The sequence below is a fragment of the Nicotiana sylvestris genome, chromosome 10 (assembly GCF_000393655.2).
Source record: "Nicotiana sylvestris chromosome 10, ASM39365v2, whole genome shotgun sequence".
Taxonomy (NCBI): domain Eukaryota; kingdom Viridiplantae; phylum Streptophyta; class Magnoliopsida; order Solanales; family Solanaceae; genus Nicotiana; species Nicotiana sylvestris.
In genome coordinates, this window is record NC_091066.1 from 101,958,958 (window position 1) to 102,031,046 (window position 72,089).

Below are 72,089 nucleotides of genomic sequence, written 5' to 3' on the forward strand. Positions count from 1 at the left end.
CAAAGATCTCAGTAAGAATCTTCAGGGAATCTTCAAGCCGATACAGCTAAAGCGCCACGGCACTACCTTTGGCATGGGCTACCAGTACACTTGGCAAGAGTACGATGACTGGTCGCCACCATGGCGGGGTCCTTACTATCAATTGGAGCAGCCCATACCGCACTTGGAATAGACTTTCCAGCAAGCCGACGTCATATGGGGATTAGAGGAGGAGGAAGCATTAGCAGCCCTAAGGAACTTATTCTTGGAGGATGAAGATATGGACTGTTGTGTCATTGTTGAGGAGGAGGAGGAAGGCCCTACTGTCCAAGCTATAAGCAAGGGATCGTTCCTCAAAAACTGGACTGTCAGACCATCTAGTGCCCGACGAGTCCTGGGGTAGCAAGGCTGAACAGCACTGCTTATTTTTGCTTTCTAAGAAAATGATTTCTCTTTCTTGCATTCTATTTTAAGTAAAATTTCTAGCGTTTCAAAATGTTTGTTTAAATTATTGAAAATCGCTTTTATGTTTTAATGAATCGATATTTATTATTATCATTTTCTCTCATACTTTTACAAATACAACATTACCATTTCCTGTCTTGATGAACCAATGACTGTGACATGCAATGAGATGATGCAACAAAAGGATGGTGATTCGGAAGAAGAAGACATCATACCCGAGGAAATCATCAGAGAAGTAGAGGACTTTGAGAACAAGCCTAAGTCCAATCTGGATGAAACCGAGGTAACCAATTGGGAGATTCTGAGACTATCAAAGAAACTCGCATCAGCATCCACTTGTCACCATTAGAGAAAGAAGAGTACACACAATTCTTGAAGGAATATGAGGACATATTTGCACACAATATGACCGGACTAAGTACATCTATCGTGGCTCATAAGTAATCCATTGTGCCCGCCAGTGAAGCAGAAGCTCCGGAAGTTCAAGCCTGATATGAGTCTGAAAATCAAGGAGGAAGTCACCAAACAAATCAATGCCAAGGTCCTCAGGGTGGTTGAATACCCAACATGGTTAGCCAACATCGTGCTAGTTCCAAAGAAGGATGGAAAGGTCAGGGTTTGTGTCGATTACCTAGATCTCAACCGAGCCAGTCCAAAGTATGATTTCCCCTTCTAAACATACACATCCTAATCAGCAATTGTGCCAAACATGAGCTCCAGTCATTTATGGATTGCTTCACTGGTTACTATCAGATCTGGATGGATGAGGAGGACGCTGAAAAAATGGCTTTCATTACGCCATGGGGAGTATACTGTTATAAGATGATGCAATTCAGTCTAAAGAATGCTGGGGCCACTTACATGAGGGCTATGACCACTATCTTTCGTGACATGATACATAAGGAGATCGAGGTGTATGTGAAGGATGTCATCATCAAATCTAATAAAGCCACCGACCATATAGCAGATTTAAGGAAGTTCTTCGATAGACTGCGGAAATACAACCTGAAGCTAAATCCCGCAAAATGTGCATTCGAAGTTCTTGCGGAAAGTTACTTGGGTTCATCGTCAATCGCCGAGTGATAGAACTAGATCCATCAAAAGTCAAAGCGATCTAGGAGCTACTACCACCAAAGAGTAAGAAGGATGTAATGAGCTTTCTAGGACGACTAAATTATATCAGTCAGTTCATAGCCCAGTCCACGGTCATATGTGAACCAATTTTCAAGATGTTAAAGAAAGATGCTGCAACCAATTGGATCAAGGATTGTCAAAAGGCCTTCTACAGAATGATGGAATACCTATCGACGCCACCAGTTTTGGTTTCGCCAGAGCCAGTAGACCTTTGTTACTCTACTTTGCGGTATTAGATGGAGCTTTTGGCTATGTTTTGGGGCAGCATGACGAGACAGGGAGAAAGGAGCAGGCTATCTATTATCTGAGTAAGAAGTTCACCCCATATGAGGCACGGTACTCTCTGCTGGAACGTACTTGTTGCACTCTAACCTGGGTAGCTCAAAAGCTGTCACTACTTTTGCGCCTACACAACATACCTCATATCAAGGATAGATCCCTTGAAGTATATCTTTCAGAAGCCCATGCCCACTAGCAAGTTGGCTAAGTGGCAAATCCTGCTGAGTTAGTTCGACATCGTCTATGTGACTCAGAAAGTGGTTAAAGGACAAGCCTTGGAAGATCATCTTGCCGAGAATCCTGTGGGAGGAGAATACAAACCCTTGAAAACGTATTTACCCGATGAATAAGTGTTGTTCATAGGAGAAGACATCGTTGAATCCTATGACGGACGGAGGATGTTCTTTGACGGAGCAGCAAATTTCAAAGGAGTCGGCGTTGGAGCTGTCTTAGTATCGGAAACTGGTCAACATTATCCGGTGTCTTCTAAACTCAGATATCCCTGCACCAACAATATGGAAGAGTATGAAGCTTGTATACTAGGGCTCAACATGGCCATCAACATGAATATTCAGGAGCTGCTGGTAATCGGTGATTCAGATTTGCTTATACACCAAGTACAAGGAGAATGGTCCATCAAGAATTCTAAGATATTACCATATCTGCACCATGTGTAGGAATTGAGAAAGAGGTTCACAAAGACAAAATTTTGGCGCGTTCCTATAATTCAGAATGAATTTGCCGATGCATTAGCCACCTTGTCATCCATGATGCAACATCCAGACAAGGACTTCATTGATCCTATCCCGGTGAAGATTCATAGCCAGCCGGCATATTGTGCCCATGTTGAAGAAGAAGCGAACGGGAAACCTTGGTTCCACAACATCAAGGAATACTTGACAAAGGGAGAATACCCGGAGCATGCAAATCATACCCAGAGACATATGCTTTGGAGGTTGTCCAACAGTTTCTTCCACAGCAGAGGAACCTTATACAAAAAAACTCCTAATTTGGGATTACTAAGGTATGTCGACGCAAAAGAAGCTTCTAAACTACTCGAAGAGATACATGCTGGGACCTGTGACCCGCATATGAATGGTTTTTTCTTGGTCAAGAAGATACTTAGAGCTGGTTAATTCTGGGTGACCATGGAGACTGACTACATCTAGTATGTTCAGAAATGCTACCAATGTCAGGTACATGCAGATATGATAAAGTACCGCCAAATGAGCTCAATGCAACTAGCTTGCCTTGGCCATTTGTCGCTTGGAGAATGGATGTCATTGGTCCAATCGAGCCCACCACCTTAAATAGACACCGATTCATCTTGGTAGCTATTGATTACATCACTAAATGGGTCAAAGCAGCATCTTACAAAGCAGTGACTAAGAAAGTCATGGCAGACTTTGTCCGCGATCGGATTTCTTGTCGATTCGGGGTTCCAGAATCAATCATCACCGACAATGCCTCCAATCTCAACAGTGATCTGATGAAGGCCATGTGCGAGACTTTCAAAATCAAGCACAAGAATTCCACAGCCTATAGACCTCAGATGAATGGAGTCATAGAAGCTGCCAATAAGAATATCAAGAAGATACTGAGGAAGATTGTAGAAAATCACAAATAGTGGCTCGAGAAACTGTCATTTGCCTTATTGGGATACCACACCACATTCCATACATCAACTGGGGCAACTCCCTACTTACTAGTTTATGGTACAGAAGCTGTTATTCCTGCCGAGGTAGAGATTCCTTCCTTGAGAATCATACAAAAAGCTGAGCTCAGCGATGCAGAATGGATGAGGAGTCATTATGAGCAACTAGCCCTCATAGACGGAAAAAGGATGAATGCAGTATGTCACAGGCAACTCTATCAGAACAGAATGTCTAGAGCCTTCAACAAAAAGGTCAAGCCAAGACAGTTCACACCAGGGCAGCTGGTGTTGAAGAAGATCTTTCCACATCAAGATGAAGCCAAAGGGAAATTCTCTCCCAACTGTCAAGGTCCTTACATGGTTCGCAGAGTACTGACATGAGGAGCTCTTATACTTGCAGAAATTGACGGAGAAGTCTGGCCAAAACCGATAAACTCAGATGCAATCAAGCAATAATATGTGTAACTCTTTATCCTTTCCTCATATGATATAAATTGAACTACTCTCGACCTGATTCCCGTTTAAGAGGGAATATGAAGGCAGCCTTTTGGGTTCGGTCATAATTCAATAAAACTTTATTTTTTCCCCATAGTAAGAAACTAGAGCAGAATTTTGAGGAGGTCCCTCAAAATTTCGAAGCAAGTTCAGCCGATCGTAGCATGTACAACAGTCAGAGATGCATATCCATCTAAGTGGGGCAGAATTTGGATGAGGACCCTCAAAATTTCATAGCATGGGAGGTTGCAACGTCTTGGATCTTGTCACAGCCGTTGGTTCATCTAAATTTCTTAAAATATCTTTTATTATATCTTTGAAAAAATATGCATGCTTGCTTGTAAAATAACTCTGTTTAGCAAATGCTAGCCCCGGATGATTTGAACAGGATCTTCAGGCCAAGCAAGTCAAGACAAGCAAAGCCAGCGGGGACACAAATCAACTTCCCCCATCTATAGAACTTAGATTTTTCTTTGGATGCAGGAATGAGAATATACATGCCTTGATGTCACATTCTTCGTAACAATTGCGCTACTAAAATCTACTACCAGCTAAGAAATTCTGTTACTATCTGCTATTTACTCTATTTTGTATAAGGCTAATCTCTGCCTTCCCTTGCATAAGGCTAATCTCTGCCTTCCCTTGCATAAGGCTAATCTCTGCCTTCATTTGCATGGGACTACGCTTTGTCCTGCATCCTGAGGTTAAGCTCTACCTTCACATTTGCATAAGGCTAATCTCTGCCTTCATCTCTCCTGAGGTTAAGCTCTACCTCAACATTTGCATAAGGCTAATCTCTGCCTTCCCTTGCATAAGGCTAATCTCTGCCTTCATTTGCATGGGACTAAGCCCTGTCCCACATCCTACATGAGGTTAAGCTCTACCTCCACATTTGCATAAGGCTAATCTCTGCCTTCCCTTGCATAAGGCTAATCTCTACCTTCATTTGCATGGGACTAAGCCCTGTCCTGCATACATGCATGAGGCTAAGCTCTGCCTCCGATTTACATTCTTTTCACTGAGGCTAAGCACTGTCTCTCCAACATTATCTACTTTGCTCTTCTTTCGGGCTAAGCTCTACCCTCCACTTCACAAGACTAAGCCTTGTCTTGTTGACATCATATTATTACATCTCATGGGCTGAAATATCGCCAACCTTTCCAAAGGTGTCATAGTCTAAAGGCATCATCCTCATAGCCGGAAGACACTATGTCATGGCCTGAGGATCTCCCTCAATTTGCATATCATTATTCAAATGCGTCATGGTTCGGAGGCACCATCTGCATGGCCCAAGAACATCATTTCATGGCCTGCGAATCTCTCACTGAACAACTCATGGCCCAGGACGTCATGGTCTAAGGACGTCATCCTCAACCGTCCGAAGACAGCTTTCATAGTCCAAAGGGAACATGCATCATGTTTAAACTTTCGCGCAATATATGCTTGTAGTATCTTTCTTTGCAGGTGACCTGGCAAGCAACTGCTATCCCAGCAGGAGCAATTTCGCTCCAGTTTCTTCGACTATCTCAAACTTGACCGCTCCCGTAAACAATTCTTTCACCTATCCCCAAATTTGTGTTCGTTCTTGCGATGACTTCATCGGTATATTCCGCCGATGAATCCAGAACTACAGACGGCTTGATTCCTATAAAACCAGGGATACGTAGGCAGCTTAGAAACCAGGGTGCGGCCTAAAATCTCTCAAATCATCTCGTTCGGTCAAAATTAACCATCATATCTTTATCTGACAACTCTCTCTTCCTTTCCGGGTAAAGAGGGGCACTTATTGATACCTTTTTTTCAAAATAATTTTAAAATGCATATAAGTCTTCAAAATCATCCATTAGCATCAATTGGTATTTTTTCATAATTTCTACACCTTTTATTAACTCGCCCAGTATTTTATTTATAATAAATAATTATAAAATCGCATCACAAATGAGTTCAAAAACATTTCTCGATTTAATTTACTATTTATGGTCCTATTAAGTCCAAATTATTCCATAAATAGCCAAATTGGCATCTTTTGGCTATAATTGCAATGACTTTGCAATTATAGCCCAAGCATACAATTCTTGCATTATTTTTCCAGAAATTAGTCTTTTTTATTTTTAAATACTAAATAGCCTTTTTTTAAAATATTTCTATGCATGAAATTCATTTTTATAATTATTAATTATTTTAAAAATTATTTTAATTAATTTATTTGGGGTATTTAACAAGTGGCCTTATTTAATTTCAATTCTAGCCTAATTAACTACCCCAAACACTCTTATAAATCAGCCTAGTAAACCCAAGCCCAAACCCCTTAACTACCCGACCCAAGTCTTATGGAAGCCTGGCTGTTAATTATTTTGATCAACGGCCCAGATTATTCCAACCATAATTAAACCTAAAGACCCCCCCCCAAACCTCTCATTCTCTCTTCTCACCCCGTCGTCACCCTTTCTCCTTCTCTCTCAGTTGCTCTCTAATCCAAACCCTAACTCTCCCTCACCGTCACTCGTCCACCGCCATCCATGGTGGTTTCTCACCACCTCCAGGTCTCTAGTGGCCTCTCATATGCTGGTACCTCCATCTCTAAGGTCCTCGAGGGACCAGGGTCAGTCCGTTTACACGTTTGGCCCTTTCTTGCCTTTTTCAGGCCATTCTGGTTCAATTTCGAGTAAGATATTCTTATTTCGCTTTAAACTTATGGATTTCTAAGCCTATGTCTTCATCTCTATGTTATTTTCTCGAAACCCTAATTTCGTCCTTTTAACTTCTCAGATCTGTACAAGATCTGAGATGGATTGAACTTATTTTACATGACTTTTACAAATCTTCTGATTTTCGAGTGGCTTTCCATTTTCCTAAACTAGGCTTTCCTGAAAATCTCTTTCTTCAAAACGTTTTTCTGACTTTAAGTATTTAATCTTCTATTTTTATGTGTTTTTGACTGATTACGTGGAGTTTGCTTCAACCCTAACTAGTTTATGCTCAAACCCCGATTTTTGATATTTTTGTTTGGATTCTGAGCTTGTCCGTGTTACTTGCTACATGATTTTGTTTTGTGCTTTGATTCGCATGGTTTCTCCTTCGTTTAATTTGAATGTCTTATTATTTTACCCTAAAGTGCCTATATTAAGGTTCCTGGTTCGATTTCTCGAGTGATTCTATGTGTCTATATTCATTCTATTTATTTATTCATGGAAAACCGATATTTTTTCTCCATAAATCAGTGTTGTTTTGAATTCTTGATTCACTGATTTATTTCGTTAAAACTTATATGTTGATCCTTGATTATTCCTTTATTTGCAACCTTATTTAGTTTCTTTCCTTATTTGAATTAACTGTGATACTTGCTTATTCTTACTAATTGTTTCCTTAATTGAACTCTTATTTATTTACCCCTAATTTCCTACTCCGTACCTAAGTCTTACTTGATTTCTTTCCTTAAATGGTTGTCCTACTCTTTACCGTTGATTGATTACCCCTTGATTAGGGGAGACTTTACTGATTTTACGTATGAATTCTGTAAATTTCCCTAATTGCTACATAATTGATTCTTTACCTTATTCTGTCTAACTCTTGACTACTTTATATACTCTAATCTATTCTCACTTCTAGACACGAACACTAGTTCAAAAACCTTGTAAATTACCAAGGTTCCCTAACGCAGCTTAATTCATTAGGTGGCGACTCTTCAATTCCTTGTATCCCTTTTACCAAAAGAAAATGTGTTGTCAAAAACCCTGACTAATCCGAAAGGAGAGGAAAAAGGGGGCGCGATAGCATGGCAACTCTGATGGGAATTCTAGGCTTTTATCGTTACAAATCACTTTGTGAATTTGTCTAAGTGTGCCTTATTTTGTTAATACATGCACCCTTTCCAATTCCCCTTTATGTGACTTTAACTGTTTATTTTTTCAACTATTTATTTTCCCAATACGAAAGTGACATGCTTCTTTGCTTTCTTCTGTAATCGCTTTCAATTATAACTGCTTTATTTATCACTTTCATAACGTGCAAATACATGACAACATGTTGTTTACTGCTTATTGCTGCATAATCATGCTCAATATCATATTCCACTCGTGCCTAAACAAATTTTATAGCAACGTTTGATGAGTGGTTGCGCTCTTCTAATTTATATCACCCCTAAATTCGAAAAAGCTTATTTACGGTAAAATCAGTCGATCAGCGGTGCAATCGATGGTTTCGTGCCTTTCCCTCTCGAGTTGTCCGCTCGAGGGTACCGGTCTAAAACCCCATAGAAACCTTACTCTTGTTATATTGTGCATACATCATGGTCAAACCTAGCTGAGTTAATGTGTCGTCTGCACAATAACTCTTTAAACAAGCCTTATCCAAAAGTCCACCAGGATTTTCATAATCCCAACGGGCACAATCACGTTCTGTGTATTAATTTGGAGAACTAAATGCCAATATGCTAATGATAAGTGTATAAATAGTCGAATCTGGTAGAGGAAAGGGCCTAACCGTTTTTGCCTTGCAGAAAATGAGGCACGAAGTCCCCAGATTCGGTATGGTCAGCAACATTCCACCAATGCTCCTAGACTGGTGGGAAGACCTTTCCTCCAGTGATAAGAAACACGAGAGGAAGCATCTGGGCAATTTACCTTCTCTTCTGGAAATCCAACCGAACAATATGCTGATCGAGGTTGCGACTTTGTTTTGGGATAGTGACAGAGCTGTATTCCGCTTTGGGAATATTGAAATGACACCGCTCTTAGAAGAGCTATGAGGACTAGCTGTACTAGCTTGGAAAATCCCCGGGATGTTAGTACCTGAAAATCGCACGGGCAAAGGGTTTCTGAAAATGATGGGGTTGAAGAAGAATGTTGAATTCGAGTGTCTGAAACAATCCTACATACCTTTTGAATACTTGTATGAAAGATACGGTCACAACAAATGATACCATACCTATCATGACGAGTTCCCCATCACATCTCTGGGTCACATTCACCGCAGGATGTTTGTATTTATTGTATGCTTTTTTGGTTTGATAGTGTTCCCGACAAAAAGGGAAAGGATTCATACCAGACTAGCCATGGTCGCCAGAACCTTAATGGAAGGAATCGACGGACAAAGCTTCATCATTGTCCCTATGATTTTGGCTGACATTTACCGAGTATTGCAGTGTTGTCAAAGAGGAGTTAAACATTTTGAGGGTTGCAACCTACTGCTGCAGTTATGGCTCCTAGAACACCTTCAAAATGGTCGATATCACCAAGAACTTCCACGAAGGGATTGGAATGACCACATTACTTTCCATCACCCGAAGCGGATAACCTACATTCCAGACAAATTTGCTCAGCCGGAAACTGCAAAAGAGTGGGATTACAAGATAGAAAGCATATTGCTATGGACGGGATATGAATCAGGCAAGGGTCTTGGCCGAAAACTTCAATGGATTACAAAACCCATACAACCACAGTATCATGGCACGACTTTTGGACTCGGGTATGAATATATCATGCAAGAACATCGGGATTGGATACCTCCATGGCGCGCCAATTACTATACCTTGGAACAACCCATACCACCTCTACACCAGACATTCCATCAAGCTGACATGATGTGGGGATCCGAGGAAGATGAGATTTTGGCCGGTATGAGGAATTTGTTTCTAGACGAGGAAGACATGGACTGCAATGCAATTGTGGAGGATGAGGAGGAGGAAGACCTTACTATTCATACAGTGGGAAAAAGAGTTGTTCTCAAGAACTGGACCGCTGCACCATCCTAGGCTCGTCGAGTACCTGGGTAGCCTGGCAAAATTAACATGACTTGCGTTAAAATTGTTTTTGAGCATTTAAGACATTTTCAGTATTTTGTTTCGAAATAATTACTCGAATCATTAGGTCGTACTTGTTGACAATTTTAAGCTTTATTAATGCATTATTACATTTCGTATTTATTATTATCTTTCTACATTCTTTTAGTATAATTATTACATATCATGATGAACCTACGACTGTGACATGTAATGAGACAATGCAACATAAGGACAGTGATTCGGAAGATCTGGAAGATGATAGAATACCTGAGAAAATTGTTAAAGAACTAAATAATTGTGAAAACAAACCAAAGTCTAATTTGGAGGAAACTGAGGCCGTTAACTTAGGGGATTCTAAAACAGTCAAAGAAACTCGCATAATGATTCATCTATTATCGTCAGAGAAGGAAGAGTATATCAGGTTTCTTAAAGAATATGATGATATTTTTGCATAGTCCTACGACGATATGACTGGGTTAAGCACATCCATTGTAGCTCACAAGCTACCTACCAATCCCATATGTACCGGTGAAGCAGAAGCTCAGAAAGTTAAAGTCATATATGATTCTGAAGATAAAAGAGGAGGTCACCAAGAAAATCAAAGCCATGGTTCTTCGAGTGGTCGAATACCCAAACTGGTTAGCCAACGTTATGCCAGTTCCGAAGAAATATGGGAAAGTTAGAGTATGTGTGGATTACCAAGATCTGAACAGAGCAAGTCCTAAGGATGATTTCCCGCTTCCTAAAATACACATACTAATTGACAACTTCGCCAAGCATGAACTCCAATCCTTTGTGGATTGCTTCGCAGGATATTTTGGATGGATGAAAAGGATACCATGGGGAATACATTATTACAAGATGATGACATTTGGTTTGAAGAATGTTGGGGCCACCTACGTGAGGGCCATGGTGACTATCTTTCATGACATGATACACAAGCAAATAGAGGTGTGCGTGGATGACGTTATCATCAAATCTAAAAGGAGTTCAGATCACATAGCAGGCCTGAAGAAATTTTTGATCGACTTCGAAAATATAACTTCAAGTTGAACCCCGCAAAATATGCCTTCAGAGTCCCTGCTGGAAAGTTGATAGGTATCATCGTCAGCCGCCAATGTATCAAGTTAGTCCCGTCAAAAATCAAAGTTATCCAGGACTTGCCACCGCCAAAGAATAAGAAGGATGTGATGAGTTTTCTAGGACACCTCAATTATATCCGCCTTTTTATAGCACAATCAATGGTGATATATGAGCCAATCTTCAAAATGCTGAGGAAAGATGTTGCAACAAGCTGGACTGAAGAACGCCAGAAGGCCTTTGACAAAATCAAGGAGTATTTATCTAAACCACCCGTGTTGGTCCCGCCAAATCCAGGAAGACCGCTGCTACTTTATCTGTCCTTATTGGATAGAGCCTTTGGCTACATTTTGGGACAACATGACGAAACTGGAGGAAAGAGCAAGCGATATATTATCTGAGCAAGAATTTCATGCTTTACGAGGCTCGATATTCTTTGTTGGAACGCACCTGCTATGATATGACATGGATAGCCTAGAAGTTGAGACATTATTTCAATGCGTACACTACATATCTCATATCAATGATGGATCCTCTAAAATACATCTTTCAGAAACTCATGCCTACGGGGTAAGTTAGCAAAGTGGCAAATACTGCTAAGTGAATTCGACATCATCTATATGACTCAGAAGGCAGTTAAGGGGCAAGCATTGGCTGATCACTTGGCGGAGAATCCCGTACACAGGGAATATGAACCATTAAAGACGTATTTTCCCGATGAGGAAGTGTCATTTGTAGGTGAATATATTATCGAAGCATGCGACGGTTGGCGGATGTTCTTCGACAAAGGAGCAAACTTCAAGGGAGTGGGCATCGGATCTTTCTTAGTATCAGAAACTGGTCAACATTACCCGATATCCGCAAAACTTGGGTTCTTGTGCACCAACAATATGGCGGAATATGAGGCCTACATCTTGGGATTCGGGTTGGCCATCGACATAAACGTTCAATAGTTGTTGGTAATTGGAGATTCTGATCTGTTAGTACACCAGGTACTGGGAGAATGGGCCACAAAAAATATTACACTGTGTACAAGAACTGATCAAGAGGTTTACAAAGTTAGAATTCAAATATGTTCCAAGGATCTAGAATGAGTTCACAGATGCATTAGTTACCTTGTCTTCCATGATACAACATCTAGACAAGAATTTCATCGATTATATCTCAATAGGAATTCATAAGAAGCCATCTTATTGTACTCATGTTGAAGAAGAGCTCGACGAAATCCATGGTTCCACACACACACAGAAGAGCATGCTTCGAAGATTGGCCAACCATTTCTTTCAGAGTGGAGGAATTCTGTATAGAAAAACTCCTGATTTGGGATTATTGCGATCTGTCAATGCTAAGGAAATATATAGATTGCATACCTCACATGAATGGTTCCATTTTTTCCAAGAAGATATTAATAGCAGGTTATTTCTGGATGACTATGGAGACAGACTGCATCAAATATGTTCAAAAATGTCACTAATGCCAAATACATGTTAATATGATACGAGTGCCGCCCAACAAACTCAATGCAATGAGTTCACCCTGGCCTTTCTCTTCTTGGGGCATGGATGTCATCGGACCAAGTAAATTCACTGCTTCAAACGAACACAGGTTCATTTTGGTGGCTATAGACTACTTCACAAAATGGGTTAAAGTTGCGTCCTATAAAGGTTGTAGTAGATTTTGTCCAGGATCGCATTGTTTGTTGATTTGGAGTACTTGAGTCAATCGTTACTGACAACGCCGCAAATCTCAACAGTGACCTGATGAAAGTTATGTGTGAAACATTCAAGATCAAACATCGAAACTCTACAACATACAGACCACAAATGAATGGAGATGTAGAAGCCGCCAACAAGAACATCAAGAAGATATTGAGGAAAATGATGGAAAACTATACACAATAGCATGAGAAGCTACCGTTCGCTTTGCTCGGGTATCGCACCACATTTCGCACGTCAACTAGGGTAACTCCCTATGTACTGTTCTATGGTACCGAAGCAGTTATCCTTGCCGAAATAGAGATTCCTTCCTTAAGAATCATACCAAAGGTCGAGCTCAGCGACACAGAATGGGTATGGAACCGGTATGAACAACTAGCTCTCATTGATGGTAAAAGAATAAACACAGTGTGTCATGGTCAAATCTATTAGAACAGAATGGCAAGGGCTTTCAACAAAAAGGTTAGATCAAGGCAATTCACACCAGGACAATTGGTGTTGAAACGAATCTTCCCACGTCAGGATGAAACAAAGGGGAAATTCTTACCCAACTGGAAAGACCCTTACATGGTTCACCAAGTACTTACAGGAGGAGCACTTATACTTGTAGAGATGGACAGAGAGATTTGGCCAAAACGTATCAATTCAGACGCAGTCAAGAGATATTATGTCTAAGACTATGTTTGCACTTTCTATTTGATGTAACCTGAATTACGCTTGACCTGATTCCCTTTTAGGAGGGTATAGATAGGATCCCAATGGGTACGGTCACATCATAATAAAATCTTCATTCCCCCTTATGGTCAGAAATTGGGGCAAGATCTCGAGTTTGCCCGATTTTATCATGTTTAGAATTACCAAGGAATATATCGCCAGAAGTATGCATTTAAACTAGGGCAGAATTTTGAGGAGGATCCTCAAAATTCCGAGTTAAGGAGGTTGCAATGTCTCAAAAGCGTGTCACGGTCACAGATTCGACAAAATTATTTGCTTTCATGTATTATCACATATTTTGAATAACTACATTTTATTTAAACAATTTATCACAAATGCATGTTTTTCAAAAATTTCATTTTTCTTTAGTAGCCAGACGTTACCCAGGATGACACAAACAGGACCTCAAGATAGGGGAGAAGGTAAAGCAAGGAATCGAGAGCATGAACCAACCTCCCCTCTAAAACTCACAATTTTTCTTTGGATGCAGACGAGGGACATAACAAACACGTCCACAAGCATATACATACAACGAGATCACTATCTTCACACCGACAGAAGGTGCCAAACACGTCAAAAAATAAATACTTTGCCCTCTCGCATTTAATCATTGCTCTTCTTACATAGGGCTAAGCGCTGCCCTCGTCATTGCATAAGGCTAAATGCTGCCTTTCTATACATGAGACTAAACATTGTATCCATCACATTGCATGAGGCTAAGAACTGCCTCCATTATTACGTAAGGCTAAACGCTGCCTTCCTTGGCATGAGATTAATCACTATCTCCACTACATTGCATGAGGCTAAGTACTGCCTCCATTATTGCATAAGGTTAACTGCTGCCTTTCTGCATGAGACTAAACATTGTCTCCATTACATTGCATGAGGTTAAGCACTGCCTCCATTATTGCATAAGGCTAAACACTTCCCTCATTGCCTTTTCTTACATAAGGCTAAGCACTGCCTTTCCTTGCATGGGATTAAACATTGTCTCCACTCTTTACATTGTGCTAAACGCTGCCTGACCATTGCATGAGACTAAGCATTGTCTCCATTCCTTGCATGAGGCTAATCCATTATTGCATAATGCTAAGCACTACTTTTTCATGCATGCGACTAAGCACTGTCTCATTGTGCTAAACGTTGCCCTTACCATTGCATGAGACTAAGCATTGTCTCCATTCCTTGCATGAGGCTAAGCACTGCCTCTATTGTTACATAAAGCAAAGTGTCTGTATTCTCTGCATAAGGTTAAGCACTACCTCCATACTGCACAACACTAAGCATTGCCTCACCAATGCATAAGTCTAAGCACCACCTTTCCTTATAGGAGACTAAGCACTGTCTCCACTCCTTAATCAGGCTAAGCACTACCCTCATCTCGTACAAGACTAAGCCTTGTCTTGTCTCATTCCCGCATATGACTAAGCATTACCTATTTCCTCTATCAAACGAAAAATATCACCGTATATTTGTATTGCATGGGCCGAAACATCGCCACATTGTCCGAAGGTGTCATAGTCCAAAAGCACCATCATCATAGCCTGAGACACCATTCCATGGCTTGAGGATATCTCGAACTGCACATCATTATTTAAAGGCGTCATAGTCCAAAGGTATCTTCCTCATAGCCCAAGGACACCATTTTATGGCCTGCGAGTCCCTTATCATATGCTTCATGGCCCAGGACTTCATGGTCTGAGGACATCACCCTCATCGTCCGAAAACAACTCTCATGGTCCGGAGGAAATTTGCATCATGTTTAAATTTTCGTAATAACCCCATCTATATAGTCACGTGCATCGTATTTTAAGTTTTGCAGTTAACTCGAAAGGTAATAATTTTGCAAACCCCATTCACAATATTCACATCCTTCGATCACCTCAAATGTGACCGACGATCAACAATTAATTACCCTTTGTTCTGTAACCGCTCAACTATTTGCCTTATATATCTGTAATATTCAAATTCGCATTCATAGCTCCACCTGAAATTATCTGTTACTCACAACACTATCATTCCCAAAAGATCCTTTTCGAAACACATCAGCACTCTTATAACAACTCCATCGGTTTTGTTCGTCGTTGGATCCAGAACTACATACTGCCTAATTTTCGTAACACCAAGGATATGTAGGCAACTCAAGAACCAGGGTTCAGCCCCCATTTTTCCAAAACACATCATCCCCCGATCATTTCGAACAAAATTGGTCATCCTTTTCTTTACTCGATATCTCTTTTCATCATTCCTGGGTAAAGAGGGGCAGCTGTTGATACCCAATATTGCCCTCACATTTTATAAATATCATGTATACATTCAAAATATTATTTTTGCATTATTACCTAATTTACTTGGGTCATATAAGTATTTTCTAGAATTTTTCATAATTTTTAAAGCTTTAAAATTGCATTGAATATCAGCTATAATTTTTCATAATTTTATTAATTACCCTTTTAAAATTATTTTGTAATGACTTAATCATTCAAATTCGTTATTTACATCTACATACATATTTTATAATATTTTTCTTCATTTCATATGATTATCTTTGCACCTTTAAGCCATTTATATAATTTTGCAATAATAGCCTATATTCTATGCATAATTACGCTTATTATATTATTCATGCTGAAACAACATTTTTATATTTTTATAAAGCTAAGATATTATTTTCAATTATTTTATTGCATAAGTAATATTTTTACTAGTTATTAATTATTGTTTCTAATAAATTTCGTATATTTAATGTATAGCCCCAACATAGGGCTAATATTCGGACCAAATTTGGCCCAAATCATTAGCCCATTACCCCCACAACCCAAACCAAGCATCATTTAAGCCAATCCGGTAGGACCCCTTCAAATAACCCGCCACGCTTCATCTTTGATCCTAGTCGTTGATCTCAAATGATCAAGGACCATAATAAACCTACCAATCTCTTATATCCCCTCATCCAAAAACCCTAGCCCATTTCTACCCGTCCTCCGCCCCTAAATCTCTAGAAGCTTCCTTCTTTTCTCTGAGGAACCCTAGTCGCCTCCCATTTCAGTCCCTCTCCTAATCCTGTTAATAAGGAATTCACCCATTATTTGCTTATCATATTTGTGTTCCTTCGCTACTGGTTGCTCCTTTATGGTATCGCCTAGGTACTTGCTTGGTTTTTGAAAGTATTCTCTACAAAACGAACCAGGCAGACTCGATTCTAGAAATTTGGATGATGATTTCGTCTATATACACTCAGAGAGGAACGAATTTGTATTTCTTATTCGATTTACAGTTGGTTGGACCCAATTAGGGTTTGAATTTTGATTTATCCTTTACCGGTTCTATTATTGATTGCATGTGATATTTTCTTTCATTATTTTTGCTTAATTGATTGTTTTTCATGTTTGTTTGTTCAATTTCTACCACTATATAAACCCTCCCTAATTTCCCCTTTGGACAGACCTTAATATTGCTGCTCTTCTCATTATCTTCTCTTTCACTCATTCACTCACTCTGTTATACTCGAATATTTTCTAAAACTGTTGAATTATTGGTCGGCTGAAAGCCAAGGCCATAATACCATTAAACGACCTCCTTCGGTGCGAGCACTACTTGGAGCCCTTCTCGAGGCTCTTGTGAACTATGAAGTACTGGGATTTGGGGTTTCACTGTCTTCCTTCAATTGTTGCTACTGAATCACTACTGATATTCTAAGTTCCTCACTCTTTTGCTCGCTTATCTTTGGAACTGGTTAGTGTTCGTGACTCTTACAATTCTAACTATTTCTCTTATGTTTGTCTATGTCATTTGTGTTCTGTGTACCAATATTATTTGAATTTTTGTGAGTAAGTATGATTCAGTTTCCTTGCTATTTGTGAATTTCTGGTACTGTATTGATGTACGCTTTACTACAATTCTATTGTCTTAATAATATTCTACAGTTCCATGTTTTCTAGTGTTGAACTTGATAGGCTTCAACATAAATAGTGTACTATCATTATGTGTATTTGACTTGAATGGATTATGGCCTTCTTAAATGTTACTTGACTTTCATATTAACTTTGAATTTTGCATAGTTTCATATACCATGAGTCCCTGTATCACCTTAGATTTTCTTTACCTTCTTGAGATGATTGATGTCTGCCTAGAATTCGAATGTGTTTGTGTGTAAGTCGATTTGGACTATGCCCACTAAGCTTCCCTGCTTTTTGAGTATTAATTAGTTGTGACCATGCCTTCCCTATATTTCATATTTGGTGGAATCATATACAAGCTGATAACTTTCCTTAGAATTAATCCATGATCGAATGAGTTTTTGCATGCCAATAATGTTTAATCTTTCATGCCAAGCATGACTTATGTTTATACCTTTAGTGAACTCCAGCAAAGTTTTAATTGTTCTATGTAATTCTGTTATTATCCTACCATACTTGTGTTAAAGTTACTTGAGTCTAATGCTTTTGAGTAATCCTGGATGCATAACTGAACTTGCCATACATGATCAACCTGCAGAATCTCTAGTTTCGTTAGAATTAAATGAATACATGCTAGTTACCATATCACCCCATGGAATTGTGTCTATATGATTGTTTTGTAGGACTAGTCTCAAGCGCGTCTTACTTTAGACTCTCCTGGTAAACCTTCTATATGTGAATCCTATTGAATCATTTTTGTACCATATTTGTTTTAAACCCCTGTCTATTGAAATCTGTTAGAGAGTTTTTGTTCTATTCTTATTCGTGTGCTTCTTTACCTCTGGGATATCATGTTTAACAAGTCTAGTTTCTTCACTAGCTATAACACCTAAGTATTCCTCTGTGTATACGTCTACATCTAAAGTTATTTGAGTAATTAGTTTTCATGGGTTGTTACTTGTATTATTTGTTATTAGTTACTGGGTAAGCAAGATAATTGTCTTCCCGTTTGGGCCTGGTTTGATGGGCCATATCTATTGTTGGACCTGAGTAATGGATTCAGGTGCATTCTAGTTGTCCTTGTGAGCTTAGGATATGGGCTTGCTGGTGGTCCGGAGAGCAAGACTGTTGAAGGCTCAGAAAGTTAGAGGGATCCTTTGTGTTGGGCTTATAGGTGTCTTATTGGGCTTATGACTATTTTATTCTATTTACATTATTTATTCGGTCTGTAATAATTTGCAATAAAGAATAATGGGGAATTTAGTAAAAAGGGGGCTGGGGTATTATAATACTTTCTTGAAAGGGTAGAAAATATTTCTATAGGGTCTATGTGTTCTATTTGCTATTACATCTAGTATGCCATATATGTTGCACACTAATAAGAACCATGCCTGTTGGAATAACGCACACACTTCACTTAAATTTTCAAATATGCTACAACCAAACTTATTTCTATGTGTGTTGTTCAACGCTTTTAGATAATATGCCAATAGGATATAATAATACAATACTTTCATTAATCTAGATACCATGATTATAAAGTTTAATAATTGATCACCTACTTCATGTTACTTTCCCACTTAGATGATATGCCTATAGGGATGAAGTGTTATAAAATCAAGTCTAATTGTCAAACGTTAGAAATTTTGCCTATAGGATACTCTCACTCGCCTAGAAGAGTTGTTTATGAAATTAACGTTATTAACGTTGGACTCTCAAAGATGTTTCACTACCTAATTATGCAACTATTAGAAATCATGCCTATAGGACAATGTCACCTGCCTAAGATACATATCTATAAAATCAGCTTTATTAATTCTGAGTTTCAAACAGTTTCTCTGCCTCATTGCATAAGCAATTTTGAGATAATGCCTATAGGGTTTGTAATACCTATAATTTGCGAATTCATTAGTCAGAAACAACAACGCTGCTTGTACGATACTGAAATTCAGAATCATCTAAAGACCATGCCTATAGGACTTAATGACTCTAAGTCTTAATCCTAAAATTGTCTACTGCCTAATATAAGAATTTGATCACGTACTTTTGTGCTTATGTGTGGAGGTCAACTTGAGCCTTTCATTGCAATCGTGTGCAGGCCTATTTGTTTTGAATGTCGCCTAGTTTTATTATTTTTAGCAACCTAAATAAAGTCTAGAACCACCGAATAGTGGGTCGAAAGCCTCCTGGACCATAGACATGTGACAGGTAGTGCACGCATAGGATACGTTTCAGAATTGAATTAGAGCGTCTTTAAGTAATAACTTCAACATAGTAATGGGGTATTAGGAAATGATAGTCTGTGCCCACTGAATAATATGAGAAATCCCTATCCCAAGGGAGTTGCGAAGTATTATTTATGTGCATGGGGTGATCCTTTAGGCTAAAAAACTTAGGATCCCCCCACCCCTATCCTTTTATGTACTTGTTGTTCACACTTAGTATTAGATCGACTCAATTGTACTCCTTGTGCTTTTTTAAGACTTGTATCAATTAGTCATATAGTTAATAGAGTTTTTAACTTCTACATCTTTCTTTGCTTATCTGATCGCCTAGCTTACTTATCCTTCTTACCAACAAATATTATCAATACAATCATTAGTATATATATGTAGGGAGGGATGATTTTCCTCTCGGGACACCTGAGACCCCAGGAAGTTTCACATGTAAAACTGCCTCGCAGACTGTGAGAAGGCAAAGAAATATCTTCATAAAATCCAAGATGATTTGGCAGAAAAAACTTTCATTCAAGATATCTTTTTGTATGCTGAGACTGCTTCAACATAGGTTACCTAAAAGATGATGTTATTTAGAAATTTGGCATTATAGTCCTTCCTAGGTGTATCTGTTGTAGAATTTCTATGGCAGAAATTGTATCTCACTTGTTTTGCAAAAGTCAAATTGCAAAATAAGTGTGGTCTTTCTTTAGTGGCTATTGTGGAATTTGCATGAGACATGAGAATATTAGACAAATACTCATGAGCTGGTGGCTTAACAAGACGAGGAATAAAGCTCATGCAACTTTATTACCGCGTATTTTTTTTGTTATATGTTGGGAACTGTGGAAAAGTAGGTGTTCTACCAGGTTCGATCATGTCAATATGAATGCCAGGTTCATACTTTAGCAGATTTTCATATATATGAAGGTTTTATTGGATTGTCAATTCCCTAAGCTATAATTGCCTAACTCATGGGGAGATATATGCTTAGCAACTGAAAAGACACAATAAATTACCACTAACTAATAGGCTAGATGCACAAACCGAATAATGATTGGTTAAAGCTTAACAGCGATGGTTGTAGCAAAAGGAATCTAGGGAATTCAGGTAGTGGAGACATTCTTAGATACAACCCGGGTAATATGGTATTGGCTTTTGCTGAATTCTATGATCAATCCACCAATAATTTGGTTGAGGCCAAAGCTATCTTGCAGGGTTTAGTTTTTTACATTAATAGGAGGAGAATCAAGATTATAGTGGAATCTGATTCTCAGATATTTTTGACATGATTAATAACAAAATAAAAACACCTTGGCAAGAAAGATCATTAAGCAGATCAAAAAACTATCAGACAAGGGAGAGTTTATTTCTATACATACTCTCAGAGAAGGAAATATGGTGACTGATTTACTAGCATATGTGAGAAAAACAAAGATGCCAAACTGTTTTGATAATGTAAACTCATTACCTGGTTGAATCAAAGCTAAAGTGAAGATAGATCAGGAGGAGGTTACAAGATTTAGAATCAAAACAAGGAAAAATTATTTTATTATTAATGATGCTTTTAACTAATAGAGCAGAATTTTGTATAGTCCTATTACATATGTGCATAGTACCATTTTGTGAATTTAAGTGTTCATCTTGTAATGGACGAGTCCTCCTAATTTAGAATAGTTTCTATAGATTAAAGGATCACAAGAATGAGTAACGCCATTCTTCATCTCAATAAGGAGGATAATGTTTATGTCCTCTTCTATATATTGACTCTATTTGATTATCTACAGGTTGGTCCAACCTAACCTCCCATCTATATGATGGACTTTTGATTAAATGAAAAGGATAGAAAATTAATTGCAATCATATGCTTGACAATATAGGACTTTGAGTGAATTTCACTTTACCAATTAGCCTTTAAGAGTTGGGAAAGGTACCCACTATTCGGAGTACCCTCCCAAAAGAAAAAAGATGTGTCTGTCAGGTTGGATTCTTCTTAGTTGAGTTGGGTGGGTTCGACCAGAAATGTTATGCTTTCGGCTGTTTCCGTCATTGGAGTAGTCTTTCGTCGCCCTACCTTATGGGAAGTTGAGGCATTATATGATGTCTTACCCAGTATATTTAATAGCTTCCATGGACCTACAAAAAAAGTATTTATTCAAGAAACGCGCTATAACGTAACGGGAAGGACCGCAAGATGGTTACTATTTTTGTCTGAATTCGACATCACGTATGTAACAAAAAAGGAAGGAAAAAGGAAGGGCTCAATATTTACTTCATCTTTTGAATAGAAACGATTACCATATGAGAAATAAGTATGAATAATTAGGCAGAATAATATACGACCCTAAATTTGTATATATGTGTAGAGGGATCCATTGGGTGAAACTCTTTTGCCATCTACAATATTTTAAGGTGAAATTAGGTTTAAGCTGCCCAAACGATAATTGCAGTTAATTGGCTAAACAGGATTAAGGAAACTGAACGGTTAGATGAAGAAAAAATTGAAAGATAAGTATCATCATTTCTACTGGAATGCTTGTTAGTATGTTAACAAGGTGTTAAATATCCAAAAATTTCTTCTTTCTCGGTTTGATTTTTTATTAGAATGTTGTTTTATTCTTGTAATACCAATTAAAAATAAAAACGATTGTTGGGATACAAAATGTAAAGAAGCGTCAACTTCTATTTTACATGAAGAAATGGGTGTTGAATAACTCACCAATTAGCAGTTAAAGAGACACATGCAAACCAATGCTTGCCTTCACTACTGAAAAAGGGTGAAAATGATCGATGTTAGTCGGTAATTAGTAAAAAAGAAAATCGACTGATTCGTGACGGTCGGTAATCAATAGAGCCAACCGATCGATCTGAAAAAATTTGCTGAAAAAATCGACCAAAGTCAGTTGGTATTTTTAATTATGTAATTAAAAAATTCACCATCTAAGAATCGAACTGGGATCTGTATTGTGACACAATATTATTCTACAACTAGACCATTAGTGCATTTTGGTTTAAGAATTTTTATTTTATTTGTTCTCTTTATTTGAATTTTTGCGCGAAAATAACCGATCGATTTTGGTCAATTTTATTAAAAAATAAAAAATTACTAATTGAAATTGGTTGATTTTTTAAAATGACTTTCAGTTAGTTTTCTGAATATTAATATTAATTTAATTTAAATGATATCCGACCAAAGTTGGTCGGTTTCATGAAAAACAATTCGCGAGACGCAAAAATAGTATTTCGTACTTTTGCACGAAAAAACTGACCGAAGTTGGTCGCTTTCGTAAAAAGAATGAAAAATAAAATATTTTGAAAAACCGACCGACTTCAGTCGATTTTGTCGATCGGTCGGCGGCGATCGGTTTTGACCGAATCTCTAGTAACCTTGGGTAGCACCCTCTTTACACCTGCATGCTCATAACAAGTATAGGGAATTATGCATTGCCCTCCACCTTTGACAAAGACCAGCTTCCACTCATCCCATCTCTGCAAAAACCAATTGAGATTGATCATGTCAAACAATACTAACTTAAGAAGTTCTTATTAAGGTCTATTTGATGCTCAAGAAATGTTTTCTTAACAATTCATGCTACAAACTGTGCATATATGGGATTAATTAAAAGGAGTTGTAAAAAAAAATTAAAGTCGGTAAAATCTTGCTCGATAAACAATGGTCAAGAAAGATTAAATGGACAAGCTATATTGTCAGTTGAAAAAGAATTATTAAAAAACATTAATAACAAAAGAAATAAGTAATTGATGATAACTTTGCATCTCAAAAAGCTTTAAAAACAAATGTCAAAAACATAAATGATTCTTGTTAATGTTCAGCTATAGATCATTGTACAACTACTAAGCAGCCCTGCAGCTTGCAGAATATATATCTTTTTCCACTTAGTTTCTTGGAAATTTGTTTTCAATGGCTTTAGCTTGCAGTAAAAGAGCGATCTCGTCCCAAAATGACAAGGATTAAAGTTAAAGTTGATCTTTTAGTTACACACCCCAAAAAAATTGCATTCAATAATTTTCTTTTTTCCTAATAAATTTGCATCCAATGTTGAGATAAGGTAACAAGAATGTGAAAGGTCTTAGAGAAGAAATTTCACATGACCTTCTCCCTCCTCCTACATGCTTAGTGCTGGAATTAGCAAGATATTGGCATAACATTGAATAACGCAAGATGATCAGTAATGGGTTTTGTGTTCTAATAGTCCTTAGGTTCAATTCAACCCCTAAAAGCTACTTAAAGAGGTGATAATTGTCCAAAAACATAAAAAGAGAATTTACAGTGAACAAATCTAACAAATTGTGCGATGTCCAGGTTAGAGCTGAATAATAAATCTCATAAATACCACGCATCTATAAGTTGTAAAGTACTCCAACCAAAGGAAAAACTTAGAAAAAGAAAAGACATAACAATATAGTAGCATTGTAACTAATTGGAGAAATAGAAATGAAAATTTACTTACTGTGTGATGAAATAAGAACGAAGCTGAAAAGTACTAGGAGAATTATAAGATGGAAAAAGCAGATTTATCCATCAACTCTTGATGGGATACTCCCTCTGTCTCATATTATTTGTCGTGCTTCTTTTTTACATGCCCCTTAAAAAATATTAATTAGGAAAGAAATTGAACTATTCTACCCTTATTTAGGTTTTTACGATATAATCTCTTTTCATTGAATATTTATGCGTTGTCTTTATCTTCAAGAACAATTATTACTAAGGGTAGAAAAGAAAAAAATAATCAATTTTGTCTTGAACTTCTAAAATAATAAATAATTTGAGATAACTATTTTTAATAATCACAACTGTTAATACGAGACAGAGTAGTTTTTATACGTGACATAAACTGAATAGCGAAATATGCTCATGTTTATGGGGAAGAGAATGACGAGAACAAGCAACTAATCTTAACCACATCGCTAGTTCTCTCAAAAAAATTACTTTTTCTTGGAATAACCAAAAACAGTGATGAACTAATTTTTAAATGCATTAAAAGTTCCGCCTTTTTGTTTTTGTTTTTGTCTGACTATTAGCAAGCATTCCATCAAAAACGGAAAATTTTAAACTCAGTCCTTTTGATTTACTTAAATCTCATTTAGTCAATAACTAGCATCTGCTGATTGCTCTATACCAGATTCTTGCAAGGACGGTTAGATGCCAAACTAAGAGAAAAATACAGAGTCAGCAACACATAGTAAAGTAGACAAAGGTAAGAGAAAAGTTCACTCCATAGATAATACTCTACTTGCTTCTTCAAGTGTGAGATCTGCATGGTGAACAAGAATATTCACCACCAGTTGGGGACCTCATAAAAATTGACCAAGCCGAACCCATTTTTAGGTTATTTAGGTTTTTTTTTTTTTTTTTTAAATGCAAAGGTTCCCGTACGAGCCTACAGCAGTACCAAATAATTAAGATACATCTTAAGTTTCCTGTAAAATTTTGAGGAAAAAAAAAAGAGTCGAACCTACTTAGTAATATAAGTACAGAAATATTGATCACATATGTAATTAAGCATATAAACATACAATGTTTTAGATGAAAAATGGATCAAATCGAACTATAAACACTCCTTCCTGAGAGTAATATGCTTCTTTTGTTCAAATGTATTCCTCTAACGTGTCCTTAATGTGCAGTTCAAAGAACTTATGGAAGAATTTCGACTCCTAAAGTTTAGACTGCATTATGAGTACCCGATAAATGGAATTTCAAACCTAGTCCCCACTATTGCACAAATCTCATAATTCATAATCACTACTATTGATTACTTTAACTCTTCATTCAAAACAAAGGCTTTACCACAGAACCTTTTGATACATATTCCATATTCTTTGCTTTAAGCCAAGATACAAATAAAAATCCCACAAGTGTAATTAAAGATCTTAAACCTTTTCACTTCATAAAGGCTCAATTCAAGAGGAAAGAGTTTAGCATGTGTCTCATATAACTAGTCTTAATTATGTGAGTGTGTTCACATAACTAAAGTAAAGTGTCTTACTTTAAAAGGTCTTTGGTAAAAGGAGGTAGAGAGCCATCGAGAGACACTAACTTCAAACCAAAGGGTATTGCTTTAGTTATATGAGCACTCTTACACAATTAACACTAGTAGAATACAATACACTCAGGAACACAGTTTTCTTCAGTTTTGTCAACTCAATTTCAGTAGAATACAACAGATTAGGAACTTTCCCCAAAGCGCTTTATCTAGATGCAATGAAACAGAACAATCTGTTAACCCTTGCACTTGACTCTTGATGAATTAAAAGTACATGATTTCTTCACAGTCAGATCAGTTAGTTAAGTGAAAGAGGATTTTATGTCACCTCTATTCAGCGCAACTGTAGACCTAGGGCCTGAAGGTCCTTAGAAGAGCATCTTTATCAGTGGCATATCTCCAGTGCAGCTGGACTAATGGGAATCAGACCAGAAGGTGATACAAGTGCATCAACAAGAACATCATTTGGAGTTAGTGGTATAGTGCCCTCATCCAATATCTGCACTGAGTAAGAAAGCGCAACTGCAATTCAAAGAAAAAGCTAAAATCATCTGTTGTGAAAAAATCAGAACTATCACATGCATTCCTAGAAATAAGCAACGAAGAAACATACTCTTGAGAGGTTGCTTCCAATTTCGCTCCTTTGTACGTTCCTGATATCTTGTCAAGAAGGTATCATAATAACTGTTTCACAAGCCATAGGAAGAAAGGATCACCAACAACAAGAGGATATTAGGATTATAGAAGAGGGAGAAACTTATAACGACTCTTCTCTTATTTTCTTTTTCCTTTTCTTTTTCATAGGTGCACTTCTCAGTTAAACCTATCACTTCTGAAGAGGATGAAATAAAGAGTCAAAGATATAAAGCCCTACCCTCCACCACGGCCTAACCGCCTTCCAGCTTTGTCAAAAGCAAGTCCTTCAAAAAAAGAGAGCGCAGAAATCAAAATGCAACTCCAAAATTATCTGGTTTCAAGTTTTGAATCCGAGAAGTTTGACGATGAAAAGTTAGGAAGTACTTACCAGGTAAAATTAACAAATCAACAGGCTCATCCGCCAACAAGACTGCAACATGAAAATTTCTTCAATTACTAGCATTAAATCCATAGTCCTATTTCACTTTTAGAACCAACGAAACCAAACTGGACAAAAATAAGAAGTACATGACAAACAAGATTTGCAGAATAAGAGATGTAAATCCAAACGATAGCCCAGTCCATAACTGAGTCTTTTCGATGAAGGCCTCAAGCAACAACTCGCACTTCTCTTAAAAATCAATAAAAGGCATAGCAGAAAAGTAGTCTCAAAATTGAAAAAGGCATAAGGTCATCCTTAAGTCAAGAACTCAAAAAGCTATTATTGCTCTCCTCCATTTGTAAAACATATAATCTTTTAGGCCTTCCACCATCTAAAGCAGGCAAAATTTCAAAAGATTGAAAGGGCCAAATGATAGAAAAGCTATGATGCTTTCACTTTTATTCTCCTGTTTGTATCTTGCATGTTTCAGACGAGTGCTCCATGGCACTAGCACAAAACCATATTACATAGATATTTAACATTGATGATTATGATATCCTACAACAACCATAACTTTTCAAGAGAAAACTTTCAATACTGAGAATTCGCGGGCAAAACAGATTCCTTTACATACTTACTAGTTTGATTAAAAGGAATGGGCATAATATCCAAAGGAATCGCCTAACTGTTATCAGAAACAAAGAAATTGGAGAGGTTAACGGTCATGAAATGTAAAGTTAATCTCTAGAACCTTTCACCACACTATGACAGAATCTACAAAATACAAAATAAGTTTTCAGTGCGGTGAGGGTTAGAGTGCTGGAAGTATCAATTTATTCAAGATGTGAACTTTAGGAAAGTTATGATCACATACATCAAGGATTTCCCAAATACAGTTATTACCAAAAAGAGTGCTAGCATGATTTGAACTTCCACATTAGAGTATCACTTGAATACCAAATGCTACCAAATAAAAGAAATTTTCCATTTGGAGACAAGAAGTATATATACCATCTTCCCTATCATTTCCTTCAGCATCTATTGGAGCTGGCTCCAAGATGTTCATTGAATTTGCAATCATGTCCTCAATGCTTGAGATGTGTAGCATTCGCATGTTTCTGTTCTTGTCTTCGACACGTGGAACATAAAGCTTTTTCCTCATTTGCAAATCCGATTCTGATTTGATAATGACATAAGAAGTCAACATTAAGCTCTATAAGAATTGAACCACTAAAGAGATACAGTAAAGAAAAAGAGAACCACCATGAGAAAAGTCCTTGTACCTTACATTTGGTAGTAGTAAATTAGAATGGACATTTTGAATAGTGGCATTAACAGCCATATAGCTATACTCTGTAGATTACGGTACGTATCTTAAGGTTTGCCTAGTATTTCATCAGAATCAGGATATAAGCTAGTGGATGTGAACTACCACTATACTCACTACCTTTTTGTGGCGATGCTCAACAACAATAACCACCCAGTGAGATCCCACATGTGGGGTCTGGGGAGGGTAGTGTGTACGCAGACTATACTCACAACCTTTTTGTGGCGACGCTCACAGATATATATTGTTCAATATCATCTGATTATATATGCATAAGTCGAGCTGAGAGACCGGTGCTTCTGAGATACTGTCATTACATTGCATCTGCCACATGAGTAGTCAGAAAACATGACAACAGAAATCTACTCATATAGCTTCTTTTTTTCTTGGAGAAAGAACTCCACTTATTTAGCTTGTACGATTGAAACAAATGAACAAACCCAAGATGAGAAAGTGAACAAAGGTGGTGGATGAGCCTCATGACTATCATAAACAGTAGATTGAATCAGAAACTTCCGCATCCTCTCCCCACCCCAAACCCCAATATTTTGCTGACTCTCTAATGCTTACAACAACAACAGCTACTACTACACCTCAATTCGGATTGGCAATAGAATGCCTCACCATGCACAGATAAACTCAAGTGTGAAGATTGAACTTTTTGCTGTGATTGTGTGCGGTGAAGTTTGCCTCTGAGATACAAACCTGTTGATGGCTTCTGGAGAATGTGAGACAGTAGTTGGGATGTATCAACTTCCCGCAAAGCACTACAACTTATGTAAGCGCACAATCTCTTAGAAGCCTTAAACCACGGAGCCTCCAACACAATCCTTTGTATTGCTTCATCTGATGAGCCACATAGAGGTCCAACAGTAAATATCATAAAAGAAAAAAAGAAAAAACTCATTTGATTATGTGTTTTGGTTGTACCTTGTTGGGATCTAAGGGAAGGATCCAGGGACTTGAGATCTCTCTTAACTAAGGAGCGAAGGGCCTTTTTCTGCTTGAAGATGGTGTCCAGATGGGCTGCGCCGTCGGCACTCAGGTTTTGTTCTTCGGCAGTGCTCATGGTGATTACGGCGGAACACGGTGTGGTTGGGTGGCGCAGAATGCGGGTATAGCAGCGGTACTTGGTACTTCAATTAGCTGACGTGGCAACTGTCAGGGATTGACCTGCTCACTATTCAGATTTCAGGGTCCACCGTCGTGCTTGCACATATATATATATATACTAGTATTTCTGCACGTCTTTTCCATCTTTAACAGGGGAATCCATTAGTAAGAAAAAAGTGTCATAAGACTTTTTAATTTTTAAAGAGGATAAAAATGGTGGCAACTTTTCTTCAGAAAAATGTCTTAATGTTTGGTGTCTATTCGTGGCGTCTGTTGTTGTAGGAGACTTTGCCGAAGTGACGCACGTTTTAGGTTATTATATTTAAGTTAATTAAAAGGATACTTTAATAAATAATAAAGGAGTAATTTAGTAATTTAACTTTTAGATTATGATGTTCCTGCTTTTAATATATTGTAGCTTATACATAGATAAATTGTAGATGTAGATAGATTATAGATGTAGATGTAGATTGTAGATAGATGTAGATAATATATTATAGATAGATGTAGATGTAGAATGTAGATATATGTGTGCTCTTGTCACATTTGGACGTGCCCTGTCCGACGAGTATCGGAACGTTGAGTTGGTGGAAAATACCTACTCCCTCCCACTCATTTCATGCCTAAATAAAGATAATGCTAAGATTAAAAAGTTTGCAAAAAAAATAAAAATAAATATGTCATTTTTTTAAAAAAATTTGAAGTGTGTCACAAATATTTCTATAAATATTTGTATCAAATTAAATAATTGAACTTTTAACTATTTTAAAGTGAGAACATATAACTTATGAGTAAACGATAAAAACCTATTTACAAGTTACATCTCTTGCATTCATTTGTTTGGTACGAGTATTAGTATTTTTGTTTTACTCAATTGACTCCTCCAGCTTCCTTTTTAATTTTACCTCTTTTTAATTGGTTCTATTCGATAAGGGTAATTCAAATGATAGGAGTAATAGATTATTATAAGTAGAAAAATAATCAGGTAAGAGTAAATGAAAAGATAATAGATTATTTTCTACTACTAATTAAGTCTTTTAGATTTTTGGAATCAAAGAACACATGGCGCATTGTTTGAAGAGAATCACATCACAATGGATGACCGTTAATTCAGGTAAATGAAGCGCCAAGTACTCTCGTATTTGTGAAACAAAAAAAAAGAGTGACCATTGACTACATATAACTGAAAATGAAGAGCACCATCCAATATTTTGGACACTTTTGAACTAGGCAAAATATCATAATTCCTCCATAATCAAAGAAAGATACATTCAGGAGAGAGAAAGAGGTCATGATCCTGGTTTCACTTTTCCTACCATGGTCATGATCCTTTTCATTTCTTCCCTTCCACTTTGATCCCACCATTTCTTCATCTTTTGTGCTCAACAAACAACCCACCAATCTGAATTTTCCTTTTCTTTCTTGAATTTTTTTAAAACAAGTTTAGAAAAAGGGAAATGGCTTCAGGATCTTTCAAGTGTTATGTTGAACAAAAGACAGGGAAATTTGCATTCTTCTTCATATATGCTGTTCTTGAATGGGTGATGATCATTCTGCTTTTCATTGAGGGGTTTCTTGCTTTTTTCTCTAATGAATTCGCCAAGTTCTTCGACCTGAAAGTCCCCTGCTTACTTTGCACGAGGATCGATCACATTCTCGTTCACAGGAATGCCAACTTTTATTACAATGAATCCATTTGTGAAGTCCACAAGAAGGACATTTCTTCCCTTGCTTATTGTCATGTCCACAAGAAGCTGTCTGATATTAGGAACATGTGCGACGGCTGCCTTCTGTCATTTGCAACAGAGAAAGATGCTGATTGCGATAGGTACAAGTCACTAGTTGGTATTTTGCACAAGGATATTGATTGCTTTGTGGAGGATGACAAGAAAGTAGATACAAAATCAGGAAAGAAGGAAGATGAGGTCATCCAAATTGAAAAGGGCGGAATCGTTAGGTGTTCTTGCTGTGGGGAGATTCTAAAGACAAAGTCAAAATATTCCAGGAATGCATCAATGAAGGGAAATCCTTATTCTCAAGCTCCTGCTCCATCTCCAAGATCTCCCTTGACGACATGGAGAAATGAGGAAGCCCGCCATTTAGAATTGCCTCATACTCAATACACAGAGGTTAAGTTCATCTCAGATAATGATTTGGACCTTCCTGCTGATGAGGGTCTCCCTAGTGGAGGTATGTGCTCGCCCTAGCAATTTCTTTCCCGTCGTGTTTCTTCTTGTTGTTGTACTTGATTTTGCAACTGTTACGATATATGAATCATAACAATTCATAACTTTATTCATCAATAGGATATATGATGGGAAGAGTCATATAGATGCTTTTGTTTATCTAGAAATGCTAGCTTTCTTTTTCAGTAGATATTTGTATGAAATCAGTAAACAATGTTAGCAGGGGAATAGTAGGTTAGAATTTGAGCTTTAGAAAGCTTTTTCTGCAGCAAGAAATGATTCAGCATCAACAGAAATATCTGCACAGTCCATTCTAATATCACCAACTCTTTTCTATTGTCCAAACTACACTTTTAATTCCTCAAGTTATAAATGCTGTATATTTTTATTTTCCTAACTACACTTAAGAGTAAGAATATTTTGTTCTTTCCTTCATACAGGTAGAGAGGATATTAAAGCTGCTACTGTACCACTAATACCAGATTCGGAGGAGATAAATGATGATGCCTTGAAAACGCCAAATTTTACAAGAAACAAATTTTTTGGTATCCCATTGTCAGACTCAGCTCATGCTAGCCCTAGGTGGTCACACAGGCCTAGAAAATTGAGTATGGATATTAAGAGTGAATTCATTTCAGAAACTAATGACGCGAGTACAGTAAATGAATCTGACGATGACATCCTGCATCGCTTGAAGAGACAAGTTCGTTTGGACCACAAGTCCCTCATGGCACTTTACATGGAACTTGACGAAGAAAGAAGTGCCGCTGCTGTTGCAGCAAACAATGCCATGGCCATGATCACTCGCTTACAAGCAGAGAAAGCCGCTGTCCAAATGGAGGCATTGCAGTACCAAAGAATGATGGAAGAGCAGGCGGAATATGATCAAGAGGCGATGCAGGTCATGAAAGACATGCTTTTGAAGAGAGAAGAAGAGATAAAGGTCTTAGAAGCTGAACTTGAGACATATAGGGAAAGATATGGCCATATCAAGAAAGTAGGTAGTGAGGTCTGTGAGGTTGATGCAGATGAAGATTATCAAGAGTGGAATTCTCATTCTTTGTCATCCGTTAGTGAAAGATCAGCGTGTGTCAGTCCTGATGAAGGAGATCAACATGGAGTAAATGACTGCTCTTTTGAATCTGGTGAATATGGAGGGGAAAATGTGGATGAATCACATATTGATTTTGAGAAGGAGAGATCGTATCTCATGGGTTTGTTGACAAATCTTGAAGAGAAAATTAAAACATCTAAGGATGAAGGATTTCATGTTTTAGAAACAAACGAGGTTAAGCATGGATCCGGAGGAAAAGGTAAATGAATCTTGTTTATTTTCTTACCTCCTTTTTCTATCCTTTTTGTCCAAGTGCAGATACTTTTTTTTTCGTGCTGTTAGGAAATGAAAATAAGGTAACTCTTACAAGAGAAGTGTCACTAATTAGAGAGAGATTGAGAGCCATTGAAGCAGAGAGCGGCTTCTTAAAACATGCAGCTATGACATTACAGAGGGATGGTGAAGGAACCAAACTCTTGACTGAGATAGCTGAACATCTGCGGAGACTTAGGCAATCAATTGATTCCCCATCAAAGGATGCAAATGCATGACTTCTGTTCAAACATGGTAATTTCTGCGCTGTGATTCTTTTTATCTGGTTGTTCACTCAATTAAATCGCTAACTGCAGCAGCAATATAATTTTGTTGTTCTCTTTCCCATTGTACTTCCTTTTAGGATGTACATAGCTGGAAGGACCCTTGAAATTCCAAGCTTTGACAATTCATGGAGCTCTCGTCTTATCACCTTGAGAAATTCTGGTAATTTTTATCTTCCATGCTTGAATTATTTGGATATTAATTTACTGACTCTACCTGGAATGTTAATCCAAAATTCAGAGTATATAATTAAATTCCATCAGTAAATGTGCAAAATTTTCTTGAGAATATCAGCTTATCTAAGACTAGCAAATAATATGGTTTTATAAGCAAACAATTGATTTCCAAGCGTATAATAAAACAAAACGATCATCTCTTTTCGTTTAAGATTTCTAACACACAATTAATCATTTGCTTTCGCAGATGAGATAGACAAGGAACCAGACTACTTTGGCAATCCACCAAGCTTTCGCACAATCAACTCACAGAAGGAAATGCAAAGAACTCATTGTATTTAATATATATATATATATATATATATATATATATATATATATATATATATATGCATGTACTCATGTCTGTACCATATCCACTTAGATCTTTCCCCCTCCCAATTGATGTTCATTTTTGAGAAGTTGCTTCATGAGAGAATGTACATTAATATTTATCTCAGCTCACCTTCACTCCCAGGAGATCAATGTGATTGAAACTCTTGATCTTACTTCTTGAAAAGTGAGGGTGTCTCATTGAGATCCTTCTACGGGAGAATGCAAAAAAAAATTGTTTATACCCTATTTGTACAGTATTTTTGTTTGGACTATGTAGCTAAGCCCTTGCTCTCCATCCTTGAACCTTAATTTGGCTCTTAAATCCTCAATCTATCTCTTCCTTTTCTTCTTTCTGTGTTTATGGTGGGTAAGGTGGGATATATATATATATATATATACACTCACCCACCATAAATACAGAAAGATGAAAAGGAAGAGACCTATACATTGAGGATTTAAGAGCCAAATTAAGGTTTAAGGATGTGTGTGTGTATAAATCATAAAAGTTCTTTACAACTTGAAACTCAGACTCATGTCAAGGCCTTCTAAGAACAGCTATTTATCCTTAAGCCACTGAGCCAAAACCAAGCTTCCCATAATCTCAAAGGCTTCCACCAGAGAATGCTTCAGCAGCCAACACAAACTATCAAGTAGTTTGATCCACACTCCAACAAGATAAACAAGTGGTAGAGCAGAGAGTGCTAGGGGGGGTGGGGTGGGGGAGCAAAAGTTCCAAACGAACAAAACCTGTCCATTTGGTTAATTTGCTAGTATAACAGCACTTCTGACCGTTGATCGATCTTAAGGTTATTACCTATGCTGAGTTGGACAAAGTTGGTAAAATACCATCCAAAATCTAAATTAAAAGCCATCACAATCTAAATTATAGTAGGTAAAATACCTTCCAAAATCAATTTTTTTTTAAAAAAAAAAAATAAAGAAGAAAAATGAGATATCTTTTGGGCAAGGGGGTGGCACAAACTCGTGGTTTTGGTCAAAGCAAATTCAATGTATCTATATGGCATTGTCTATGATGAAGTCTTAGTAACCGGCATAGTAATTCTCCCTTTCACTGTTACAAGCCAGTTAATAGGAGAGGGTATACTTGTCTTTGCATATAAATAAGGTCCTAGTAGTCATTGGCTGATAAGAATTAGTTAATGTGAACCTGACTGATTATTTGAGTTGTTAGCTGGGCAATTAGAATGAGGTTAGAGGATTAATGGATATAAAAGGGGATATTATTGTAATAGGGGATACATTGTAATTTGATAGTGAAATTGATTTCCTCCACGTCTATCTCTGTTACCGGCCAGTCCACCGTAAATCTGTTCAGGGACCATTCATGCTCTTGGCCCCTTAGGATTTTCTATCTTTTTTGTTTGAATTGTACTAATGGTATTAGAGTCAGGTTCTCGGACAGTAATGACTACCATGGAAGATGATATTTGCTCGGAAGATGATATTTGCTCGGAAGATGATAGCTTCTATGAAGAACTCACATAAGACATTGACGACATGAAGAGATCCATGATTGACATAGCTCTGGAGCATGTCGAGAGCTTGGATGAGATTAAAAGTATGTTGGGATCCTACCTAACAGGAACAAGACCGCATGTCGGCGGTGAAGTTTCAAGTACTAGCAGCAAGTTGAATTCACAGCAAGGTCCAGAAACTTTACTCGCTAAAAGCCACAAAATAAAGCCTGATGTTCAGCAGAATCATACTCTTCAAAAGGTATATGAATTTGATATACAATCATCTGCAACTATAGGAGATGGGCAAGAAGAAAAACTTGAGATTAATGGGGAACTTCAAAATGATGAAGAAGACAAGAAGGTCTTAGAGATGAATGAGAAAAAGGTTTCATCACATGACTAGGAGGTTGTATAAGGGTGAAATCGAGGCTAACACACACCCCAATTTTTTGGTGGGTCAAACGAAGCAAGGATATGACTACATTAGATCGAAATCGAAGATGGGAACTTCTCACACTAGGGCCTGAACGAAATGCACGCACCGGGCTTGATAAGACAACACCTCCCTAAACCTAGAACTAGCTCCGAGACCTCGAAGAACATGGTAGCGGTTGCACACAATTAACAGAGGGTCACGATATATGCGCCCCACCGGATATCACGGTGCATATCTTGCCTGACATCAATAACAAATCAATAATTTATAAGAAAGGAGGATTTTTACCTTTTTTAGAATTGTACTAGGGATGAAACTCTCCTACTATATAAAGAGGAAGCTTTTATCTCATTAGAATGCACTATAACACGCATACCAAAGCAATACAAAATTATTTCTCTGCTACAGAAAAATCTTTACTTTACTTTTGTTCTTTGTTCTTGATTGGCTTTGAACCTAAGACCCAACCGAGGGTAGAAACTATCGCCCAATCCAAGTTCAAGCTCGGCCATAACGTTACGACTGGTTTGATTATTCAGTTTGTCTTTAACTCATTCATCTAACATTTTGATTATTTGTATTGAATCAATCCACATATCTTTAAAACTGCGTATAAATTTAATTATTATCTATTTTAAGGATAAACAGTTTGGTGCCCACTGTTGGGCTAAGGATAATAGTGGTGGTTTAATACAAATTTCCATAACACACTCCCTTTTTATGCTTGTTCTTCAAGGTTTCAATTTTAGGTCATCTTAAAAATGGCAAATTCTCAGCCTGCCCACTTGAACGTCGAGGCTGAGAAATGAGGTGCCCCTTGCTGACCCCCATGGAATCCCAACTGTCGATCAAATAGACGCAAATTCACAGGTTGCTATTGACGCCCACCTGCCTATTGACCCCAAAAACAGCATTCACAAGGCCCACGAGCAACTGTTCGAGAAATTCCCCTAAGGTGAAGGCGATGGGATAAGCCTGCAGCTAATCTTCGAAATGTTGTAGGCTCAACAGGCGACGATAGCACAACTATAGAATCAGGGCCACCCTCCCATTAGGGGTCGAGCCCAAGTGGTCCTGAATACCCAAAGAAACGAGCAAACCACCGAGAGGTTGGATGAAGCTGAGCCTGGGTCCAACCCCGAGATAATGAAAATGCTCGAAGCATTGACGAAGCAGGTGGAATCAGGTGAGAAGAAAATTGAGGCCAATGAAATAAAGGTAGAGACATATAACTCCAGGGTCGATCAAATCTCAAGAGAACCCTTATATTAAGGACCGGATTTCAAGAAGTTTATCCAAAAGCCTTTCCCTCCGAGCGCCACACTGAAGCTGATCCCGAAGAGATTTCGTAAGCCAGATATTCCAAAGAACAACGGAACCACTAATTCAAATGGGCATGTGACCTCCTATGCATGTGCCATCAAGGTGAATGACTTGGAAGATGATGAAATCGAGTCAGTGCTGCTAAAGAAGTTCGGGGAAACTCTATCAAAAGGAGCAATGATATGGTATCATAACTTACCCCCAAATTCTATTGATTTGTTTGCTATGCTTGCAAATGCCTTTGTGAAGACTCATGTCGGGGCCATCAATGTCGAGACCAGGAAATTGGACCTTTTTAAGGTTAAGCAAATAGACAATGAGATACTTAGGGAATTCATATCAAGATTTCAAATGGAATGGATGGATCTGTCTCCGGTTGCGGATGATTTGGCTGTTCAGGCGTTCACTCATAGACTTAATCCCCGAAGTTCCTTGGCTTCGCAGCAACTAAAATAAAATTTAGCAGAATACCCGGTGGTAACTTAGGCCGACGTCCACAACAGGCACCAGTTGAAAATCAAAGTCAAGGCTGACCAACTCGGAGCCCCCTCTAGGTCTGTTTATCCCGTTAGAACCGATGATAAGTCTAAGAGAGTCGTCGATCATGAACCAATATCGACCCAATACCGGTATCAACCATACAACGGAGATCGAAGGGGTAACGGGTTCGAGTATCACCCTACGAGGAACAAAAAGAGAAGCAATCGAGGGCCCAATAGCAGAAATCTGATGAGCAAAAGCAATTTCAATAGGCTGCTCGGGGCTAGGGAGGCACCAAGATTTTCGTAATATAACTTCAATATTGATGCTTCCAGTATCGTGCAGCCATTGGGCGCATCAAGGACACCAAGTGATCTCGACCATTGCAGTCGAACCCTGCCCAAAGAGATACTAACTTGATGTGCAAATATCATGGCACTCATGGACACATGATCGAGGAATGCTGGCAATCAAGGGAAGAAGTTTTCGGGTTGTTTAATAATGGCACCTACGAGAATTCCTGAGTGATCGAGTAAAATACCACTTCAGAAATAGGGACGCCATCAAACAGAGTGAACAAGAGGAATCTCAGCACATCATCAATATGATCATATGAGTGGACGATGTCCCTCAAGGGCTGATGTTAAAACGCACTAAAGTATCTATCACAAGGGAGAAACACGCCCGAGATTATATACCATAGGGAACCATTTCATCCAGCGACGAGGATTCCGGGGGCATCGTATAACCTCATAATGATACATTGGTAATATCCGCACTTATTTAAAAACTCGAGTTAAATGTGTGTTAATTGTCCAGGTAGCTCGACCAATATCCTCAAATTGAGGGTCGTAGAGCAGTTGGGTTACAAGACCAAATAGTGCCGGCTATCCGGGTGTTGAACATATTTAACACAGCATGTGAAACCACTAAAGGGGAGATAACTCTACTAGTGAATACCGTCTGGACAATCCAAGAAATAGAGTTCTTTGTGATCGAAAGGGACATTAGATATAACGCTCTATTTGGAAGACCATAGGTTCACAATATGAGGGCAGTCCTTCGACCTTACAATAGGCGTTAAAGCTCCTTACACCAAGAGGAATCAAGACGGTATACGGAGAACAGCCGACTACAAAGGAGATGTTCGTAGTCGATGACGTACTCCCAGTGCCCACCATCTCGACATTAAGGAACACGGAGCCGACCAAAAAGGTTGAAGTTAAATAGCAACCACCGACGCAGGTCGCGGCCGGACCGGAAGAATGAGGAGTCGATGGGGAGGATGATTACGAAGTTTCGAGATAATTCATAGCTCCTGATAATATCGACACCACCAAATCAACGATCAAAGAGTTGGAGCAAGTCTTATTGATCGAACACATATCGGATCAAATGGTATACCTAGGTACAGGGTTATCCCCTGAGCTCAAGAAAAAACTCATTAATTTTCTTAAAGCTAAACGTATCTTGTTTCGCTTGGTCACATCTTGACATGATAGGGATCCCGCTGCAGATAACCACTCATAAGCTAAGTTTGGACCCAAAGTTCCACCCGGTTAAACAGAATAGGAGACCTCAGTCCGAGGTCAAGCATGCATCATAAAGGACGAGGAATCTAAACTCTCTAAAATAGGGTCAATTCGGAAAGTTATGTACCCAGACTTGTTAGCTAACTTAGTGGTAGTGCCTAAAAAGGAAATAAGCTAAGAATGTGTGTAGATTACAAAGACTTGAACAAGGCATACTCTAAGGATTCTTTTCCTTTGCCTAACATCGATCAGGCGATCGACGCGATGGTCGGGCACGAGATACTTAGCTTTCTTGATGCCTACTCCCGGTACAACCAAATTCGTATCAACACGGGCAATCAAGAAAAGACCTTTTTATTACTAAATTCAGCACCTATTATTCTTACATAATGCCATTCGAATTAAAAGAACGTCGGTGCCACCTATTAATGCCTAGTAAATTGGATGTTTGAAGAATAAATAGGAAAACCAATGGATGTTTATATTGACGACATGTTAGTCAAGTCCCTGCGAGTAGAGGACCATTTGAAACATTTGCAGGAAACCTTCGACATATTGAAGAAATACAATATGAAGCTGAAACCGAAGAAGTGTGCATTCGGGGTCAGATAGGGAAAATTCCTTGGGTTCATGGTACCCAATCGAGGAATTAAGATCAATCCCGACAAAATCAAATCCATAGAAAATATCACCATGGTGGACAACGTCAAGGCCGTTCAGAGGCTGACCGGGCGTATAGCCACCCTGGGCCGGCTCATATCGAGATCCTCTAACAAAAGCTATCATTTCTTCTCACTACTAAAGAAGAAGTATAATTTTTCCTGGACACCGGAGGGCCAACAAGCTTTGGAAGAACTCAAACGGTATCTATCAAGTCTGCCCCTGCTGCACACCCCGAAGGTGGACGAATAATTTTACCTTTATTTGGCGGTTTTTGAGGTGGCGGTAAATGGAGTCCTAATTCGGGAAGAGGAAGGTACGCAATTTCCTATTTACTATGTCAGTAAAACTCTAGGAGAGGCTGAAACAAGTTCACAAAGGGGTTTGTGGCCAGAAGATACCGAATACGCCTTGAGACAAGCTCACGAAGGGGTAGAGTCTTTGGTCCAAACATTAATCAGGGTCGGCTACTACTGGACCGAAATGGAGAAAGATGTGATGGACTTTGTGCAAAAATGCGATGACTACCAGAGACATGCCTTGGTGATCCATCAACCGGGAGAACTACTCTACTCGGTCTTGTCCCCTTGACCGTATATGAAGTGGGGAATGGATATCGTTGGTCCCCTACCGTGGGCACCCGGTAAGGCTCAAGTCATACTGTTCATGATTGATTATTTTTTCAAATGGGTCGAAGCTCAAGCGTTCGAAAAGTTCCTAGAGAAGGAAGTCATTGAATTCATCTACGACCATATAATATGTCGATTGGGGATACCGGCCGAAGTCGTTTTCGATAATGGGAGACAATTCATCGACAACAAGGTAAATAAATTCTTCGGAGATCATAAGATTAAGAAGATTCTATTAACACCTTACAACCCTAGTGGGAACGGACAGGCGTAATCAACGAATAAGACCATATTTCAAAACCTGAAAAGGAGGTTGACCGATGCCAAAGGAAAATGAAAGGAAATCCTGCTTGAAGTCCCGTGGGCATACTGTACAACCTTGAAGTCTAGTACTAGGACCACACCATTTTTGTTGGTCTACGTGGCCGAATCCTTAATACCGAGAACGGAGCCTCGGGTTCCAATATGCGACCAAGAGTTAAATGATAAGGCCATGATCATGAGCCTGGAATTATTGGATAAGAGGCATGAGACCGCTCTGGTCCGATTGGCCGCACAAAAACAACAGATAGAAAGATATTACAACTGAAGAGCCAACCTTCGATACTTCCAAACTAGGGACTTGGTGTTGAGAAAAGTAACATTACACACCCGGAACTCGAACAAGGGGAAGCTGGGACCAAATTGTGTAGGACCATATTGAGTCATCAGAATTACCGGCAAAGGCTCGTACAAACTCGAAGGAGGAAATGGTGTGCTACTACTGAACAACTAGAACATGACGTACTTAAAACGGTACTACTGCTAAGGTATGAACTCAATTATCCTTTAATCATATTATAAATCAGACTAACATTTGCAGGTAACGACCAAGGATGGATATGGATGTTAGGACTGAAAGCACACGTTATACTCTTTTTTCCTTGAACAGTTTTTGTAATAAAAATGGGTTTTTCGACAAGGTTTTTAACGATAACGAGGCAACATTAAAACGTTCTAACTTAGATTCAAAGGCCGGTCTCAAACCAGAGTCAACGGGCATTGATTCCACGTCAACAATATCTGAGCCATCTCAAGCTCGACCTCAAATACTAGGGAAAATTTAGAAAGGAAAAAGAAAACCTTGTACGTTAGAAGCTAAGGCTCGATGGTTAGGATTCATTGTAAGGGCCAAACGGTAGTGTGAACCGTGACCACATAGTCCACTTTAGCCATTGTCACGACCCAAACCGATGGGCCACGATGAGCACCTGATACCATACTCGGCCAGAGCGTACCACACTTTAGAGGGATAACCCTTAACTTAGGCCGATGAGGCCATACTCTGAATCATCTTAAAATATCATCTCTCTCATCTGAGGGGTAAACATACCCAAAAGCTCATATATATATATAATTATGCAGGATGATGAGGCCACCATGAACGTCTATTGATAGACCAAAATATACGGGACTCGTCTACAAGCCTCTAGAGATAACTGAACTATATCATGATTGGGACAGTGCCTCGACCTACCCATCAAACCTGTATATATAAAATAGTCTCCAAGGTATAAACCTGGTAACTCCGAGAAAGTGGAGCGTACCAACCAAGCTAAAATATTTGACTCTGTCTACTGGGAAGATCTATCCAGCTATCTACCAGGACCTGCAGGCATAAAATGCAACGTCCCCCAGCAAAAGTAACGTCAGTACGAAATAATGTACCAAGTATGTAAGGCAACAGATTAACTGAAAGCTGGAACTAAACTGATAATATAATTACTGAAAGTAACTGAGAGTCAAAGATAATCTGAAGATATGCTTACCTGTTGATACTGACTTAACTCTCTCAATATAATAAGTAAAGTAGTTGTCTGTCCCTATAAGGCTTGTATATATATAACTACTTTATCGTAGTAGGCTCGCTCATAGGCGCTCAGCCATACTAGGCTCTATATCTCGGCCATGCTGGGCTCGCTCATAGGCGCTCGACCACAGTAGGCTCGGCATATAACTTACCATCTGATCAGAGGTTTCCCAATAGGGGTCTGCCCATCGATTATAGCTAGATGGTAAAGAAAATAATGTAATATTGTATATATAGGCTCTTTGCTCTCTTGACTGGAAGAATACAATACTCAATTGAATATGATAAGGGAGAATACTTTAACTTGTGAGACTAGAAAAATGTATATAAATTTAGGAATATGAAATTCTCTTTATGCCTCATTATCAAACTTGTGTAATTACGAGATCATGCCAAAATGAAGGAAGGGATTAGACTTAACATACCTGTATGATATCTTCCTTATTACTCAACCAAGCTCAACACAACTTCTTGCATCTACAACAAGTGAAATGATATTGTCGTTGACATATAATATCGTACCATCGTATTTGGCTAGTCGCATGAATTAAGGAAAATTAGGCAGCAACTCGGCTATTTTAATACATCCCAAAGACCACTAAGAGTCATCAATAGCACAAAAACAACAAATATAACCAACACTAGCAACAACAACAATATAATCCAATATGAGTTTCTCTGATTATCTTAACAATCATATTGAGCAGCAAGCTCATTTTTTACTCATAACAAGATATAAACTGAATCTGACTCTTATTACATAAATTAGTTTACAACCTTCATAACATCATACTTATATGTGCCATATTATTTCTAGTTTAAAATGTCCTCCAAAACAGCCTCATACGTCTAGCACCTTAATTTTTATCGTCAATCACTTGATTTTCATCTTTTCTTCTTCAATCAACTTAATTAACACCTAGGAAAGCTTAGCAACAGCAGCCACAACATTATCAAATTATTTCTCATAATTTTCAGCCATCATAAACCATATTTTTAACCACAAAACAGTCCAACCAGAAAGTCAATTGTATCCCATGTTCCTTCGAGTGCATCTTATGGTTTTTCACTGAAATAACACAACCAATACAAGATTAACCTTAGACACAATCAAGAAGATGTTATACATACCTTGGACAACAGCTACAACTCGAAAACCCATCCCAACTTAGCTCACAATAGCCCTCAATCACACCACAACATCATAGAAGTATTCTCTTGTAGTCTTTAATACCTTTGATGAGGATTTGTGTTGATTTCTCTTGAGTTTAGTTATTGGAACCATGGACAAGTTCTTGGAGAGATTGAGAGTGTTATACAGTAATTTATCTCTGGATATTGACGAAATATAATGGATAAAGACAACTTATAAGCCCACATCCTCAATTCTCCAAGCAGGTGGTTAAGTTGCCTGCTTGGCAGCTTGAGCAGTGCCACTTCGGACTCTTGTATCTATCTACTCCGATATTCTATTAACAAACGGTTTGCAACATTAGAAACTAGACACATAGGACTTTAATTATATATATATATATATATATATATATATATATCCATGTAACTCTCAATACATTTGGAGAAAACTGCGTCGCAACTTGGCCTATAAACCTGCCAGTTTCTCCGAAGTGCGGCAACATGACTTGGTGACCCTTAATTTAAAAATCTATATTTCTCTACCCCAATGTCGTATGAATAAATGGTTTAGACAGTTGAAAACTAGGTTCCAAGACCTTCATTTTGATGTGATATATTTCCCAAAATGACATTACAAAGCTTATGAATTTATTTTCTTAAAATGGCTCGTTACAAGGCAAATCTTGACTCAATTTTTCCGTAAGTTAAATCCAATTTTTCCAAAATATTATATTTTATGTCCAAACATCATATATAGTCATATTATGACTTTACACTCATTCAATCATGATTAACAAGTCTCATATTCATTATACGTCACCTTAGAATGCACAGGGTGTAACACCAAACTTGTTGACTTTCGACAAAACTTATCTTCTTCAGTTTGTTTAGCTTATATAACTTCCAACCATCTTGGTACTTGTTATTCATGATCTTAAATATTATTAAATTCCATGTTAACATGATTAACTTACGTTATAAATTTTGCAAATGTGATTTCATTTCTGAGCTTATATCAATTGACTTACGACATACTCTTAAGTACGAAAACATGGGGTGTAACATCATTCCCCCCTTTGGAATATTCATCCTCGAATGTTGACTAATTCGCTTATCAATCCCATAACCCATAGCTCTTATGAATATTTAACTATTGTCCTTGCCATCTAGCTAAATGCTTTGTGAACAAATCCAAAGGCCAGGGCATTCCCTCCCCTTTAGGCCTCCTTCTGACACCACGACTCGTAGTCGAAAACCTTACAATCTCGTAACTATTGCTACCTTCTATCATGCAGTCTGTACTAGTTTTTCCTTGTATGTGCACCTATACGACTCTTCCCTCTAGCTTTTTCCTCCAATTTTTAGCCAATCTCTAGGCCTCACCTTGTAAACATATACAGAGCTTAACAAGATGTCCCTCTGGGCATCCATAGGTATACTAAATTTCTTCGCTCGGTACTTTGATGAACTTACAAATATTGCTATACCTTACTTCATGGACCCGATTATCCATCTATATGACTTTATCGCATCTAGGTAGGTCATATTGTAATTACTGAGGCTTACCACCAAACTCCAGGTTATTCTTGTTGCTTATCCTATATGCATAAATCTAAATCCTTTAATGCATCCTCATTACTATTCATCTTAAGAACAACGACCTAATCTCATCTTATATTTTGTGACTTTTTCCATTCATTGTTGATTCATCTCAACATCGATCTACAATTTACCACAGATAACTTGAAACTTTTTACGTAATCACTATGGCCCATGTTGCATTGAGGAACATTTGGAGCATCCCAATGTGATTCACCTTACGTGGGTGTGTCAATCCTGTTCAATTCATGAAATCTCCCTTTTTCAAATAATTACTCAATCAAAAGCCCAAACGTTATCCCTTATTTATCACAACTACATCCTCATTCTATTATCAGGGCAGCATTTCATCTCTTCTAAATGCTACTAGACTTAGATTCCTTTGAGTTCTTTCAGGCTATATTGAGCTTTCTATAACTTATAGAAACCATCAGCTCTTTTATTTTCCTGGGCTTTCCTAGGACTTATCCATTTCTCGTCACCTTCTTACTCGCCATTTCTTGTCCTTACTCATGTCTTCCTAAAACCTGACGCTTCATGATACTTTAGCTTGCGACCTATACATGTATATTTATACTACTCACAACCTTCCTTCAACTTGCTTGCACCATAGATTTCTTTGTGTTATTCTGGATCATCAAGCGAGACATCACATCGTCTCTAACTCTTCTTTACTCTCTTAATCTGGCTTCCCGGTACCTAGAACCCATAGGCTGGAAGGCATGCCACCGCTATCTTTCCTGGATACTGAATCCCAATGCTTCTAGCCTTCTATATGAATTAAGGGCTATTCACAACCTTCGACACTTGAGTGTCTCGTACGTTGTTCACCTTTACCTTACTTGCTTTAAAATCTTGCATCATGTCTTCTATCTTTTTCATAACTTCCCTTCTACATAGGTATGATTTACATCCACAACTTGAAGCTCTATTGTAATACTTACACCTCTGGTGCATACCCAATCTGGTGGGAGCTTCATACTAACTTCTTATGAGGCTGGTACGCTTCTAACAGGCTTTCTCGTAGAGTTGTTATATAATATAGTTGTCATACTATCTCTCTTGTATCTCTACTATTAAGGGTGATCCTGCAATGTTCTCAATCATGATTTCTATAATTTTCTGGGTCCAATAATCAAACTACTGATTTACTTGGTTGATGTAACTTTTTAGTTTCCTCTTCCTTCTTATCAACCTTTATGTAGGCTTAAGCTATCTTTCGATCTGTGACTTATGACATTTAGTTATTGCTTTAGCCCTTCATGGGCGCTATGGAATATCCATGATACAATCTTCTAACAATTCAATCTTTTGTCTATGACCTGGACTAAATTCTTTCTTTTAACTTATACTGGGGTCTTCTACGACTGTATGATTGTCAACATATATGTTGCATGGATAATCCTCCGAACACTTAAGTGTGTTCATAACATAACTAACTCTGGATCACTGTTCGAATAATTCCTTCTTTTCTTCTTAGCTTTATTTTCCTACCCCTTGTTGTGTGCATACTTATCTTTTCTTAGTTCCCACACATGACAGAATTTACATGCAACTCACATGATCCTGAATCCTACTTTCTTATAGAGTGCATACAATGTTGTAGTGAGACTGTTGTTACAAGACCATTTTCTCTTTAGGTCACTATGCTTAGGTTGAATTCTACTTCCTTATTTCCTTAGCTAGTCTTTTATTGTAGTACTTAGGGAGGACCCTCTGATTATTGCAAGGCTGCGAGCTTATTACATCATTTACCCGGCAAAATTTTTGATGTTCTTTCTTACTTGTAATTATCCTTACTTACTTACCTTCATGCCCTTTTGCTCGTAGGGTAGCTTTTAAGTTGATATTTTGATTGTCTTCCCAATGGCACTCTCTTTTATCTCCATAACACTCATACGGTACCTTTAACTACCCCAACTCCTATCTTAATATTTCTCAAGGTTACGATGTCATATCTGCGAGACTGAATTCCCCATTTTGGGATTTATTATGTTTATCTTGCACGATCTATTGATTTGTCTGTATCCCCTTGTTTAGTCGTAACTAGGCTCTTTCTGAATCAGTTGCTAACTACTCGTTGGTCCATTCTCATATCAATATTTTGCGTAATATTTCTTGGGTTATTTCCTTTATCTTAACTTACCTCTCGCATTGGCGCCTTATTTATCAATAACATCCTGGGCAGGAACCCTTACTTCCTCTCCTTGACGTCGAATTTGCATAATGTTCTGAAATCGTAGCATATCAATAGGATTCAGATAAGTGCAATCTCATCCCTTTTCTCATTTTTTTATCGCATTCTTCCTTCACCATTCCAAAATTACTAAAATCACTTAATTCTGACTTAATGCCACATCATTCAATATTCCCCCCTTTAGGGGAGTACTAAGATTTAGCGTTACGACAATCTACCTATAGATGTTTTACCTCTTCATCTTCAGTGTCTTCTCACATCATCGATGACCCTTCAAGGCTTCCAGTGCCTATCTTTGTAGTACTCATATCTAACTGTACTATTCTAGAGTGCACCATTTGGGTGTCTCACAAAGAGATCTATTAGCACATTTTCAATATCCTTTGGAAATGTCAACTAATGCAAACAATCCATCATTTTGGCTTACTCTAACCCCTGCCAGGTCCTGATATCCGGTCCTTCTCTTAAACCATATATGTTAGCTCCCATAGGGCATAACTAAGAACGATGTGGCCAATTGTACATACATCTATTTTACTGTTGAAGGAAACTCAAAATGCTTATATCTCTCTTCTTGAATTGTAGATAATGTTCATCTTTACTAACTGGGTACTTTGTACCCTTCTTCACCTTGCTTATTTTACTTGTTGAAACTTGTACCGTCTGATTCTCTCGTCGCTTTTAACCATATGGGTAGGTAAATATTCATGCCTTAGGGCTCCTCAACAAGAAGCATACATGTCTTAGTACACACATGATCTACTGAAGACCTTAAATTTACTCCTTATAAGCATCATGCAGAATCAAGTTCCTCTTACTCAACTCTTCCATAACTACGTGCAATCCCTTACCAACCGTCTTTCTAAATGTAGGCATCGTTGTATTATGAATAAGATAGGGTTTAGGAAATTGAGTTCTTACAACTGAGCTCTACCACACGATCTAGAGTAAGAAGAAAGAGTGACAGTCCTAAATACCCTGTAGCCTCCTGCTTATAAGTGTGGTGCACAACACACCCATACACAAGACTCTACAAACACGTATTGTAGACTCCTGATAACTAGGAATTATGATGCATTTTATACTCCTTCTTGCTTAAGTTTTGAGTAGAAATGTGTACTAAATAGTCCCAAAGGCTCACATGTTGTACTTGATTGTAGGGTTTGATCAACAAGGTGACAATTTGTCAAAAACCAGCTCAAAAAGGAGTGAAACATGCACAAGTACCATGAACAAGGCCAAGCTTAGTCAAACAGGGCCAGTGCGGCCGCACACCATTCTGTGTGGTCCACAAAGATGAATTTCAGAAAGCAGGCATTTTAGGAAACCAAGCAATGCAGCCGCAAAGTATTTTGTATGGACCACATTGATTTCATTACGGCTGCACTCGACTTTGTGCGGTCCGTAGAGCTCAAGATTAGAGAGTTGCCAAGTTGGAGGATGATGCCCAAGGCGGTCCACGGTCTATTTTGTGCTGACCGCAATGGAAGCCACCGCGGCCGCGGTCCATTTTGTGTGGTCCGTGGTGGCTAACTTCAGAGAGCAGATTAGTTAGCCAAGAGCCTTAGTGCGACCGCACTAGCCCCACAGGGGTATTTTTGTCCAGAATTTTCAGCCTAGTATAAATAGTTTCTTTTCCCATTTTTAGGTCATCAGTTGTATTTTGGACAGAAACTACGCTCATGAACGTTCTTATTTACCATTTTGAGTAATTTTAGCTTAGTTTCATCATTGAATCTTCAAGTTTTATCTAGTAATTAATTATTATGGGCTTTTCTTCATCTATTTCTTTATTTTCTTCTATAATCATGAGTAGCTAAACCCATTAGCTAGGGTTGTGGCTCAACCCTAGTGTGGGTAATTAATGGGTCTTGTATTTTAATGATTGATTGTTTATGGGTGTTTGATATTTGGACCAATTTAGGGTTTTAATGTTGAATTAGTGGTTGCAAACACTAGTTTATGTCTAGTTGACTTTGGCTCTTCTTGAGAAAGAGAGCCAAAGTCTATGAAATTGGTCCAACAAGGAATTGGGGCGTATTCAAGAGATTGATAGCCCCAATTAAAGGGTTAAACCTAGAGATAGTAATACCCAACTTGAACCTCAATTGCTTCCACAAATTATCATACCCACTTGGTCTTGAGAAAGTCAATTCGGGCAAAATCACTCGAACTACCGAGAGGTATAGAGTGAGTAGAATCGTGCAATGGTTATATCATACTCCCCAAATATTACAATCTAGCAGTAGACTCAAGAGTCCATCAATTAGCCACCTAGGAGCAAGTCACTACCCTAGTGCCTTTTATCTATTTGAACAACTTCCAATAGTTTAATCTTAGCTTTACTAGTCTAATTTAGCATCCTAGAAGTATAAAATTAGAAGTAAAATCAAAACTAACAATGTTTAGAAGTGCAATTAGGAACAATTACGCAACACCAATTTAGATAGAAACTCATCTAAAATATCTAGATCCCTGTGGAAATCGATCCCGACCTACTCGGGTAAAAGCTGCTTCGACCTCTCTTACTACTTTGTAGTAGTACAGGGTTGGCCTCGATCACTTTTTGGCGCCATTGCTAGGGAGCTAACGGCTTTGGCTATCTATCTAAATAGTTTTGTGTATTGTTCTTCTTTCCTTCTGTGTTACTAAATTGTGTGTGTCACAACTTCAGGTACAAAATGGCAGCAAACAACAATGACCCTCTTAGAAATAATATTTCGGGGGAGGAGGTAGATGATGTCGGAGATGATGAGGTGCCTCTTGTACCTCAAGGACAATGTAGAGGCTGCCAGGCCAATGCTAATGCCAATGATAATATTCCAGACCCCCCTCTGCCACCTCCAAGAGTGGCTCCTCGTGTGCTTCCAAACCAAGGCTATGCAAGTGCAATTTTTCCACCCGGATTCGAGCGAGCAATTTTCAAATTACCAATGTGAAGCTAACATTGCTGGAGCAGAGTGGGTATTTCACGGGTGCTGCCAATCAAAATGTTTACAAACATCTCAAGGGCATTGTGGATACCTGTTGGGGGAGCAAGCAAACAAATGTGTCCAAGGATGCATTTCGGTTGAGACTCTTCCCATTTTCACTTAGAGGGAAGGCATTGGATTGGCTAGAGCAACTTCCCAACCATTCCATCACTACTTGGGATGAGTTAGCGGATAATTTCATTGCAAATTTTTTCTCACCGGGGCATATGGCAGCATTGAGAGATGAGATCTTGGATTTCAAACAGGAACCCACTGAACCATTGCATGAGATTTGGGAGCGCTATAGAATAATGATAAAGGACTGCCCCAATAATGATATGATTGAGGCAATGATCAAACAAACTTTATACCGGGGCATTAACATAACAAACCAATGCATAGTGAACCAACTTGATGGGGGCAACTTCATGAAGCTATCTTATGATGAAGCTTGTGACATTCTGTATAAGATGGCTGACACTTCTTCTGCTTGGCAAAGTGGAGCCAATGTACCCCATGGTGACCCCACAGTCACTCATTTGCACAAAGAGTTACATGATCATGGGCAGGCTATAGCTGAGTTGACAACTACGATGAACCAACTAGAAAAGGCACAGTTGCAACAAGTTCAAAATCCTCGCCAAGTGAATGCCATGGAGGGTGTCAACACGCTAGTCAACAAAAGAAGATAAAGGGGTCAACAAAACCAAGGGAATTCAGAGCAATTTGACAATGATTGTGGTGGATTCCAAGATGATGGTTATGATGGGTAGAATGAAGAGGTGCAATACGTGAACAAGTATCAAGGCCAAAGGGGAAATTCTTCCAACCAACAACAATGGAGACCCCAAGGCAATTGGGGCAATCAACAACAACAAGGCAATGGTAATTGGGGGAACAACAACCAAAATTCCAATTGGGGCAATCAAAACAATAATAAGAAAAATCAGGGTAATTGGAATGGTAACAACAACAACTAGGGTGGTAACAACAATCAAGGTGGGTGGAACAATGGCAATTAAGGAAACCGGGGGCAAGGCTTTCAAAGGCCCCCAATATACTAACAACCGAACAACCCGCCCCCATTTCTATCCCAAGGTCCTAGTTCTTCTAATAATGATATGGGGAGAATTGAAATGATTTTTGAACAGATGATGAAGAAGAATGCAAATTCTAATGCTCATTTGTCTTCCCACAATACTTCAATTAGAAATTTGGAGGTTCAGTTAGGCTAAATCTCACAATCCTTGAATACTCACCCTAAAGGGGCTCTACCAAGTGATACGGTAGTAAACCCAAAGGGTGGAAATAATCATGTCATGGTAGTAACTACAAGGAGTGGATGAGGCGGTGATCTGAATGCCTCCAAACAAAATCATATTTTGAGTGATGAAGTTGAGTTGCAAGACGATGAAGTTCCTTTGGTGGTTGAAAATGTGATTGATGAAAATGTGAATGAATAAGTGAGGATTGATAATCATGATGCCGAGGTGGAAACTCAAAATGATGTGAACCCGTCTAGGGAAAACGTAATAGACATGCCGGAGCCGGTGGTGCCTAAAGCCAAGGCTCCTTTGCCAAGGCCACCTCCACCTTATCCTCAAAGGCTCGCGAAACAGAAAAATAAGAATCAGTTTAAAAAGTTCATTGATATGATGAAGAGCTTATCCATCAATGTGCCTTTGGTAGAAGCTCTTGAACAAATGTCGGGCTATGCTAAATTCTTAAAGGACTTGGTGACAAAGAAACGATCCATGGACTGTGAAACTATAAAGATGACCCACCAAGTTAGTGCAATAGTGCATTTAATGGCCCCGAAGCTTGAAGATCCCGGTGATTTCACCATTCCTTGCACCATTGGGAGTGTGGTTTTTCTAAGGCTCTATGTGACTTGGGGGAAAGTATCAACTTGATGCCGACTTCCATGAGATTGCAAATGACGGATAGAATGATAAAGAGACCATTGGTTATTATTGATGATGTGCTTGTTTGGGTGGACAAATTTATCTTGCCAGCTGATTATGTGATCTTGGATTGTGAGGTGGATTATGAAGTTCCAATCATATTGGGGAGACCTTTCCTTGCTACTGGGAAGGCCTTAGTTGATGTGGAAGCAGGGGAACTCACCTTTAGGGTGGGTGATAAAAAAGTGGTTTTTCATGTGTGCAAGTCAATAAAGCAACCCAACAGCTCTGAGGTGTGCTCTTTTGTGGACCTTGTCAAGGCAGTGATAGTTGATGATACCAGTGCAATGATCAATGTAGAGGACCCTCTAGAGGCAGTATTGTTGAATCTTGATGTCAATAAGGATGAAGGCCGGGTGGAGTGTGTGAATGCCTTACATGGGATGGGCTCTTACTCTTATGAGCCTAGAAAACTATCTTTGGACCTTGAGAATAGGAAGACTCCACCAACAAAATCTTCAATTGAGGAACCTCCGGTGTTGGAGTTGAAGTCGTTGCCTCCACACCTCAGGTATGAGTTCTTAGGCCCTAGTTCTACTTTGCTAGTTATTTTTTCCTCTTGTCTTACTACCATGCAGGTTGATGCCACATTGGCGGTGCTTCAAAAAGTGGAAAAAGGCAATTGGATAGACTTTAGCTGATATTCGGGGGATAAGCCCCGCATTCTATATGCGCAAGATTATTCTGGAAGCTGATGCAAAGACCTCCTTGGAACATCAAAGGAGGTTGAACGAGGCAATGCAAGAAGTTGTGAAAAAGGAGGTGATCAAGTAGTTGGATGTCGGGGTTGTGTACCCCATCTCTGATAGCTCTTGGACTTCGCCAGTGCAATGTTTATCGAAGAAGGGTGGTATGACCGTTGTTGGAAATTCACAAAATGAGTTGATTCCTACCAGAACCGCCACCAGTTGGAGGGTATGCATGGACTACCGCAAGTTGAATAAAGTGACCCGCAAGGATCACTTTCCATTGTCTTTTCTTGATCAGATGTTAGATCAACTTGCTGGGCGTGCCTTCTACTGTTTCTTGGATGGGCATTTTGGATACAACCATATCTTGATTGCTCCAGAAGATCAGGAGAAGACCACATTCACTTGTCCATATAGTACCTTTTGCCTTTTGGGCTGTGTAATGCACCGACTACATTTCATCGGTGTATAATAGCCATTTTCACCGATATGGTGGAAGACATTTTGGAGGTGTTCATGGATGACTTCAGTATTGTGGATGGTTTATTTGATGAGTGCTTGAAAAATCTTGATAGAGTTTTGGCCCGTTGTAAAGAAACCAATCTTGTTCTTAATTAGGAGAAATGCCACTTCATGCTGGAAGAGGGCATAGTTCTTGGGCATAAAATTTCAAAGCATGGTATCGAGGTAGACAAAGCAAAAATTGATGTGATTTCAAGGCTCCCACCCCCCACCTCTGTCAAGGGAGTTAGAAGTTTTCTTGGGCATGCGGGGTTCTACTAGAGATTTATCAAAGACTTTTCGAAGGTAGTGAACCCCTTATGCAAGCTATTGGAAAAGGATGCCAAGTTTGAATTCGATAAGAGATGTATCCAAGCCTTTGAACTTCTCAAGCACAAGTTGACGACCACTCCTATCATTACCGCACCTAATTAGAGCTTGCCCTTTAAGCTCATGTGTGATGCGAGCGATGTTGCGGTTGGGGTGGTTTTGGGTCAAAGAGTGAACAAAATGTTTCATCCGGTGTACTATGCGATCAAGACAATGAATGATGCTCAAGTGAACTACACGATGACCGAGAAAGAACTTTTGGCTATTGTGTTCGCAATGGAGAAATTTTGACCGTATCTTATGGGTGCCAAGGTCATAGTCCATACCGATCATGCCGCACTCCAGTACTTGATGGCGAAGAAGGATTCCAAAGCTAGACTGATGTGATGGGTCTTGTTACTTCAAGAGTTTGATTTGGAAATTGTGGACCGAAAGGGTAGTGAAAACCAGGTGGCGAACCACTTGTCCCGCTTGGAGGAAGAGGGGAGGCCTCATGATGGCCTAGAGATCAATGATTCATTTCCCGACGAACAACCCCTTTTGGTGTCGGTGAATGGTATGCCATGGTTTGCGGATGTTGCTAATTTCCTTGTGACTGGTATAATCCCATGTGAGCTCTCTTCTAACCAAAGGAATAAGTTCAAACGGGATAGTTTGGATTTCTATTGGGATGAGCCATATTTGTTCAAGATTTGCACGGACGGTGTGATCTGAAGGTGTGTCCCAGAAGAAGAGCAATTGAGTATCTTGGAGGCTTGTCATTCATCTCCCTATGATGGCCATCATGGCGGGGCGAGAACGGCTTCCAAAGTTCTTAGTTATGGGTTTTATTGGCCAACTTTGTATAAAGATGCAAGTGAACTTGTGAAAAGGTGTGACGAATGTCAAAGAGCGGGTGGAATTTTGAATAAAGACGAGATGCTTCTCAATACCATTCTTGAGGTTGATATTTTTTATGTATAGAGCATTGATTTTATGGGCCTGTTTGTTAGCTCGTGTGGGAACACATACATTCTTGTGGAAATTGACTATGTTTCAAAGTGGGTTGAGGTCGTGGCTTTACCCAACAATGAGGCTCGGAGTGTTATTGTGTTTCTCAAGAAGAGCATTTTTACAAGGTTTTGCACTCCTCGTGCAATCATAAGTGATGGGGGGTCTCATTTTTGCAATAGAGCTTTTCACACTTTGCTTGCAAAGTATGGTGTCAACCATAAAGTTTCTACTCCTAATCACCCTCAAGAGAGTGGCCAAGTTGAAGTCTTAAACAGGGAAATCAAGAGTATATTGTCAAAGACGGTCAATGGAAATAAGACAGATTGGTCAAAGAAGTTGGATGATGCTCTATGGGCTTATAGGACTGCTTACAAGACTCCGATTGGTATGTCTCTGTATTGGTTGGTGTTTGAGAAAGCTTGCCATCTACTGATTGAGTTAGAGCACAAGGCCATGTGGGCTTTGAGGAAGTTAAATCTTGAATGGGATGTGGCAGCAAATCTTCGTGTAGAGCAGCTTAATGAACTTGATAAATTCTGATTCCATGCCTACTCCAGTCCGTCCTTGTACAAGGACAAGATGAAGTACCTTCATGATAAATATGATCGTGGCAAGGAGTTCAAAGTGGGTGATTTAGTTCTCTTGTTCAACTCTCGGTTACGTCTGTTTCCGGGAAAACTTAAGTCAAAATGGAGTGGACCTTTTGAAGTGGTGTTTGTGACCCCGTTTGGTGCACTTGACTTAAAGAACAAAAATGGGGAAGTTTTCAGAGTGAATGGGCACAGGGTCAAGAACTACCTGGGAAAAATTGATGACAGCCACATGGTGACACTTCTTCATCTCAAATGATTTGATGGTAACCTACGTCGTGTCGCGACGTTAAATCAGGCGCTTCTTGGGAGGGAACCCATGTGTTTTTCTTCTCGATTTTCTTTGATTTTCATTGTAGTATAGGAATTATTTTTGGACTGGCTGGTTGTGAGATGTTGTTTTGGATTGTGTTGATGCACTGTAGGAAAAAGTTAGAAAATGATCACTTTCTGAAGTCAGCAATGCGGACCGCGCTCATTTTGTGCAGCCGCAAAGGCCTTTGTGTGGGGGTAAGATATCAATGCGGACCACACTGGCGATTTGTCAAAAGTTGGGATTTTCTTAATTTTACCACCGCGGCCGCAATGCATTTTGTGCGGTCCGCGGTGGTCCACTGAGGCCGCATTGTATTTTGTGTGGTCCACAGTGGTCAATTTGTCAGTGCCTTATAGTTTCGAGCACCACGGACCGCGATGCCATTTTGTGCGGTCCACGGTGGGTGGGTAAGTTGGGCCTTAGGACCTTTTTCTATAAATAGATACTGAGGCCCTACATTTGAACTTTTCGATCCTTCTCATCTCAGAAGTAAAAAATTCACTGTTCATTTCTCTGAATTGCACACAATCAACTACTAAGACTCATTAATCATCATTACATCTCACTTCCGGTACCTTTAATTCCCTCTCATTTGTTTAATTTTATTATTTTCTTTGAGTTTTCGTTTTTCTTCATTTTTCTTCCTTCCCTTCCCGTTTTTCCTTCAATTTTGTAGCTTAGGTTAGTTAAATAATGTTTTAATTAGGACTAGGTAGTTAAAACACTAAGCCGACACTTAGTGACTCATCAATAGGTGAAAAATTGGACTAAAATTGATCAAAACATGAACCCTAGGTTGGTATTGCTGCTGGACTCTCAGTGCAGGCCGCAGTGGATTTTGTGCGATCCGTGGTGCCCTTATGCAGTCTACAATACTATTTTTTGTGGACCGCAATGGACAAAGTTTAGAATACTGGTACTTGAGGACCGCAACCGCAATGGATTTTGTGCGGTCTGTGGTGCCTTAATGCGGACCACATTGGCATTTTGTGCGGTCCGCAGTGCATAGATTCAGATAGTGGGTAGTCTAAACCCCACCTCTGTGCGGACCGCAATGGATTTTGTGCGGTCCGAGGTGGCCTCTTTGCGGCCGCACTGCATTTTGTGTGGTCATCACTCTGCAATATTAAAACTGTCTGCAACATACTTTCTTTTGCAACTTTGAATTTCATTATTTCTATTGCTACTAACAAAGCATGACTGAATGTTGGTTGCAGGCAATGGTGAAATCAAGACGCAAAGGTGGTAAACAAACAGGAAGAGGAGAGTCCTCCCGGGGTGAGAAACACGGAATGATAAAATTAACCCCCCAAGTCAGACAAAACATAAAAAAACACAAGGAGAATCATAAGAGCTATAGATAGAGCAATTGACCAGTCGGGGAGTGAGTATGAGCCTTCCTGGGAGGCCTCTTCAGACTCCGTGCCAGATTATATTCCTGACTGGCCGGAGAGGAACAAGTTAAGGGATACACCTCCAGGCTCTCCCATTGCCCAATCATCAGTACGTATATCTTCTGAGTCGTCTGAGGGCTCAGTTGCCGTCAGTGAAAATGAATACTCCACCTCTCTTACATCTTTACTATTTGGAGAGGGTCTAGTAGCAGAAGATGGAGAAGAAGTAGAAGGGGGTGAGCCCCAAGTAGGTGGGGTAGAGAGGACTAGAAATCTGGAGGCATGGCATGACTGGTTTGTAAGTGAGGTTGCCTACCACAAGTTCAGAGAATGGTGGCCGGAGAGGAAATTGATACCTGAGCGTAAGTTTATCACCTGGGACCTTTTGCCTCACAACCCCAATGTGCTGAGGCAATTCAGAGAGAGAGATGGATGGGACTACTTCATAGGCCATGTGAAGGAAGCCAATGAGCATTTAATGAAGGAGTTCTACACAAATGTGGCTCATATCAAAAAGGGCACCATAGTCACCAAAGTGCGAAACTTGAAGGTGAAATTCGATGGCAAGACCATAAATGATTACCTAGGCTTCTTGGAGGAGGATGAATCCTTGTACATGGACAAGATGAAGTTGGGTGAAGAAGCTCGTCCATGGTTGACGGAGTACTTGGCAATCCCAGGTACCACCCCCGAGTGGTTGACTGCGGCGGTGAAGATATTTAGGAGAATGTTGAACTTTGAGGATAAGGGGTGGGAGACATTTGTGTGCAGCAGGCTAGACCCTACCACCCACGACAACTCACTCCCAATGCACCGGGCGATTCTGGTTGCATCTATCATGGCAGGGTACCCGATCAATATCGGGAATGTGATATCTCGGGTTATTACACGAGTAGTGAATGAAGGTGATAGATCTTATCCCTTCCCCAACTTCCTGACCATATACCTGGAGGACCAAGATGTGGAAAAGCGGAAGTTTGATATGAAAGTGAAGGCAAAGGCACCTTTCTCATGGTATAGCTTACAGGGTGATGACAACCCTAAGGGCAAGCACTTCAAGGGCAAAGCTACTACTTCAACTGGCCAGTCTAAAGAGCTAGAAGTGGTAGTGGCTCCTACTCAGCCTCCTTCCACCTCAGCAGACATGGCCCCAGGTCCATCCACTTCTATAGCTCCAGAGATACCCTCCACCACTGCATACCTATTGACTGCCCACCGTCTAAGCCAAGCCCTCGCCAGCATCAACAATTGGATGCATACAACTACTTCTAAGTTGTTTGTACTATCTACCACAGTGGCAGCTCAGTCAGCACCTCCTCCTCCACAGGTCCCACAGTCCATTGAGGACACTCTTAAGGATCTTCTGGACAACCAGAAGAAGATCCTAGAGAACCAGAAATTGCTTACGAACACTGTTGATTCACATGGAAAGACTCTCAAGGAGCTTGCTAGGGAGGCAAAGAAGATGATGAAGACTCGGGCTTCCAAAAAGTCGGTGAAGGAGTTACGGGTCGAGGTTGAGAGATTGAAGGCGGATCACCTGCCTTTAGATTTGTTACTGCATGACCCAGCACCAGCAGCCCAGCACCAGTAGCCTAGCCCCAGCCAAAGTAGTCCGAGAGGCCTACTAAGAGGAAGAGGGTAATTCCCCAGTCTGATGATACAGTTATTCAGTTAGAGGACCCACCAGGAGATTCCTCTAGCCAGCCCTAGGAGGCAGCCTAGGAGCCAGCCCAGGTCCCAGTAGAGCCACAGACCATAGGGAGCCAATCACAGGTTCCCGATCATATAGAGGACCCAAGGAGCCAGACTCAGGATCCCATACAGACGGACGGCCCATAGGGAGTTTCTTTTTCCTCTTTCCTTTATTTTTGTGCTTATTTTGGTTAGGTGGCATTGAGGACAATACCAACTTTCATTTGAGGGGGTAGCCCTATTTGGATTTGGATAACTGTACATATGATAGATTTTATGATTTCTTTCTTTCTTTTTTATCTTTGGTATGCATATAATTTCAGCATTTCATTACATTTTTCGTACTTTTTTACCTTGGGTCTGTATATAAAAGTTACGTTCTTATGTATATATTCATCTCCCCTATTGTATATTTGATTAAATACCCTATTGTACATATTCATTTTACTTTCCGCATTTTTCCTCTTCTTAGATTCTTATTTTATGTTCGTAGCTTCTTGTTTTGAGTTTTTGCAATTAGCCTTTGGTTTTCTTAATGTCGTGGTTCTTTCCAAATGTGGAAGTTGTGTGAACCCAGTGGCTCTTCCCAATGATGGATGGTATGGCAATCTTCTTAAGGGTTTGAGTCTGTTTTTCTTTTTGCACCTCAAGCAAGGCTTCACTTGAGCCTAACACATTTGCCTTCCTATGGTCAAAAACAAATTGTTGTGTATAGGATGGTGAAAAATGTGACCTTTAGACTCTTGTGTTAGCTGATAATCATCAAGTGGTTTTTATGGGCCATTGTGTGCTCAAATCTTATCTAAGGTTGTTATGGGCCCCCGACTCTGTGTCTTTAGCGACCCTATAACTTGTGTGGTGAGAAATTGCATTGCGTGTCCAAGTCCCGAGCCATTGGTCTAGAACTTGCCCTGAATGTTTGTGTAGGCGAATCCCAAATGTAATTTGACTTGAGAAATGATTATAGTCTCTCTTTGATCCATATATCTTGAACACTTCCATAGTCCACCAATGATAAAATCACTAGTCAACCCTTTGGAGCCTTAGACCTTTTTCCTTCAAGAACCACGATACAAGCCTTTACCCATTCTAAAGATACCCTCTTTTGGCACCCGAGCTTTCCTTAGCACATGGAAAAAGTATAAGTTTTGGGGGGAGAGACGAGGATTGCAACAAAGTGGTAAAAAGGCACAAAATGAAGAAAAGGAAAGGCAATGAAAAAGAAAGACAAGCAAAAAGACAAAAAGAATGTTCAATGTAGAAATGAATAAAGGGATTCAATAAAAGCAAAGAATGAAAGGTGTGAAAAGTTGAGAAAGGAGAAAAGATTTAAAATGAACAAGAAAGAGTGACAGTGTGTCTCTCTAACCCCTTAGAAAGAAGTGAAATGACTTAAAAAGTCAAGTGAATGCATGCCAAACTGAAGCAAAAGAAGTGCTAAAGGAAAGATGGAACCTACTTAGACCAAACATTTCCTACCCTAAACCAAAAGCCTTCACTATATCTCCACAAAAGCCCTATATGATCTTGAGTTGAATGAAATTTACATTAGTGGTGACTCACATAAGGGGAAAACATATGGTACTTAGAGCCGGAATTGTGACTTTTCCTTGAGAGAGATGAGTGTATTTCCATTAACCTCGTTCTAAGTGCTACTATCTTAAAGGTGAGGTTTGCTTAGGGAGAGTCGAGGATGTGTGAGTTTGGGTTCTACAACGACCAAAGTAATGGAAAGAGTTTATTTGATGTGTTGAGTCAACTCTTGATGCTCTTGTGTCGCACTAAATCCATGATGTTTAAAAGAGTGAATGTTGTTAATGATTCATTTGAATTGAGGGCAATTGTTAGTCCCAATTGATGTTATATGAGGTCACTTTAGGTCGGCTGAATTTTCTTGGATTGACTCTTAAAGGGTGGGTCTTATTTTGTTTGTTTGAGGACAAGCAAAAGCTTAAGTTTGGGGGAGTTGATAACTAGGGATTATGATGCATTTTACCCTTCTTCTTGCTTAAGTTTTGATTAGAAATGTGTACAAAATAGCCCCAAAGGCTCACATGTTGTACTTGATTGCAGGGTTTGATCAACAAGGTGACAATTTGTCAAAAACTAGCTCAAAAAGGAGTGAAACATGCACGAGTACCAAGACCAAGTCCAAGCTCAGTCAAATAGTGCCAGTGTGGCCGCACACCATTCTGTGCTATCCACAAGGATGAAGTTCAGAGATCAGGCATTTCAGGCAACCAAGAAATGCGATCGCAAAGTATTTTGTGCGGACCGCATTGATTTCATTGCGGACACACTCGACGTTGTGCAGTCCGCAGAGCTCAAGATTAGAGAGTTGCCAAGTTGGAGGATGATGCCCAATGCGGTCCGCGGTCCATTTTGTGCGGACCGCAATAGAAGCCACCGCGGCCGCAGTCCATTTTGTGCGTTCCGCGGTGGCCAACTTCAGAGAGCAGATTAGTCAGCCAAGAGCCTTAGTGCGGCCGCACTCGATTTTGTGCGGTCTGCACTAGCCTTGCAGGGGTATTTTTGTCCATAATTTTCAGCCTAGTATAAATAGTTTCTTTTTCCCTTTTTAGGTCATCAGTTGTATTTTGGATCGAATCTGCGCTCGTGAATAATTCTTATTTATCATTTTGAGTAATTTTAGCTTAGTTTCATCATTGAATCTTCAAGTTTTATCTAGTAATTAATTATTATGGGTTTTTCTTCCTCTATTTCTTTATTTTCTTCTATAATCATGAGTAGCTAAATCTATTAGCTAGGGTTGTGGCTCAATCCTAGTGTGGGTAATTGATGAGTCTTGTATTTTAATGCTTGATTGTTTATGGGTGTTTGATATTTGGACCAATTTAGGATTTTAATGTTGAATTAGTGGTTGCAAACACTAGTTTATGTCTAGTTGACTTTGACTCTTTTTGAGAAAGAGAGCCTAAGTCTATGAAATTGGTCCAACAAGGAATTAGGGCGTATTCAAGAGATTTATAGCCCCAATTAAAGGGTTAAACCTAGAGATAGTAATACCCGACGTGAACCTCAATTGCTTGCACAAATTATCATGCCCACTTGGTCTTGAGAAAGGCAATTCGGGCAAAATTACTCGAACTACCGAGAGATATAGAGTGTGTAGAATCGTGCAATGGTTATATCATACTCCCCAAATATGACAATCTAGTAGTAGACTCAAGAATCCATCAATTAGCCACCTAGGAGCAAGTCACTACCCTAGTGCCTTTTATCTATTTGAACAACTTCCGATAGTTTAATCTTAGCTTTACTTAGTCTAATTTAGCATCCTAGTAGTATAAAATTAGAAGTAAAATCAAAATCAACAATGTTTAGAAGTGCAATTAGGAACAATTACGCAACACCAATTTAGATAGAAACTCAACTCCAATATCTAGCTCCCTGTAGAAATTGATCCCGACCTTCTCGGGTAAAAGCTGCTTCGACCTCTCTTGCTACTTTGTAGTAGTACAGGGTTGGCCTCAATCAACTCTCTTAAAATATCATCTCTCTCTTTTGAGTGGTAAACATACCCAAAAGTTCATATATATAAATATAACTGTGCAGGATCATGAAGCCACCATGAACGTCTACTCATAGAACAAAATATACAGGACTCATCTACAAGCCTCTTGAGAAAACTGAACTGTATCATGTTCGAGACAGGGCCTCAACCTACCCATCAAACCTGTATATATAAAATAGTCTCCAAGGTATAAACTTGGTAACTCCGAGAAAGTGGAGCGTACCAACCAAGCTAATATTTGACTCTTTCTACTGGGAATATCTATCCAGCTATCTATCAGGACCTGCAGGCATAAAATGCAGCATCCCCCAGCAAAAGGGACGTTAATATGAAATAATGTACCGAGTATGTAAGTCAATAGAATAACTGAAAGCTGAAACTGAACGGATAATATAATAACTAAAAGTAACTGAGATTCAAAGATAATCTAAAAATATGCTTACATGTTGATACTGACTCAACACTCTCAATATAGTAAGTAAAATAGCTGTCTGGCCCTATAAGGCTCGGTATATATATAATTGCTCTGCCGTAGTAGGCTCTCTCTTAGGCACTCGGCCATACTAGGCTATATATCTCGGCCATGCTGGGCTCACTCATAGGCGCTCGGCCATAGTAGGCTCGGCATATAACTTACCATTTGATCAGAGGTTGCCCAATAAGGGCCTACCCGTCGATTATAGCTCGATGGTAATGAAAATATTGTAATACTGTATATATAGGCTCTCTTCTCTCTTAACTAGAAGAAGACAATACTCAAGCGAATATGATAACGGAGACTAATGTAACTTATGAGACTAGAAAAATGTACATAAATTTAGGAATATGAATTTCTCTTTATGCCTCGTTATCAAACTTGTGTATTACTAGATCATGCCAAATGAAGGAAGGGCTTAGCCTTAACATACCTGTATGATCTCTTCCTTATTACTCAACCAAGCTCAACACAACTTCTTACTTCTACAACAAGTGAAATGATACTGCCGTTAACATATAATGTCGTACCATCGTATTTGGCTAGTCGCATGACTTAATGAAAATCGGGAAGAAACTCTCCTATTTTAATACATACCAAAGACCACTAAGGGTCATCAATAGCCCAACAACAACAAATATAACCAACACTAGCAACAACAACAATATAATCCAATATGAGTTTCTTCAATTATCTTAAAAATCATATTGAGCGGCAAGCTCGCTTTTTTACTCATAACAAGATATAAAATGAATCCAACTCTTATTCCATAAATTAGTTTACAACCTTTAAAACATCATACATATATGTACCATATTATTTCTAGTTTAAAACCTCCACAAAATGCCTTCCAAAACAGCCACATATGTCTAGCACCTTAATTTTTATCGTCAATCACTTGTTTTTCATATTTTCTTCTTCAATCAACTTAATTAACACCTAGAAAAGCTTAACAACAGCAGCCACAACATTATCAAATTATTTCTCACAATTTCAGCCACCGCAAACCATATTTTTAACCACAAAATAGTCCAACCAAAAATACAATTGTATCCCATGTTCCTTCAAGTGCATCTTATGGTTTTTCACTCAAACAACACAAGATTAAACTTAGGCACAATCAAGAAGATATTATACATACCTTGGACAGCAGCTACAAATTGAAACCCCATCCCAACTTAGCTCAATAGCCCTCAATCACACCACAATATCATAGAAGTATTCTCTTGTAGTCTTTAACACCTTTGATGAGGATTTGTGTTGATTTCACTTGTGTTTAGTTCTTGGAACCATGGACAAGTTCTTGGAGAGTTTGAGAGCCTTTTACAGTAATTTATCTCTTGATATTGACAAAATATAATGGATAAAGACAACTTATAATCCCACTGCCTCAATTCTCCAAGCAAGTGGGTATGTTGCCTGCTTGGCAGCATGAGCAGTGCTACTTCAGACACTTGTATCTCTCTACTACGATATCGTATTGACAAAACATTTGCAGCATTGGAAATTAGATACATAAGGCTTTAAATCAATATAATTATCTCCATGTAACTCTCAATATATTTGGAGAAAATTGTGTCGCAACTTGGCCTATGAACCTGCCAGTTTCTCCAAAGTGCGGCAACATGACTTGGTGACTCTTATTTTAAAAATCCATATTTCTCTACCCTAATGTCGTATGAATAAATGGTTTGGACCATTGGAAACTATGTTCCAAGACCTTCATTTTGGTATGATATATGTCCCAAAATGATATCATAAAGATTACAAATTTAATTTCTCAAAAAGGCTCGTTACAAGGCAAATCTTAACTCGATTTTTCCGTAAGTTAAATCCAATTTTTCCAACACATTATATTTTATGTACAACCATCATATATAGTCATATTATGACTTTACACTCATTCAATCATGATTAACAAGTTTCAGTTTCATTATACGTTACCTTAGAACGCACAAGGTGCAACACCAAACTTGTTGACTTTTGACAAAACTTATCTTCTTCAATTCATTTAGCTTCTAAGCCTTCCAACCATCTTGGTACTTGTTATTCATGATCTTAAATATTATTAACTTCCACAATATGATTAACTTACTTTATAAATTTGCAAAAATAATTTCATTTCTAAGCTTACATCAATTGACTTACGATGTACTCTTAAGTACGAAAACATGGGGTGTAACAGCCATGATACAAGCTCTTACGCACTTTCGACCATGTACTTTACATATTGAAATGAAAGAAATTTCCTCCTTTCTATTACGCATTTTCTTGCCTCTTAAAATCTGGATCCTAAGAGCCCATAGGCTACCCCTACTCCGCGACAGTCGTCGGAAAAAAGTTCGAACAACCTGGGCTACCAAATACTGGAGGCACCAAACCTATTAGGTGGTGCCTAAATAAAAAAGGCTACGACAACGCTAAAAATGACTCGGAGACATCCGAAATATATTCCGAAATATATTCCGAAATATATTTACAAAGACTTAATCTAACGACCTCAAAATAAAAGGAAAAAATGTACATAAGGCAAAACAAAAACTAAAAAGATGCTAAGGCATCTGCGCCTGGTGTTCACCATCGGAATCATCAAAGCCTTCGGATCTGTCAGAGCCCTCGGCATACTCAGGCTCATAGAGCTCTTTTGGCTCGGCCTCGATTCTCTTTGCTTCCTCGATCTCAATGGATAAGTCGAAGCCTCGAGCATGGATCTCTTCGAGGGTCTCCCTTCGGGATAGCCGCTTCATCTATTCAGCCTTTGTCTTTAGGCGGATCTCGGTTACCTCCACATTTGTCTTATATTGGCCACCATTTCTTCAGCAGCAGTAGAGGTTATGTCCAACTTCGACTTCAGTGCATCATATTCCTTACCAAAGGCATCTCACTCTGCGAAAGCTGAGCTCAGCTGTGCTCGAAGACCGTCATTTAGCTGAGACCATTTGTAAGCTTTGTCTTTAGCCACCCGAAGTTGGTTCTCCACTGATGCTAGCTCCGCTTTCACAGACTCCTTCTCCGAGGCCAGTGGTTTATCCTGCCCTTCCACACTTTGGTCTAGGCCTTAACCTCATCCATCTCGACCCATAGTTGGTCGATCAAATCCATCTTCTATTGGACTTGTGAATTTTTGTTGTTGGTCATCGCGACTAGCTGCTTGTTCTTATCTTTAAAGGTTTTTACCTCTTCAACCAGGTCAGTGTGTTCCCACTTCAGGCTCGAAGCTTCTTTCTGAGCCCTGTACAGCTCGGCTTGAAGGACCTTGACGGCCCTATCCTATTGCTCACTAAGAAGCTTGTACATGTCCATTTTCCAGACTTGTTCTTTGAGCTCGAACTTGAGCTGGCTGATTTCCAAGTGGTACCAGAGGAAGATCTCATGGTGAAGCACTAAAGCTTGTAAAACAATGAAAATGGTAAGAGATATCAAAACCTAAACGAAATTCACAAGGGAGTGCAAAAGTATTGATGTCTTACCCGATTCAGCTCCTGTTGCGCCTCGTGGAAGAGACTTGACGCACCTACCTTATTCGTCTTTTCCTGGTCCTCCTCGGTCACCAGGAATTGGAGGTAGATGGATATGCCCACTGGAGAGGATAGAACCCAAGCATCCTCTAACACCATAAGAATGGTTTTTCTCTTGTGGTTGGGGTCCACGCTCGGTGTGGGAAACTACTTTACCAGTTTTGGGCTTGAACTCGGACCGCTTGTTTTCGAGGGGACGACCTTTTTTGGGATTTCTAGGTCGCCCAACCCAAAAGAATCTTCCAAAGTGACATGTCCATGCCATCAAAGAAGGAATGGAGACGGTCGTCCGCACCATGAACTCTTTTTCTTGACTTTTCCTTATCCGCTTGGACCTCTTCAAGCATGGACTCGGTATAGGAGGGCATCTCGACAATGTCTATCACACCAGTCGCCTACTTCAGAACAGAATTGGCTTCTCAGGAGGTCTTATCCCCCGTCTCCACTTCGGTCTCTCGAGTCGGAAGGGCATCGGCCTCATGGCTCCTTTCCTTGGTTACTGCCTGCTCCCTGGTAGGGGTCGATCCATGAGCAACAAGGATGTCATCTTCTTCAGCCTCATCCCTGAGCCGGTGAAGCGAGTCAGAGTTTGGTACCCGAGAATTAGTATTCTTCTTGGGCTTACGAACCTGGATGGCCACCCTCTTTTTTATCTTCTTTTCCTCTTATTCTCCTCCGCGGCAGCTCTGAGCTATCCTAAATTGGAGGGATCAATGGATAAGGATGCATCCTCGTCCCCATCCAGTGGCCTAAGTACGGTGCTCTTGGGCAAACCTGGAAGAAAAAAAAAAGTCAACATTATGTAAGTTTGGGGCGTTTTAATAGCTATTCAGGGGAAAGTCTTACTATGAGAATGGGCCTTCTATCTTCCCTTCGAAAGTTTACGCCATGCACGCTCAAAGTAGGAATTCTGCTTGCAAATTCCTTCGATCCACTCTTTGAGTCGAGGGACCGCATTGGGAACACGGACAACAGCTGCAAGACCATAAATACTGGTGATGAGAAAAGAAATAAAGGAGGGTTCACGCTTAAGGAAAGACAACACTTGCGAGATGGAATGGCACGAACTCGGAGGGGATCTGATCTTCAGTCTTTACCTGAACGAAACGCACCTGCCAACCTCGGTCTCAATCCTCGTCAATGCTCAAAAAGGGAGCCTTCTTGGCTCAGTGAACAAGCTTGATTAGTCCCCCACGAAAAATTCGGGGACTATATAGACAGAGTAGGTGGTCGAGGGTGAGTCGAGGGGATTCGTTGTTCTTCACAAAATAACGTAAGAGGTTCACAACCCTCTAAATGGACGGGTGGATTTTACTGAGGCACACCTCATATCTCTTACAAAAGGCCATGACACTAGGTCTACTGGGCCAAGCATGAAGGGTATGTGTAAACACTTAAATGCCCATCCACATGGGTAGTAATATCGTCCTCAGGACTAGGGAAAACCACGTCTTTGCCTTCCCATTTACAGTCCTCTCGAACTATGGAAAGGGTATATTCAGTAATGGAGCATATGTATCTCCATGCTCCTTTGCCTCGGTCTTTTTTTGCGGAGGCCTTCTCGACCCTAAAGTCATCTTCGATTGAATAGCCCCCGGGTATAAAGCTTTTCATAGGGGGCTTTGCAACAACCTCGGGAGCAGCCACCTAGGGAGCGGCCACCTCGACATCTGTGACTGGGTGGAAAGATGAAGGGGCAGCTTGCTGAGGAATTGATTTGGAAGCTTTAGCCATCATAATCTAGGAAGTATGAAGATTTGAAGGAAATATATGAAGATTTGAAGGAAAAGTATGAAGGTATGAAGAAACAAGTATGAAGGTTGAAGAAAAAGGTATGAAGGTTTGAAGGTAGGATTAAGATATGGGTAGAAATCTAAGAACAAGTATGCAGATTTGAAGATCAAAGAGGAAAATATGAAGATATGAAAATTGAGAAAAGTTGAGAGCCGTTAGAAAATTCGAAGGTAAAAGCTAAGGTCGGAAAGTGAAAGAGTTATAAAATGTCAAAGCTTTTATAGGGAAAAATGTAATCAATATGCGACGATTAACATTTGTTTACCGCGAAAATGGTAATTACTATTAGATTTGATTTCGTAGATCTAAAAATATGTGATCTATTTTTATGCTAGTTGTTAGACAATTGATTCTAAGTGAAAGACTGGAAAATAAGGTAGGAGCTTGTAGATAATGTAATAACCAAACCGAATGATCAGAAATCAGGGCTCGAGCTGACGTACACGGGGCCTCGAGGTCGAGTCGGATACCTTGCTAAAGGTAGTCGATGAAAGGTTAACAGTTATGATAAATTCAATGGCGGCTCTTTATGGCTAATAATAAGCAATAAATGAAGAACAATGAATAGAGCACAATAAATGTAGGTAGTGGAGTCAAGAGAAATTAAGTTAGAAAGCAAAGAGAATGTTTTTGTATATTCAATATTGAGTATCAGATCCCTACAAAATGACAAGGATCCCCTTTATATATGAGGGGGAATCCCAACATAGTACAAATGCATTTATTACAAAGATATGAGGCTGGTACAACCATTTAATGCCCTGATTCGGATCTGAACTAGCCCACTAGACTTTGTCAGCTCTAGCCTCTAGCTATGCACCTTGGGAACTTCCCACTTTTTCACCATAACCATTGATCTATATTGCCCCGCGGCCGGACGTCGATAGCCCCTCAGGTGTGAATCTCGACCATAGCATTGAGCCATAGCCTCGAGCCTCTAACAACATGCTTACGAGGCGTCGTAATGATAAAAAATTAGACCCTCTGATTTTACCGTTTACAGATAGTCCCCGCGTTTCTTAGGGTAAAAATGATAAGAAACAGCTTTAACACCGATCTCCTCGAGTCTCTTGTGACGACGTCATGTATATGACATCAGTTTTTGCGATAACTGAGATGTCCCATCAATACGTCTTTCCTAGGAGCATTCATTACACTGTCAATTTATTTTCTCAAAGTAATAATGCCGCCGCCAATCCGTCTCCCAAAAGTATTTATTGCGCCTGTTGATACATTTTCCAAAGAGTATTGATTGCGTCTGTTGGTTATGCTATCCTCCCTCTATAAATGGAGGCTTCTTGAACCAAAACATTGCTCATTCATTCTTTACCATTTTCCGACTCCTTTCTTCTCATCGTCCTCATCCAATTATATTTCTCATGTTTAAAGCCCATGTCCATAAGGTCATATGACAACGCTCTCGCCGGTTATGCTATGGCTCTTTCTCATATCTCTCTTCCTCCGAGCGGGGTTGCACCGGCTTGTTATTGTTGTTGTCGTCGTTGGCTCGAGACGATGAGATAGGGGTGCCGATTTCTTCCTACTCAGGAAGGTATTCGAACTTTACACCGCTGCTTAGGAGGATGTTCGGACTTTACACCACTGCTCACCTCCCTACTTTGACCTGGTGCGGCACTTCATCCCTTTTGCTTACCGTGGGGTGAAGCGGCATTACCGGCTACTAACTTGCATGGAACAATGTCCCAATAAGTGGACTCAAAGTAGTCGTTCAAGTAAGGCCTACGCTTGCCAAGTCTTCTATCAAGCTGTAATTCTCTCGGCCTGGTAAAAGCTTTTTCTCTTTGTTGGGCTACGGCTTTTTCTTCATCTTTTTCTACTTTTTCTACATTGTTCTCTTCTCTTTCCTCATCTTTAAGGACGCCATTGGGGAGGTCAAGATGAGGCCCCAAATAAATGATTCCTGAAGGCGTTGCTCTCGAGGATGTACCCCCGAGAGTTGATTAGACTTTTAGTTGTTGCTTTTGTTTCTTTGTTTCTGTGTAAGAACCCTTCGTAGGCTTTTGTAATCATGCGTAATGTTCTTTCGTGGGCTTTTTGTAATCATCTCTTTGTGAATACAAAGATGTTTTTTCAACTTGTCTCCGATTTATGCTATAATTCCCTTTATTCGCGTTTGTGAAGAATCTGAGTGCATTGCCTGGGTTGACTTGATTCAAACTTGGATCGTTTGGACCGACGACTTCGAATTGAGTGAAGGCGAGGCCTTGATTTTTAAAACCTAGGCCTTTTAGACCCTGTCGATAATCCTTGAGGGATAATTCGTTTGGGCTTCTATGAACAAAAATAGCCTTTAGGCTTCAGCATATAGTCCCCGGGCAAGAGTTCGTTCGAGCACGAAAGACCTGAAAACTTGTCTTGAACTGAGAGTAAAGATAGCCTCAAGGCATTATAGATAGACCCTAGATGAAGGTACGTCCGGATTCGGATAACCCCTAGGTTAAAGTAATCGAGAGAATGTTTAACTTGATACGAAGGCGAAAGGTAGCCCTAAGGCTTTATTGGTAGTTTTTGAGTGAAAGTTGGCTCTGGCTTAGGTAGCTCGAGGGCTGGAGGATCTAATAAATAACCCGCACTAGCTGTAGTAGAAATCCTCGGGGCAGGGTACTACCTCGAGTTCAAGCCCATGTGAGTAGGTTTTTAGAGCTTATCTTCTTTTTGACAGAGGTCCTCGAGATCGAGCACCATTTCGAGGCTTATAATGATATTAATGGCTTCTTAGAGCATATCCTCTTCTTGACAGAGGTCCTCGAGATCGGGTACCATCTCGAGGCTTGTAATGATGTTAATGAATCCTTGGAGCATATCCTCTTCTTGGCAGAGGTCCTCGAGATCGGGCACTATCTCAAGGCTTGTAATGATATTAATGGCTCCTTAGAGCATATCTTCCTCTTGACAGAGGTCCTCGAGATTAGGTACCATCTCGAGGCTTGTAATGATGTTAATGGCTCCTTGGAGCATATCCTCTTCTTGACAGAGGTCCTCAAGATCGGGTACCATCTCGAGACTTGTAATGATATTAATGGCTCCTTGGAGCATATCCTTTTCTTGATAGAGGTCCTCGAGATCGGGTACCATCTCGAGGCATGTTGATGCGGGGGTCTTTGATCCCCAAAATGTCATACGGCAGTGTTAATTGTGTGACATGGTAATGAAGCGACCGATGTGATTGCGCCGGTACGTCTTCCCAAAGCGATAATGGCTCAGTCAATATTTTTAACTAGCCTTCGAGGCAGGCGGATAGTCACCGCTTTCTCTCTCTCTCTCTCTCTCTATATATATATATATATATATATATATATATGGGTTTGTCTTCCCTCCTTTGAGGATTGAACTATTTTGAGTAGCTATCCTCCTTCGTAGAGTTCTTCTTTTCTGGTCAAAGGTACCTTGAGAAATGAGGGTTCTCTGACGCCAATTTCTTCTCCCGTCGAAGGTACTTCAAGGGATGTTCGAAGCTAGGGGCCGCATGCACCGAGTAATTGTATCCCAACCAGGGGCGATTCTACCGGGGTTGATGGAGCTAGACTAGTAGATGTGCGCTCAACTTTTGAGGAAGCTCGACAGTTCTACTCTGAGGTGAGTTTTGACCGATCGTATTAGTTTTATAGTTTTTGCAATCTTTACTCTTTTATCAGGTTTCCCCTTCATAGGCTTTTAACAAACTCAAGTCTGAGCTGTTTCACCGTGAGGAAAGGCTATGAAAAGCCCTAGATGGGGAGAAATCTTTCAGGCTTCTTCACGACGAAAGGGAAGACAAGTTGGCACACTTGCGGTATGAGGCGAGTCGAAGCCTGAACTACGAAAGCTACCTCGAGGAGCAGGAATTTTTGTTTCGAGGGAGTGTGTATTTCTTCTTTTATCTTCTGAGGCTAATGTTTTGTTTACTTCAGTTGTAGAAAAAGGCGGAGGGCCTGGAATGCCTTTGGAGAGAAGTTGGTCAAGCCAAGTGTGAGCGTGATGGGCTAAAGGCTTGGGTGGATGCCCAGGTTGAGGCTAAAAGGGATGCTTTGGCCAAGGCTTCCGCCCTCGAAGTACAACTTCGCAATGCTCATGAGAACGGCTTGGTCCAAACGGACATGATCACAAGGCTCGAGTCTTAGCTTCTGAAGATGAGGGCCAAAGTTGTGGATTCCCGGGCTGATGCCGGAGTGACCCAAACTAAGGCTGATAAGAGAGTGGTTGTCTATTTGAAGGATGTTGCCGATGCTTGTGTTGAGCTGAGGGGGGCTCTTGACCAGGATGGCAGAAGCAAGTAGTATGCTTGGTGTAGGTCTCGAAGGAAAACCCTCGAAGAGATGCACGCCAGGGACTTTAATCTCTCAGAAGGGATAAAACAGGCACAGGCGGACGAATATGACGCTAAGTTCCTTCTGTTCGATGCCGAAGGTGGTGAGAAAGAGACTAGCGGGCCATAGTACCCGAGGGGGACGTAGATTAGGCCTTTCTTTTCTTATTTTGTGTATAGTGCTTTCAAAGAACTTTGTAAATGAAGCTTGTATTCTTTCACATATATGTATAAAAGGAAGCCTCGCGATTTTATTTTTCATGCATTTCCCTTTGCCTTGATGTTTGTCAGTCGTTAGCCAAAAGAATTGGTCTTTGAGTTAAAAGGAATCCTTAGATTCATAGTATGGCCCTGGGGCTCATTAGGCTGGCCCGTAGACTCTTACGCGCGTGGTCGGTATGGCCTTTTAGTATAAGCTGGCATTTGAGCTCTTACGT

At 39.5% G+C, this 72,089-nt stretch overlaps 3 protein-coding genes across 4 annotated transcripts; 2 read left to right on the forward strand and 1 right to left on the reverse strand.

The window, feature by feature from the left end:
• Positions 1-1,673: 1,673 nt before the first annotated feature.
• LOC138879760 (uncharacterized) lies at positions 1,674-3,484 on the forward strand. Its single transcript, XM_070159392.1, has 5 exons — positions 1,674-1,781; positions 1,844-1,931; positions 2,221-2,441; positions 2,535-2,881; positions 3,064-3,484. The coding sequence occupies exons 1-5, from the start codon at positions 1,674-1,676 to the stop codon at positions 3,482-3,484; spliced, it is 1,185 nt and encodes a 394-aa protein (XP_070015493.1).
• Positions 3,485-22,811: 19,327 nt separating this feature from the next.
• Positions 22,812-29,127, reverse strand: LOC104232477 (5-formyltetrahydrofolate cyclo-ligase, mitochondrial). 2 transcript variants are annotated; one of them, XR_712338.2, is made up of 8 exons: positions 28,693-28,962; positions 28,468-28,608; positions 27,447-27,611; positions 26,442-26,483; positions 26,292-26,337; positions 26,031-26,101; positions 25,746-25,939; positions 22,812-22,901 (listed from the first exon to the last, which is right to left on the reverse strand). XR_712338.2 is itself a non-coding variant. In XM_009785701.2 (7 exons), exons 1-7 carry the CDS (start codon positions 28,829-28,831, stop codon positions 25,803-25,805), a joined length of 741 nt encoding a protein of 246 aa, XP_009784003.1. In that variant the 5' UTR covers positions 28,832-29,127; the 3' UTR covers positions 25,472-25,802. The 2 variants fall into 2 exon arrangements, 1 of the variants encoding a protein (XP_009784003.1); XM_009785701.2 differs by lacking the exon at positions 22,812-22,901 and having other exon boundaries at positions 25,472-25,939; positions 28,693-29,127.
• A 973-nt stretch (positions 29,128-30,100) lies between these two features.
• On the forward strand, positions 30,101-33,387 carry LOC104232478 (probable myosin-binding protein 5). The gene is made up of 5 exons (XM_009785702.2): positions 30,101-31,065; positions 31,502-32,374; positions 32,458-32,682; positions 32,792-32,874; positions 33,136-33,387. Exons 1-3 carry the CDS (start codon positions 30,333-30,335, stop codon positions 32,664-32,666), a joined length of 1,815 nt encoding a protein of 604 aa, XP_009784004.1. The 5' UTR covers positions 30,101-30,332; the 3' UTR covers positions 32,667-32,682; positions 32,792-32,874; positions 33,136-33,387.
• Positions 33,388-72,089: the final 38,702 nt, after the last annotated feature.

Bases quoted from the DNA above. Each gene is read 5' to 3' on its own strand.
- LOC138879760 (XM_070159392.1), top strand. From the start codon at position 1,674: ATGTTAAAGAAAGATGCTGCAACCAATTGGATCAAGGATTGTCAAAAG. The intron at 1,782-1,843 runs GTAGACCTTTGT...GTTTTGGGGCAG, and splicing joins TTTTGGTTTCGCCAGAGCCA to CATGACGAGACAGGGAGAAA. The intron at 1,932-2,220 runs GTACTTGTTGCA...TGTTGTTCATAG, and splicing joins ACGGTACTCTCTGCTGGAAC to GAGAAGACATCGTTGAATCC.
- LOC104232477 (XM_009785701.2), bottom strand. From the start codon at position 28,831: ATGAGCACTGCCGAAGAACAAAACCTGAGTGCCGACGGCGCAGCCCAT. The intron at 26,484-27,446 runs GTATATATACTT...TTCATGTTGCAG, and splicing joins AGGAAATGATAGGGAAGATG to TCTTGTTGGCGGATGAGCCT. The intron at 25,940-26,030 runs GTATGTTTCTTC...TTTGAATTGCAG, and splicing joins TTGGAAGCAACCTCTCAAGA to TTGCGCTTTCTTACTCAGTG.
- LOC104232478 (XM_009785702.2), top strand. From the start codon at position 30,333: ATGGCTTCAGGATCTTTCAAGTGTTATGTTGAACAAAAGACAGGGAAA. The intron at 31,066-31,501 runs GTATGTGCTCGC...TCCTTCATACAG, and splicing joins TGAGGGTCTCCCTAGTGGAG to GTAGAGAGGATATTAAAGCT. The intron at 32,375-32,457 runs GTAAATGAATCT...TCGTGCTGTTAG, and splicing joins GCATGGATCCGGAGGAAAAG to GAAATGAAAATAAGGTAACT.